We start from the raw sequence: 57445 nt of genomic DNA, 5'->3' as shown, positions 1-57445 counted from the left end.
ATTACTAATAGGTCCGATATAGAGGACCTCGATATTGATGATGTTTTAGGCATTCTTCTTGGCCATGAGAGTTGGTTAGAACAGAATGCTACTACAATTCATATCACACCTCCTATAGCGAATATTGCTAATTTTAAAAACAAGAGTCAAAATAACAATCAATATACTGCTTCCAGGAACACCCATGAGAGAGGCAGGGGCGTGGTTCTTCAGACAATTGCACAAATAATGGAGGTAGAGGACATGGCAATCAAATTGTGTGTCAACTATGCAACAAACCAGGACATGGAGTTGTAAAATGTCATCGGTGTTATGATCTGAATTACAAAAATGAGGAACCAGATGATGGGATGGGAGATCCATCATATGGATAATTGAACCCTACAGGAAGGTTGGGCGAAATTTCAAAAATTTCTTTACTCCCATCCGGGAATCCTATTCCCAATTTAGAAAACTGCACTTTCAAGGTTTGTTCTTGTAACCAAACCGGACCAAATCTGAAACCAAAATAAGGGAGGGATATACCTAATACAAAATCCACGCAAGAATGTTCCTCCCAATGTAGGTGTTCACGCCCAAAGAGTGTACCAAATCCTCCATCCATTGAAGATGACACAGCTTAAGATGAGGCTGGATCAACAGGTAGTTCTTCACCAAGAACTGGTGATTCTTTAGCAAGAATCGAATGGGATAGTGAGCACAACTTCTAAATTATTTCTTCTGGCAAGAAACAACATCAAGATCAAATCTTGATCCAATCCAAGAACTGGAGATCGAATAGGGTAGGGTGGCAAAAGCAGGGAGAAAAAGAGCAGAAGGCAAGACCAGTCTAACTGAGTTGTCTTCTCTCTGTATTGAGTGAGTGTGTATTCAAGGTTCACCCAACTCTCTTGTTTATAGCCTTAAAGAGACAATTTCCTAATTTCATTAGGAGTTATCCTGATCCAAATCTTTTATTTGGATCTAGACTCTTTAAGTGATAAGATAATTCCTTATCTTATCTACAGATAAAGATCAACCTTTCTAATCAAATTACGACTTCCTTTAATCCAAATCTTTATTTGGATCTAGACTTTTTAAGTGGATAAGGATAATCCCTTATCTTATCTATTGATCCAAATCTCAGATCCACCCCTATTTAATTAATCTAATTAACCCAGTTAGAAATGGGATTTTAGGCCCATTAAACTTTTAGGCTCATTTACACTTTAATGTTGGTTAGCTTGGCTCTCTTTGTATGGCGTGGGACTCTATCATTGATCTACACATTAGCCACATGGGTTCAGCCTAGCCTCTGTTATAAGGCCTGGCCGAATTCACTATTGAATACAATGAACCCCTAAGTCCATCACTATGGGCTCATAATGGGCCCAACATTTACACTAAATGGTCCTTGGGTCCAGCCATCTTATGAAGGCCCATGAACTATGGGTAGATGCAAGATTAGCCCAGCAGGTATAACCCTCAATGGTCTTACACTTAACCTCTCAGCCCAAATGATCAAACATTGCCTGACAAGAGAGGGTCTCTCCCTCAATTGCAAGGTGCAATGTTGCACTCTCTACTCACATGGATCCCGGGAATTAAAACCTCTTGCAAACATTTTGAAACCATATATATATATATATATATATATATATATATATATACATATATGTGTATGTATATCTCCATATAAATAAATATATTGTGTAAAACAAATTTCAATGGTTGAAATCAATTGTCGGTAGTTTAGGTTTCCTTCAAAGAGAGTGCATCCCCGATCATTCACTTTGTCCGACAAAGGGGATGATCCTATCACTATGATCACCCACTCAGATGAATTCTTGGAGCGTCCCAACATACCCAAGTTTTGACCCCCTCTAAGGATCTCACTGATTGGCATATTAAAGATAGCCCAATCCGAGACCTAGTGCACTATCATAAATGAGTCTAGGGGTCAGGTGTAACATTCCAGTTTTGCCCATTGATGAACCTACAATTTATCTATATTTTATGAGGTTTTTGCATGGAATTTTATGCTGGTTTAATTAGATTTTGCCCTATTTTAGCTTGATTGCAAGAAAGATTTCAGGGGGAGCCAAATCAACAAAAAGAAGGCAAAAGCAAGAAAAGAAAGCCCAAAATTTATCAAGTTCAGCTCGGCCCAGCCATGAGAGCAAGGGAGTTTTCATTCGGCCCAAGAAGTGCAAGCTAACTCTTTGGAAAACCCAAGGGAAGAAGCCTAGCAAGAAGGAAATTTCGGCCCAGCCCATTTTTAGCCCAAATAACAGCCTAGAGTGTAACCCACATGAGCTCAAAAGCAAGCTAAGTTGTAGCCCAAATAGCAGCCCAAAGGGAGCTAGGGGCGGCAACTCCTAGAAGTTTCTTGAAGAGAAGGAGGGAGCACTCTAGAAGGTTCATAAGGGGTGTAATACACCCAATTCTAGAGACTCCAAGAAGGGGCAAGAGCCCCCTTGAAAAACTATATAAGGAGGCCTCTAGGAGGGGTGAGAGGGTTCAATTGCTTGAGAGGAAGGCTCTCCCACTCTTAGAGGTTCGGCCACCTTGAGAGAAGAGAAGAGAAGAAGGCTAGGCGCAAGGAAGAAGAAGAAGAAGGGCTGAAGGAAGTTCAAGACAAGCAAGATAGAAGAGAAGGTGAGTTCGAATTGAGGGTTTGTGATTCAAAGATCTTTTGTAATAAATCAATTGTAGTTTCATTCTCTTTTGATTCGAATTCAGTTTCTTTGTTATATTTTCTTTCTTCTTTCTCTTTTTTTTCCATTCTTCCTTGATGTATTTCAGCTTGTAAAATTTCAGTTCAGCAATCTAATTCTTTTTGATTCATTCAAATGGTCATGAATTGTACTTGAAGTTTCTTGAATAAGGGTGTTATTGCAGATCAATTCGGCCAACTAACCTTCAAAACTCAGATCTGAATTCTCAGATCTGAGATTGCAAGATCTGAATTGCTTGAAAGAGAATTCAGATATGCAATTTTCAGATTGGCCGAATGGATCTAAAGTTTGGAATTCCTAGAGTGCTTGAGAGAGACTCTAGGAATTTAGATCTACTATTCAAGAACTGAATTGAGTGCAAGGTTAGAGATAACTTGCACAATTCAGTTGGTGATCAATTCAGATTTGAATTGATGCCTTAGAAGTGTTTGAAGAAATGCATGCATGGGGATTAGATTCTTGCTAGAGATAGAAGAACCGTCACTCATGCATAGGATGAACATGCGCTTGAGAAAGGCTGTTCACGACCTTGGGGTTTCACCAAACCAAGGCTCAATCATGATTTATTCGAATGATCTAAATTGATAGATTGCTGAATTCTGAGATTGACATTTACTGCTTACTCTTCTAACCTGATTTGAAGGCAATTGGGCCAATGATTTAGATAGATTTTAATTTAGGATTTTTTCAGCTTTCATTAAAGTTTTGATTAATTGTTGATCAGATAAGAAGTGCTCAATTTAGTATTGGTAATTGTTTCCTAAATCCTCGTGGGAACGATACTTCTATCTCCAAGGTCCAGGGCAATACTGGAATTTTGGTTTGGTTCAGGGTTTCAAGAAAACCCACAATGCATGTACCTGAGGTCTCACCCTGACAACTGAGACAAACCACCCCAACCAACTTGGTGGTACATCAATGTCAGCCTTGGTAGGACAAATCTCCCTAAATCTATACAACGGCTGTGAATATTCTAAACTAACACGAGTCTCATATGTGTCTAGTTTAAGGGTATTGCACAGAAACACGTCATAATAACATGAATCAAATGTGTACTTTATTCATTTACAATAAATGTCATAATGTATATCATGCTGATTGGAGCTAAGGGCATACATTATCTAACACCAGAACCAACCGCATATAACAGCAACACTGCTCTCACTCAGTCTATGTTTGATCCAACTTGGTATCACATGACACCTGATATCGACAATCTGCAAGTTCGATCTGAATAAGGATGACCAAATCAAGTTAAAGTTGGGAACGATGCAAATTTGGAAATTAGAAATATTGGTTCTTCAATTCTTCATATTGCTACTCATGAGTTTGCTTTAAATAATATTTTCCATGTGTCGGAACTATCCACAAATTTGTTATCTGTTCACAAATTTGTTCGTGACAACAAATTATTTTTTGAATTTCATGTTGATTATTTTCTTGTGAAGGATTATACGGGGAACATCCTACTGCGAGGAATCAGTAGAGACGGTTTATATCAATTTTTGAGAGAGGTGGCTAACACAAATCAGCCTTCTATGTTAGTTGGAGAGCATGTTTCCGTTAATGATTGGCACATGCGACTTGAGCATCTAGCCATGTGAATTGTGAGGCAAGTCGCCACCTAGTTCGGATTACCATATGAAGGTTAATTGAGTTTCAGTCCTAATTTAATTTGTGAGTCGTGTCAAGTAAGAGTCATAGGTTATCTCTTCCCTTGTCTTCCTCAGTTGTTTCTAGTCCATTAGATTTGGTGCTTTTAGATGTATGGGGACCAGCCCCATTTTTATCTAATGCAGGTTTTCGTTATTATGTAATTTTCATTGATGCATATAGTAAATTTTCTTCATTGTTTCCGTTACAATGGAAGTTGGATGTCTTTGATGTATTTTTGTATTTTAAGCGTCATGTTGAAAATTTATTTAATACCAAAATCAAGGCCCTGCAATTTGATTGGGGTGGAGAATACCGGAAGGTTTCTTCTTACTTGGACTTCATTGGCATTAGTCAATAGCTTGCTTGTCCTCACAACACACATGAACAAAATGGTTGTGCTGAACAAAAACATCACCACGTCATCGAAGCAACCTTGTCTACTGGCTTCCTCGTCACTCCCCTTTTCCTTCTGGGCAGATGCTACCCTTACAACTGTCTATTTAATCAATCAGCTTCTAGCTAGCACTCTCCGGCACAAATCTCCATATGAAGTTTTGTTCATCTCACCTCTAGATTATTGGTTTCTCAAAATTTTTGGGTATGCTTGCTACCCTCTGCTTAGACCTTATAATCGGCACAAGTTTGACTATCGATCTCAGCAATGCATCTTCCTTAGCTACATCGACAAACAAAAAGGGTATCGTTGTCTGCATTTCGGGGTACTCTACAATTGCTCCTTCAGATTCTATACAACCAACTGGTGCTTATTTGCAGCCGCCCACTATGTCTTCAACTTCCATTTCTGTTTTACCAGTTCCCACCTCTCTGTTGTAAAGTGACTCTACTACTGGTTCAACACCCTCTAACAGCTCTCACCATTCGTCAGCTTCCTCAACAAGCATACCTTCCCCTGAAGTTGGACCTTGTGGAACTCGTCTTCCTTCCCCTCAACAAGCATACCCTCTAACAGCTCTCCCCAACATTCTCGCTAACATACTATGGTTACTCGCTATATGGACGGATCCCTTCCTCCCCATTCTAATCTCACGACCAGGTATCCATTACCATAATCATTATTAGCTCAGTCCCAAGATGATACTACGAAACCCTCCAATTATTCCCAAGCGGTAAAATCTATCCATTGGCATGCTATCTGTGACTAAGGAGTTAAATGCTCTTGTTACTAATGGTACTTAGAGCCTTGTTCCCTATTCCTCTTACATGAATATGGTAGGAAGCAAATGGGTCTATAAGGTAAAATGAATGGCAGGCGTCACTATTAACAGGTACAAGGCACGACTGGTGGCACAATGTTTTACTCAAATACCTAGGGTTAACTTCATTACTACTTTTAGCCTGGTTGTGAAACCAGTAACCATCCATACTATTCTCTTCTTGCAGTCTTAAATTAGTGGTGTATTCATCAGATTGATTTTGATAATGCCTTTCTGAATGGGGAACTTTGCGAAGATATATATGTCAAACAACCTATGGGTTTTGAAGATCCCACTAAGCCGACCCATGTTTGCAAGTTGAATAAAGCTTTATATGGGCTTCGTCAAGCACCACGGGCATGGTATGCTCGTCTCACTTACCAATTAACCCAGATGGGTTTTAAAGCTTCTACAGTTGATACCTCCTTATTTGTGTACTACTGCAATACCGTTATAGAATGCTATCCATAGCTTCATTCATGACCTTTCTTGCCATTTCTCTCTCAAAGATCTAGGTCCTGCTGCATTCTTTCTCGGTATTCAGCTCATTCGACATCCTCATGGGGTCCTCAGTCAGCGATAGTACATCACAAATTTACTACAATGAGCTCACATGGAGGCTGCTAAAGCCCATTTCCTCTCCCATGGTAGTTCATCCCAAGCTCTCTCAATATGGTGGTCATCCTCTCGATGATCCTACAAAATACAAAAGCATTGTTGGCGCTCTTCAGTATGTGGCGATCACTTGTCCAGACATCTCATTTGCAGTAAGCAAAGCCTCTTAGTTTCTCCAGTCTCCAACTGATGAACACCGAGAAGTCGTGAAACGTATCTTGCGTTACCTTAAACATACTATTATGCATGGCCTGAACCTCTCATGGGCATCATTTTCTTCTCTTTCCCTTCATGCTTATTCAGATGTTGACTGGGCAGGTTGTCTAGATGATTGCCGATCTATAGGGGGCTTTGCTACCATTCTAGGTCACAATTTAGTTGCTTAGAGCTCCTACAAACAAGCTACAGTTGCATGTTCTAACAATGAAGTCCTTTGGATTACTTCTCTTCTTCAAGATCTTGGAGTTACACTCTCCAAGGCAACCTACTATTTGGTTTGACAACCTTGGTGCCACATATCTTTCCACCAACCGTGCTTTTCGTGCACGGACCTGGCAGGTTGAGGTTGAATTTCATTTTCTTTAGGACCTTGTTCTTGCACAATGACTGAATGTTCATTTTACCTCTTCCAAAGATTAGGTTGCTGACATTCTCACCAAACCTCTAGCAAGCAATCGATTTTGCTTCTTGAGAGACAAACTCCATGTTCTTGATGAACATGGAGCTTGAGGGGGTGTATTAGAGTATATCTCCACATGTATATCTGTTAGGATAGAATTCCATCCTTAGGATAACAATTATCCTTAGAGCTTTAGGATAATTGTTATCCTAATGATGGGTTCTCTTAGGATAATCATTATCCTAAGAGATGAACACTTTTGTTTGTTATCTCTGTAGGAGTACTCTACCTAAGATAGAGTTCCATCTATGTAAACCTCTTCTTATTATAAATATAGTTCAAGGCCAATGGCCTCTTCACTAAGCCCATTTATTATTGGAAATCTTTAGTTTCTAACCATCTCGAACACCGAACCAATAGCTTAAGCAATTGGATAAGGAAAACTCTCAAGGTAGAAGTTAATAGGAACAACGGAAGTCTCCCACCCTGGTTCAAATTCTGGTACCCATTTGAATAGTCTAAAGAGAAAACTTTTAATCTTAAAGGCATCACATAACCAGACTATAAGAAAATCTTCCTCTTCCAAAAAAAACCTAATCAAAATATGTTTAGAGTCAAGGAAAGAAACCCATACTCCTGTGAAAGTTTAAATGAACGAGAGATAAAATCTTAGGGACTTCTAAACATGAATTTGGTGATCAAGGTCCATTTGTGGACTTCATACGATTGATGGATTAGATCCTCAGGAAAAAATACTACCGATTCTCCCTGCTTAAGGCTAGTTAAATATTGGAACATCCAAAGAAGGACTCAAGTAGGAGAGAATTCCAATACCACTACTATGAATTTTTGGATCACCCTTCAAGGTTCCCATGAATGCCAAGTAGAATAACGTGCCTAGGGTTTCCATACTCTTTTCCTCATTCTCTACCTTTATATGTGGAAATTAAGATAGAAAATGAGAAGAAAAAAATGAGAGAACTACCTTTATTACTCCTTGAATATGTTAAAAGGAAGAGAGAAAAGACAAGTTACTATAGAAACTGTTCAAATCATGCATTCAACCCTCCTGAATTAATACTCTATAGCACCATTATAGAAACTAGATGAATCATACTTCATTCATTATATAGCAAAGAAAAGTCATTGACGTGATCTACAATAATGAAGTTAAAATAGAATGAATCATACTTTATTCATTATATGGAATTGTCCAAGTAATAACGTAGATGTCCATGGGCCCATCAAGGAAACCTAACCATTTGGGTTCTTGTAGGTAACTAGGACAATCCTAATCCTATCTCAAGATATCAAACTAGGATAATCCTAGTCTTATCTCCAGATAATAGTTATCCAAGATAAACTTAACCTAACCCAGATAAGCTTTATCTCTTATCCTTGTATAGTCCCACTATAACTCAACCTCTGTAACTATAAATTGGGTTGATTCGACCCTAGTAAATACAACTTAACCAACTTATTTCTCTATATCTCTATTATTTTATTTTTGTTTTTCTATTTTAACTTGGTATTAGAGCCATGTTGATAGAGACAGACACACATGGTAGCAGTAGCGTTCAACAATGGCTCAACATTAAGAAGTGCACTCCTTTCAATCCAAAACGTCACTCATTATCTTCCTATCAAACTAGGAAGCGACAATTACCTACTGTGGCATGCTCAGTTTCTTCCCATCCTTTGACACCGCCATTTATTGGAACTTGTAGAAGGGAAGAAGAAGCCATTGCCTAAAGTTATACCCAATCCAGATGGTACAGGGATGATTGTGAACCCTGAATTCGAAAAATGGACAGACATTGATCAGCTTGTGTTGAGTTGGTTGATTTCCTCTCTTACTAAAGGAGTTATGGCGCAAGTGGTAGGTCTGTCAACATCATCTAAGGTATGGACTTCCCTTGCTCATAGTTCTTCTACACACTCCCGATCTAGGGTATTGTAGTTGTGAAGATAACTACAAAATCTTAAAAAGGGGTATCTTTCTATTTCTGCCTATATATAACGAGCAAAATCCATTGTTGATAGTTTTTCTGTAGTATCTGAACTAGTGCTCAAGTCAGAAGTGGTACTTTACATTTTAGCTGGCTTAGGGAGTGAATATGAGTTGGTGGTTATGGCACTTACCAATCGGCCAGATGCAGTAGATCTTAGTATTGTTGATATTATGGGTGCACTTCTTAACCATGAGAGCTGGCTTGAAGACCTAGCTCTTGCATCAGACACTCGAAGTGCAAATCTGGTTGGCGTCCCTCCTAAGAAAAATAATTTTCAGAAGCCCCCACAACAGTTCTCTCCAAACTTCAACAACAACAGAGGTAAGGGGAATGGACATGGTGCTCCACAATATAATCACCAATCCTTTCAAAATCAGTCACAACAATTTTATGGAGGATGTGGAGGTAAAAATAATGTTACTTTCCAGATTTGTAATAAATTTGGGCACAGTGCCCTACAGTGTAGAAAAGCAAAATATGCCTTTGGTTTTTCTGATAATTCATGTAATGATCCTTCTGCATTTCATGGAGGGGTAAATACACCCCAAAATCAGTATGAAAATAATTTTGATCCCAATTGTTTTCCGGACTCTAGGGCTACTCATCACATGACCCCAGATCTAGATAATTTGCAGAATCGTACTGAGTATACTCGACCAGATCAAGTGAAGGTCGGCAACGGTCAAGTTTTGAATATTCAACATATAGGATCTTCTTCTATGATTTTTAATCAGCATGCTTTCTCTTTGAAAGATATCTGTCATGTTCCTTCTATTTGCAAGAATTTACTTCCTGTTCGTCGATTTACAAAGGATAATGATTTGTTTTTTGAGTTTCACCATGACTGTTGCTATGTGAAGGATTATATGGGGAGAATCCTCATTCGAGGGGCCAGTAGAGATGGATTATACATTTTTCCTGCGCCAACCACAATCACTCCCGAAGCTCTTCTTGGAGAATGTACTTTACTTTGTGGTTGGCATCATCACCTTGGCCATGCAGTTATGTGAAATGTATGGCAAGTGGTTTCCAAGTTTGGTCTTCCGTTTATTAGATCTAGTGTTAATGAGTCTGTTTGTGAGTTCTGTTAAATGGGCAAGAGTCATAGAATGCCCTTGAAGTCATCCAGTTCTCAGTCCAAGTGTCTATTAGACCTAGTTTTTTCAGATGTATGGGGACCTGCTCCCGTTAAGTCAAATAATGGATTTTCTTATTATGTTATTTTTATGGATGATTTTTCCAAATTTTGTTGGGTGTATCCTATGGCTCAAAAATCAAACATTTGTGATTTATTTATTAAATTTAAGAGACATGTAGAGGTTTTGTTCAATGCCAAAATAAAAGCTTTTCAGTCCGATTGGGGAGGAGAGTATCGCTCTCTTTCCCGGTATTTAGATTTGCAAGGCATCACACATCAATTGGCATGCCCTCGTACATGAATAAAATGGATCAGTTGAACGGAAGCACAAACATGTGGTTGAATCTGTTTTATCTCTACTGGCCTCCTCCAAGCTCCCCTTCTCCTTCTGGGCTGATGCGATAGAAACTACAATTTTTTTGATAAATCGACTGCCAACAGAGGTATTGCATGCTACGTCCCCTCATGAGAAACTTTTTCAGACAACTCCTGATTACTCTTTGTTGCGTTGTTTTGTGCATGCTATCCCTTTCTACAATGCTACAACAAGAATAAGTTTCAATTTCAGTCACTTTAGTGCATTTTTATTGGCTACAGTACCTCTCACAAAGGGTACCGGTGTCTCCATCTTCCTTCAGGTCGTATTTTTATAGCTTGCCATGTGGTATTTGATGAAACTTTATTTCCAAGAATTTCTGAAGCACCACCAAGCACATCTCCTGCTTCCACAGGAACTATCATTTCAGCACCTACTGAACTCTACAGCATCAGCATCCAATTCAAGTTCAGCGAGCATCTCTCCAGACTCAGGACCCTTGGAGCAATCTTCTTCTGATCGGCCACAAAGGTATCGAGTATGCAAGACTTACTGAACTCTACAGCACCAGTTTCTCAGCCGGTACACACTCATTCTATGCATACATGGTCCATGGATAGGACCCTTTCTTAGCTCCAACTTGCGGCAAGGTATCCAATCCCGTTTGTTCTTCTCACTCTCATACAGGACCAAGAACCAAAAAATTTTAACCAAGCCGCCAAATCACCAAACTGGCAACTGGCTATGCAAAAAGAATATCAGGCTCTCATTAAAAATGACACTTGTTACTTGGTTCCATATGATCCCTCCATGAACATAGTCGGAACTAAGTGGATATAAAAAATAAAGAAGAAGGCGGATGGAACCATTGATCGCTATAAAGCCCGTCTGGTGGCTCAGGGCTTTAACCTGGTCCTTGGTCTGGATTACTTTGATACTTTTAATCTAGTTGTCAAACCGATAACTGTACAGACAATACTCTCCATTGCTCTTGTGCAGAATTGGCCAGTTCATCAACTGGATATTGACAATGCCTTCCTTCATGCCATCCTTGATGAAAATATTTATGTGAATCAGCCGAAAGGGTTCATTGGTCCCAGATACCCAAGTCATGTCTTCAAATTGAAGAAGGCTCTCTATGGCCTAAAACAAGCACCACGAGCTTGGTATTTGCGATTGATCTCTATTCTCAAACAGATGGGATTTTGCAACTCCTCTACTGATCCATCTCTCTTTATTTTCTCCTCCCAACAGTCGACCCTACTTTTGTTGGTATATGTTGATGACATTATTTTGACTGGAAACTCTACCGCTGCTATTTGTGAGTTTCTCAAGTCATTCTCCTCAGTTTTTCCATTAAAGGACTTAGGGCCACTCCACTCTTTTTTAGGAATCGAGGTGAGTCACAAATCTAGCAGTTTGTTCCTCTCCCAGCAGCGCTACATCTTGGATCTATTGCATCGAACAAACCTTGAAGGGGCCAAACCTGCAAGCTCGCCCATGTTTACCTTTGGACGTCTCTCAAATGATTCCAGCAAGCCCTTATCTAACCCCATGGAGTATAGGAGCATTGTTGGGGCTCTACAGTATGTCACCATCACTCATCTAGAGATCTCCTTCACAGTCAACAAAGTCTACTAGTTTCATCACTCTCCCACTGATGAACATTTGACAACAATAAAGCGAATACTTTGCTATTTCTAGGGCACTCTCACTCATAGTCTTCATTTTCGGGGATCCTCATCCCGGTAATTGACTACTTACAAAGATGCTGATTGGGCCAGCTGTCCTGATGATCGACAATCTATAGGGGGTTATGTAGTTTATCTTGGCTCCAACCTGATTTCTTGGAGTTCTAAAAAGCAACATACCGTTGCTCGCTCCAGCACCAAATCCAAGTTCAGATCTCTCGCCAACACAATCATAGAGTTGTTATGGGATTCAGTCTCTGCTATGAGACATTGGCTTTCTAGCTCCTCCCCCTATTTTCTGGTGTTATAATATGGGTTCTACCCACCTGGCCGCCAACCCCATTTTTCATGCTCGTACGAAACATGTGGAGGTAGACTACCATTTCCTACATGACCTTGTCACCCAAAAGCAGCTTCAAATTCGCTATGTTCCAACAGCAAATTAGATAGCAGGTATCTTCACCAAACCTCTCTCCAAAGCTCGGTTCACTAGTCTTCGGGACAAGCTTCTCGTCTCCCTGTTCAGCTTGCGGGGGGATAATAACATAGATATCCATGGGCCCATGCATGACCCATGCACGCCTACGTCAATTTCCAAGCCCATCAAGGAAACCTAACCATCTGGGTTCTTGTAGGTAACTAGGATAATCCTAATCCTATCTAAAGATAACAAAATAGGATAATCCTAATCCTATCTCCAGATAATAGTTATCCTAGATAAACCTAACCTAACCCAGATAAGTTTTATCTCTTATCCTTGTATAGTCTCACTGTAACTCAACCTTTGTAACTATAAATAGGGCTGATTCGACCCTAGTAAATACAACTTAACCAACTTATTTCTCAATATCTCTATTATTTTATTTCTATTTTGCTGTTTTAACTCCAAGAACTCAATTCAGGTCAAGTATAAATTGGTCCATCCAAAAGAAATGTATAGTTTCGAGTTGTTATTATCATAGATAGTTACCCAATTATTGTGAACCAGACCTGACCCATTGGCAACCATGGACAAGGCATTGTATAATTTCACAAACTGATGCATAAAGTTCTTTTTCTTCGTTGTAAAGAACAGTAATAATGAATCAGTTTTGCGTATAGCTTTGTTGTTGATCTTTTTTTTGGTAAAACTTTATTGTTGATCTTTGATATAGATAAAAGAATAATGAATTAGTATAATTATAACCAACATCAAAGAAGATTGCTGATCCATTTATAGAAATATCACTAGGATATAAAAGAAAAGGGAGACATTTAAATCTAAGATAGAAACAGTAGTTGGGTTCTTGAGGTCTTAGTTGGGATTCTAATGTCTACATTCTACAAATTTAAGTATAACAGACTTCAGCATGGTAACCCCCAACCCAATAGCATCCCAAAATCCTTTCGTACAGCCTCTTATTGCTCTGTTGGGCATTGAATCATCATCATTATTATTATTATTATTATTATTATTATTTTGAAGAGTAATAGCACTAGCAAAACATCCTATCAAAACCATAACCTGTCCATAGCAATGAGTTAAAGAATTAGATATTTTTAAGGAGAAGAAAATGATGGATAGAGGAAAATTTTACACAAGTAAATTACCCTAGTTTAGTATGGGGCTGATGTGGACTGCATGATTGAATATTTGGCTTGTCCAGTGGGTTCCTTTCTGATGGATGGTCTGGATCATCCAAAGGATCCCTTGGCATGACAAAAGTTGGTTTCATCTTGTAGAAAAGCTCCATAGTTGACCCAATTTGACACATATTTATATCCTTGGATTAGTGGCAAGAAATTTATCCCCCATATTGTCACACCATATTCAGGGAGTAGAGGAGAGACAAATGCACAATTCTTGTATTAGCATACCAAGCCATAATTCCTTGGAAGAAGTAGAATCCAAGCTATGATATTCTAACTTGGTGCTTGAGCATGCCAGTCTGTTGCTTTTAAGAGCTCTAAGCAATAAGGTTGGATTCCAAAAACACAATATCCACTTTGGGACCAATGATCTGTGGGGCAGCTACCCCAATCAGCATTCGAATAGACAATCTGTGAGAGATCTCAAGAGGAGCAAAGTAAAAGGCCATGATCAATGGTACTTTTATGTTAAGATACCACAAAATCCACTTAACAGTTGCCCAGTGAGTTGTAATGGAAGCTTTCATAAAGTGCACTAACTATACTACAATAAAATGTAGGATCAACAAGAAGTTCACCTTCAGAGGCAACCAATCAAGCAGTGGCAGGCATGGGAGTGGCAATCAGTTTTGCATTATGTACCTAGACCCGATGGAGAAGATCATCAATATATTTATGTTGATATAGGTGGAAGCCATCAGGAGAACAACAAAGCTCAATACCAAGAAACTAGTGTGTTGGACCCAAGTCTTTGAGAGTGAACTGAAAGGCAAGACACAAGATGAGAGAAGTGATAGCAATGATAGAATAGCTAGTGACAATGAAATTGCCATGTAAAAAGGCATTACTGGCATCCAACTAACGAACCTCCCAATTAGAAGACACAACAAGAGACAAAATAGTGCAAATAGTAGTTGGTTTGACAATTGGGCTGAAAGTCTCATCATAGTTGATATCGGCTTCTTGATAGTAGCCTTTGGAAACAAGTCAATATTTGAATCTTTCAATGGATCCATCAAGTCTCCTTTTCATTTTAAAAACCCATCGATTACTAATAATATTTTTATCAATGGGAGGCAACACAATAGACCAAGTGTGATTATGACGTAGAGCACAACACTCATCAATCATGGCAATGGCCAATTTGGATCCATCTGAACTTGAGAATAGGATGTTGGTTCAATCTCTTGAAGAGGACTAGCAAGGAGAGCATACCTCCGTTTTAGTTTAAAAATACCATGCTAGGCCCATGTTGTCTTTTGATGTATAGGGACAGATGGAGGAGATAAAGAAGTAGTGGTTGAATCTATACTAGAAGCAAATGATGCATCAAGTGCTGAAAATGTTAAATCCGGAGGAGATGAGATAGTTGGCATAGAAGGACCCAATGATGGAGAGGAATCAATAATATCCATCCCATTTTGTGATGCAAGCAAACATAGCCTTTATAAGATTTTGAGTAGCCTAGAAAGACACATGAGAGAGAGCACAAGTGCAATTTTTGTGTGTGTGAGGAATATGTAGAATATCATGCATAACTAACGGTCAAGAACATGAAATAAATATAGTAGAAGATCTAGAATGGGAGATTGGAAAACCTGAATCATTTCCAATAGATATGTGGTCAGAACCATCATAATTAGTGTGAATCTAAAACTTATTGAGATCAAAAGTTAGATGATGTGTTACTCCTAAGTCAGGAAACTAGATGTATGGATTTTGCTTGTCTTGACCAGAAGCAGAAGTAAATGCCATAAGCTGCCATTTGGGATTCTTCAGCTTCTCAATATGTGCAATGAGCTTGTAACAATATTTGGGAAAGTCATTTCATCCTCCACAAATTTCACAAGGGTTCTTGTTGTACTTAGAGGGCTTAGAAGAACAATTACCAGAAGAAGATAGCTCAATCTAATTATATTTTGAGTGTGACTTCAAATATTTGGTTCTTGATGCAAGATTTACTAAAAGAGAATTGTTCTGTGTAGATGAAGTAACTAATTGAAGCAAACAATTCTCATTGGTCAGAAGCATACCTTGTAAACTAGCAAACAAAATTTTATCCATACGAGTGATAGTTTCCGTAACAAATGCATCATAGTCTGATCTATGTCCATTGAGTGTATGATGAATGAGTTGTGAATTTGTTAATGGTTCTCCAAACATAGGAAGTTTGTCAATATAAACTTTGAGCTTTTAAATATAAGTAGTCATGGAGAGGTCCTTTTTGCATAGGGCTCCCAGTTCATTCTTGAGACCAACAACATTAACTGTGCCTTAAGGAGAATAAAGATTCCCAAGAGTCACCTAAATGTTTATGCTTGTCTTACTTCCAATGACTTGAGTGAGTGTTGCTTCTTTTAACAATGTAAGTAGCCAAATGAAGATGTAATGATCCTAGTTAACCCACTTTGTATAGAGTTTAGATATAGAGGTCAAAGATCTCAAGGAAGTAGTTGTCAAAGACCAAGGTGGACAAGGATTTGTCCCATCAACGTACTTGAGGATATCATGGCTCAAAAGGGAATTTTCAACTTGGAGTCACCACATGATGTAGTTTTATCATTTGAGGAACACGATTTCCTGATGTGTTGAAGATTAATGGATTCACAGTGTTGATCGAAGTTATTGAAGACATGATGAAGGCTGAAAGTATCATAACAAAGTAAAAAGACAAATTGAATAATGGCCAAAGGGTCACTTCAAAATAGGAGTTATCATTTAAATAGAGTTGTACACCTTGTAAACCTTATCATAAATATAGAGATAAAGTCCTAGCAAAACTAGGATAAAAATTAAGATTACAACAACCGTTTATCGAGATAAGGAGTCCACGTCCGATGTGGTCGGTGCATGGTTCATGCACAATACTGGATAGGCCTTATCATTTACACCCACATCCTTACCAATAGGATATTACAACTGTGCATTAGGAATGTCTCCCTTTTCATTTAGTGGGAGATGCTCTCAATTCACAACTATGATGTTTTGTGGTTAGAGATGTGGGAACATTTTATGGGTAGTAAGTCCGGAATAACATGTAAATATGCATATCCATCTAAAGACTGTGTTCTTGACTATAATCTTCTAATCACATCTCACAAAATTATGCCTAATATTAAAGTGGTGCTTGGGTGCAAAGGAGCTTTTTCTTGGTAAGTGAATCCACATCATGAACTATTTCCTTAAGATATAATGACAAATTTAACTCACATCACAATTCCATTAGACATTTAGGCAAGAGAGGTTTTAATCCTTTTTCAAAAGAGAGGGGAGAATTTAGTATTTATCAGATCCATCAAGGGAGTTTTAGTTTTTTTTCTTTGAAGTAGTGTAGATAAAGAGGCAAATTAACATTTAAAATCAAGTAAATAAATAATAAAACCAATTCAATATATGTGAGGCACCTAACTCAGCATGGAAATAGATAAGTTTTAGGGTAAATTACAAATAGCCATTTTGTGCTTTGGGACAATTCCCTTAACTTTGTTTTGTAACAAAGACCCAATTTCTGGATTCTACTAAATACTTTGGAGGTAGTCACACTTCACCCCCTGTAGTATTTTGCCCCCACTGTTAGCATTCTGTTAGTTAACTTCATAAAATATTTCTTTAAATAATTTTAAAACCCAAAATTAGGCATCCAAAGTTCTTTTATCTAAGGTTTATTTTTTCATTTTTTTAATCCTAACTTTCAAATGTTTCTCTAAGTTTTTCAACAAAATTCACCTTGTAAATGATTAATTCATCAATGCCTTAAGAACAACTTATGCTTTAGAATGGTCACTTTCATCAGTTTTATATTTATCATCTCAACACATAAAATCTTTTTTTGATCAATAACTCAACCTTTTATTAATTAATATAATGGAAGGTATAATACATTAGATATAGTCATACTGTGATAGATAAAACTTCTTACTCTCCCCTACAATCAGACCCCTTATAGTTGTGCCTAAAAAAGTGAATCTTTCTCCACCCCTTGTTTAGCTAAGGCATCTGCTATAGAATTGACAGATTGTTTAACCCACCCAACCACTATATCCATATCTTTGGTTTGCCACCTAATCTTCTTCCTTTCATTGTTGAAAAGCCACAATTCTGATCCCCCATTTTGTAACTAGCTAATCAACAGTTTGGAGTCTCCTTCCACAAATAGCTTTTGGATGTTCATTTGTTTTGCCTTTTTAATGCCTTCCACTATTGCTAACACTTCTACTCTTAGGGAGTCTCCTTCTCCAACTGGCCCCAAGAATGTAGCAATGAAATTGACTTCCTCATCTCTAAAAATACCTCTAATACTTAAAGGTCCAGGATTTCCCAAGCTGATACCATCAAAGCTAAGCTTGATAAAACCTTTATTTGGAGGTGACTAAGTTTGGTTTATAATTGTCTTATGGACTGTAGAATCTACTATTTCTAACTTTTCATTAGATCATTTGTTGCCACATGAGAGAAGGCTGTCAATGATTTCAACCAACGCACCACTTTAACCTTGATTGTTTCCAAGATATCATTTTTATTTTTTTGTTTATCTGTAAATTTTCTTGCATTTCTTTCTTCCCAAATAGTCCAAAGAATAGTAGCTCTAATGCAGTTCCACATTAACCTCCCTCTCTTTGTTGGTCATCCAAAGGTAGTTGTGTCAAATAGGCTTTGAACATCCGCCCGAGGATTCCACTTGCACCCAAAAAGAGAAAAGCACCAATACCAAATAAAGGTAATGAAGGAACAAGAGATAAAAAGTTGGGGGCAACTCTCACCATCAGACTTACACAATATACACCAATGTGGGGATAAACACAAATTTGGCCATTTTCTTTGGTGGCCACTTATCAAGAGTATTAATCTTTCCATGAGCCACTTATCAACAAAAGGTAATAACCCTAGGTGGAACAACTTTGCACCACACCTCTTTCATTGTAAAAGGAGGTAATCCACTATAGGATGGTTGTAGAAAAGTTTTAAAGGAGGCACATGAGAAGGAACCCGCTGGGGTACAAGTCCAAACTTGGTTATTAGGTTTTAAAGATTCAATGAAAACTCCTTCCAATAACTATAAGAGGATAAGAAGACATTGAAGTTCTGAGTCTCGGATACCCCTCTACAAACCCAAGTCCCAATTAACCCCATTGAGTGAAGGTGGATATTGGACAAGAAACTTAGGAATTGGATCATTTTCAAAGCTTAAGAGGGCAAAGAGAGAAGGAAATTAGTCATTTAAAGGAGAGTCTTCCAACCAGATATGTTCCCAAATTTAATATTATTACCATTACAAAGGTTGTATCTGATGGAAGCAAGGAAAAGATGTAGCATTGCACTAATGGATTTCCAAGGTGAGGATTGATTTGGCTTTGGCAGCACACCAGCATCCCATCCATTATCTAAGATCCAATGAATAGTTACTATCACCTTTGTCCACAATTTGTCCCTATCTTGAGATAGTTTCCATAGCCGCTTTCCTAACAATGCCATGTTCCTATTTTGTACATTTCCTAATCCCAATTCCCCTACATTCTTATCACTACACACTATTTCCCGGCTTATTTTATGATCTCTCTTTTACTCCCATGGTTCCCACAAGAAATCCCTCATTGTCACTTCCAATTTCTTGCTCAGACTCACTAGGATTTTGAATACTGATAAATAGTAGATAGGTAAGTTATTTAGTGTGGATTTAATCAACATTATTCTACCACCAAGAGACAAATTTCTGTTCTTCCAACTAGCCAACTTCCTAGAGAATTTTTCTATCACTAGATTCCAAAAATCCACTTCTTTTGGATTTTCTCCAAGAGGTAACCCCAAATAGGTCAGGGGCCAGGACACAATACTATAGCCTAGAATGCTTGCACACTATACGATCACCCCATCCTACATGTTTATTCCAGTTAGGCAATTTTTTGTTAAAATTTATCCTTAAGTTTGACAATCTTTCAAACAACCACACTAACAATTTCAAATTCCTTATGCAATACAAGTTCTCTCATTTGCAAAAAAGAATAGTATCATCTATGAATTGTAGATGGGTAATTAGTACATTTTCTCTTCCCACTCTCCAGCCTCTCACTAGCCTTCTTAAGTTTTCCCACAACAAGATTCTACTCAAAACATACACTATAAGTGTGAAGAGAAAAGGTGAGAGAGGATCTCCCTGTCTTAGTCTGTGTTTAGCTAGAAAAAAAACCTATAACTGTGCCATTTACTAATATTGAATATTGGCAAGTTCTCAAACACCCAAAATCTAATTGCACCATCTCTCTCTAAACCCATAATGTCCCATGATCCCAATCATGAAAGACTAATCAACTAAATCATATGCTTTCTCTAAGTCCAGCTTGCAAAGTATGCCTTTCTTCAAGGGTCCCCTCATAGCCTCAACACACTCATTAGTGATTAAAATTTCATCCATGATTTGCTTCATCTAAACAATGGCCCCTTGGGTGGAAATCACAAACGAGGGGAAAACTTCTTGAATCCTTAAAGATAAGACTTTTGTTACGATTTTATACAAACTATTCACTAGGCTGATGGGTTTAAAATCTTTGGGATGGTTAGCTCGCACTTTTTTAGGGATCTAGGCAATGAAAGTTGAATTTAACATTGGATTTATTATTTCCTTTTCAAAGAACTCCCTAAAACCATCAAGTAAATATTATTTTAGTACATCTCAACAATCCTAATAGAATGCCATAGTAAAGTCCATGAAAAACACTACTCTCCTTATCTCCTCCTCCTCCTCAAAAGGTCTTTCCAACCACACTTTCTCCTCAATTGATACGATTGACCAATCCAAACCCTCAATCCACAAAGTTGCATTTAAATACCTCCTAAAATGATCCATAAAAGCCTATTCTATCAAACATTGACCATTGTATGAAAGAACTTTGTATTTTTGCCACCCTTAATAAGCTATTTTACCCTTTCTTTTTTCCTCCAGTTAATCTCCTCTTTTACTAAAATGTCTTCCAGTTGCCTCTTCAAGCCCCTATTTGGTTCACGGGAATAGGGGTCTGGAATCGGAATTGGAATGGGCCATTCAGGTTCCAATTGTATGGTTGGGCGGAATCGAAATCCCACTCCCATTCTTACTAGAATGGCATTCCCCCATTTGAGGGAATGGACATTCCTTGCCCCTCCCTTGGGAATGAAATCCCATTCTTGTTGATTTTAATTCCCATACCCATTCCTGTTTGAAGCAAACAAACTATGGGAATGGACCATTCCGATTCCAATTCCGGAAGATTTTGATTCTGATTCCGACTACGAACCAAATGGACCCTTTGTTCTCTATCCCTTTCCTCTAGTGTTCTTTGAGATTCTTTGGAACCCACCCCTTTAATTTGATCCACTACTTCATTCTTTCATGCTTTAAGTCTTCCAAACTGCTCTATGTTCCAAGTCTTTATCTTAAACTTTAGGGCCTTAAACTTCCTATGGAAAAGCATTCCTTTCCAATTCCCACCCTTATCCTTTCTCCTTGCCACCATTCCTTCACCTTTTAGTGGAAACATGGGTGGATTAGCCACATGTTTTCAAATTTCAACCAGGCAAGATCTAAACCTCTTAACTCCACTTGAAATAGGGAAATTGGTCCATGATCCAAGGTTACCCTAGGTAAGGTTTTAGAGGATAGAACAATCCAATGTTCCATCACCTTCCCACCATTCCTTTTCCTCATGCATGTCATGATTCTTTGCATAAGATTATTTGTCTCCTTAGTGAATCAAATTTCATTGAAGTCCCACTAATACACCATGATCCCCTCCATAATCCTTTAATGTCATAGAGTTTTTTGCACAAATCATTTCTTTCTCTATATCCATTAGGTCAATAAATATTAGTTAATACCCATTCATACCCATCCTCTACCTATGGGAATTTCATAGAAACAATGTATTTACCAAGTAGCTCTTCCACTCGTTCCATAACTTCTAATTTCGAGAGGGTGGCTATTCCTCGTAAAGTTCCCCACGAATGAATCCAAGCCCAACCTATCCCTCTCGCCTTCCACAAACTTTTGGCCCATTTATTGTCAAATTCAGTCAACTTTGATTCTTGCAATAGAACTATGTTAGGATTTTCTTTCTTAATCAGCTCTTTTATCACTACTCTCTTTTTTGCACTCCCCAAACCTCTCACATTCTACCTTAATATTTTCATTAACAATCAAGAACTTACCTCTTTTCTTTCCCCTTTTAATGCCATCTTCTTCTTCTCTCCCCTCTTTCACTAAATTCCTTGTCACCTATAATGTCTAGCCTCAATCTCTCTACCTAAATTATTTTTTCTTCTTAGTTTTCCTTCCATCTTCATGCCTTCTTAAAGACACCTTCAACTCATTCAGATCCTCAAATTTACAACCTAGCTTCCCTAGAAAGGCTGCCATTGAGTCTTCCTCTTCCTCTCCTAGAACTCCATCCCTCATCCCTCTCCCCCTCCCTCACCCCTCAAACTCCATTCCCAAATTCTCTACCCTTATTCTATCTCCCCTCTCTCATTTCTCTTTCCTATCATATCTGATGTCCACCCCACCTCACCAACTCCTTCTACTTCTGGCTCTTAGGCTCTTTGCTTAACAAATAAGGATGCTAGAAGACCTTTAATTACCTCTTGCCCTTGTTGTGAGCATGGAACTTGGCTTCTTCTCCCTTGACTATTAGTTTCACCCTTCATCAGTGTTCTCGGCTTCATGGTTTCACCATTACTTGTGTTAGCATGTTTGGGGTTGTTAGCATTGAATTCTCCAAAGCTTTAGATTGACCTAAGAGTAACTTAGTGTCTAAGTCTTCCAGGCCCTCCCCTTCTTTCCATATCTCTCCCTCAACGCTTCTAAGAACAGAATCTTCCTTTGACCAAGAGTTTTCACTATCTGAATCAGATAGATCCAAATGATGGTCTATCACACTATCAACTCCTTTAGAAGTCACATGCTCACTTAACAACTCATGTGACTTCTCAAAGAACCTTTCAACCTAAAAGCTTAAGTTGTTAAGTGAGGTCCTTGAATAGGTTGATATTCTCTAACACGTTCCCTTACACGAAAGCCCATTGGGCTTGAAACAAGAACAAGCACAAGTACACTCATACCTTGTGTTGAAACTTATTTAATTATAATGGGGGTAACAAGAATCGAACACTAGACCACTTGGTCAAAATGGCTCTGATACCATCTCAAAGAACCATTCAACCTAAAAGCTTAAGTTGTTAGGTGAGGTCCTTGAATAGGTTGATATTCTCTAACATGACTTTATTTCTTTGTTTCTTCCCGGTCTAGCCATTGTTGATTTGGTTTGGTGGAGTAGCGCAACACTATTTCGGTTTAAGCCTACCCTTTCTTCTCTGCATGATTTGTCAACAGGATTGTCTACTTCCAAAATTTTGTTGTCCCTCTTGTGCTTTAAATGTTGACCACACAAGCAACCACCTGTGCATAGCTTTTAAGTTACACCACTCAATGAACATCCTGTGGGCATAAACCTTCTATAGATTTAGCCATTTGAGCCCCTTTTTTCTTCATTTCAGACTTCTAAATTTCCTATTTTGTGTAACGTAGGTTACCCATTTGTTCATCCTCTCTCATGCCACGTGCACTTACATCTTCTTGCACAGAGTCAGCTTCCCCGCCAGAAACTCCTTCCTTCCACCACCGGGCTTCAAGGGAGGAGGCAATCCCATCAGAGAAGACTTTTATCATTTTTGGTATTAGTTCTGGCTTTTCCCCCACCAGTTATAGTCTAACTGCTCTAAGGTCATTAGCATCGAATGAAGCCATTTCTCCCCCACAAAGTTTCAATGTCTTCTTGAAGACATTCTTTGACCAGAGATGGAATGGAAGTCCCAAAATTCTCAGGTTAATATCCTTCTTACACTCTACTAGTTTTTCATTACTGGTAAAGCCCATTGATGTATTGTTATCAAGCGTAGCTCTGTCCCCACCGTGGTTATCACAAATTTTTCTGGGTAACGTGAGAACAATGCCTCGTTGTCCTTAAAGGGAGCAATCTACTATTTTCCAGAGGTTTTTAATGCCCCTCTAACATCTTCGACCAACCCGTTCTAGTCATTAGTTTTCCTTTTAGCAGATAATATCAATCTACCTCACCATATATCTTCTGGACCATGAATCCAGGCTTTCAGCTTTATTAATCTAAGGGGGGCATTCATTTTTTGCATTTTGAGAGGTGGGGAAAGTTGGTCAATGGGATTTTGGTTCTCATTGACCAAGAATCTTATATTTCTTTTACAAATTTATGTGGGACCAGGGAAAATTTATTTACCTGTGTATCCCATCTCATAGGTGGGTAAATAACTTTCCCACCTTGGGGGAAGTTGCTAACAATTGGATGGGACAAAAATGTCCCTTGTAATAATGGATTTTTTTGACTAAAATGGTCTTCGCTTTATTTACATGAGAAATAAAAGAACATAAGTAAACAAAAGAACATGGCTAAATGCACTTACTTGAATAAGTCTTTTCAAGAAAACACTTACATTGATAAGTGCATTTACCCAAATAAGTAACTTACCAAAAAGCTAACGGGGCCTAAGAGTATATTGTACTTCTCCACTAGCCACTTCTATCTTTGAATTTTCAATAATTTCCTTAAAATCAACTTCTTCAACTATTTTCTTCATAGGTTTCTCGGGTTCTTTAAACGACATTAACTTGCATTGAGTGTATTCCCATAATGCTCCTGCTAGTTGCAACCACCCGGAGGCTTTCCTTCCTTCCAGAAAGCAGGTCAACTGTCGTAGTCCTCCATAATACTTGTAAACCCTAATGTACGGACCATTCCTATTTCCTCGCCTCTCTGCTACATATTTACCCGTGAGTATCGGAGAAGCTTTCCTCAGCTCCACTATCTTCAATGCCGCCATTCTTCTTGTCTAGACCTCCTCCAGTACGAAAGTTTTGGCTTCAATCTTCAGGATCTTCCTCCAACTCATCGCCGGTGTAAAAGCCGTCTCAAATCAGCAATTTAATAATTTTAGTTTCATTGTCACCCCATTAGCGGATCAGGGGGCAAAGTGCTGGAATCTAAAATTTTGGGGCAGGGATATTAATCACAATACAGAATTCATGGGAATAATTGTAACAATACCTTTAGTACAGAGTGGCTATCTCTAATTTACCCTAGATTTTATTAGCTGCTAAAACAATTCAATACTTGCTTGTGGTATATATTATTAGCGAGATTAGTTACGTGGGAGAGAATTGAATCCGGATGATTTGCACTTGATAACGAGTCCGGATCTCCTGTTCACAACTCTGCCTACACCTACCCACAATACACTATCCTCTCATGTGTTAGGAACATCTTCCCCTGCTTAATACTATGCAGGGGATGAGATATTCTCCATATGTGACTGCAATAAATGTGAGCAGAGTTCTCATGGGCCGGAGATCAAGACTCCTTGATAACATTGTTATTTAACCAATAATAATGCCTCATGTCCGTAAGTGAGGTCATCAAGTGTATATCGCCCCGCAAATAGGGGCACAATTTGGGTGGGTTGGGATGGATTGAGGGTAAATCCAAGTGTAACCCCAAGATAAAAATATCAGAGTTGGGTCTAGCCCAACTGAGGTCAAGTCTGGATTTACCAACCCAGGCCCATTTAGTTTAAACCAAGAGAAGTCAGTCTGGGCTCGTTGAGTTAGATTGGGCTTTGATGGAGCTGGGCAGGCTGATCATATTCTTTCTGGATGGACTTGGTTGGATTGAGTTGGACTAGGCTCGGGCTACCTGAACCTCAACCTAAGCCAAATCCAAGCTCGGGTCAGGCCTGAATTTTCTGGTCCAGGCCCATAAAGAAGCCCAAAGGCTGAGGCCCAATTTTTTTCCGATACCTAAAAAAATCGTTGCGGGACTAATCTGACCCAACCCAGTCCAATTATAAAATCCGGGTTGCTTGGGTTGAATCAGCGTTACATATTCTAGGGTCGAGTTGGGCTCAGGTGATTATACTCGTTATTAGGTTGAGGTTTGGGTAAAGGTTGAAGTACTTTTTTACTCAGGGTTGTTTTTTGGATTGACCTCAACATGACCTGATCCAACTCCGCCCGAGTTGCACCCGTAATCACACGCCAGCTACAAGATTACTTCATTGGAGGAACAAAGAAAACACGTAAAACAGAATAGCAGTGACAAAGTCATAAACATTGCCAAGTAAAAATAGTTCGATAGTAACATGCATTTCAACCAAATTGAAATCACGCAACGGACGAAATGAAACGATACAAAGTCATGACAATTTCATCAAGATATAGACTTGGATGGAAGCAGAATTTGAAAGGGTCGTAGATGATCGATCATCGACCTGCATGTAATTATGCGTGGATAAACACCCAGATTGAGATACTCAACCAGAGTAGTTACAGGTCAAGGACCATGGACAAAGAAAGAGAGCATAGCAAACAAGGAGGATGCAAAGGTGAAAAGAAGAGCTGAAGTTGCACCAATGAGTGCAACAACCGTCAACGGATTTTTTAAATGTTCGCGCTTGAAAATTGCGCTCCAAACCACCCAACGATTTTCAAAATGGTTATTAAGATCCGTGCAGACGTCTTCATAATAGAAGTGATGGAGGAAAATTCCTTTTCTAAGATTGTCGAACAGAACTGATACTTCTTCATGGCTGCCCAAGCCATGCGTGATTATTCCTTTCTTGTAGAGGTACTGGACATCTTCTCGACTGTTGATGAGGCTATCCATAAGAAAGGCATAAGATGTGATCCGACCAGTACATTTAGGGAAATACTGCTCAAATGCAATCAAATTTCGAAATAAGCATTCGGTGTAGCTATGAACATGTAAATTGGGGATTTCTAATACACCATTTGTGAAGCTTATGTCTAAGAAGCTATCAGCATTCTCTTTCTTCCTGAACTTGACTCCAGCTTCTATGAGTTGTGTCACAGAGTAATTACTTAATTTGGCCTCTCGACTACTCTTCCCTGTGATTTCCAATTTCGATGAATCACACATAAACTTGCGCAGTAAATGGAGTATATGCTTGGTCGTTTTGGGTTGAAACACTCTCACGTTTTGGATTGGAGCTATGTCTTGAAAGAAATCGTAGACGAGTCCATCGAGGGATATTGATGAAATGTCGGCAATGGTGTTTCTAAATAATAAGTCAAGGATAGGAAACGGGAGTTGGTTTTCAAGTAATAACAAGTCGTGTCGTATCCTTGGGAGCATCTTCTTGGATATTGGGCCCTCCGAATCATCATTATCGTCATCGATTTGGTTGCCGATCACAGGTTGTTCCGGATGATTTTTCCGATATCTTCTACAAAGCAATTCGAGAAGGAAACAACCATCCACTAACATCATTGTCACAAAATCAGCCCTATCCTTGAATTCTATCTCTTCAGAATACCGTCTTCGAGCGTTTTCTTCATTTTCCTTCAAGACTTTCACGCAGTTATCCAAGGTTTTTTCCCAGCTGCAGTTGGGATTACGGGGCAAAAACCATTTGAGATATTTGTTTTTCTGTTTTCTGGTACCTTGTAGGCGTCTACTTTTATAATAAAAGGGGCCAATTGAAACTATCTGAGGCACATAATTGATGTCGCCAAGCTGCTCCTGTATTCTGTATATACTACTAAGAGATTTTGGAGGTTTAGTATTGTCTCTAAGACCACACGTCAGTATTACAAAATCTAACAGCTCCCGATGACGCTCATCCTTTACTTGTTCATATACTGGAGCTTTTCCTCTGGCATCATCGTTTCTTTCCCTGAGCAAAGAAGACTACGATTGGAGATAACCTTAGGGTGGTTTCAAACCACCTTCACTGAGATTATATTTATACTACAATGGGCTGTCATTTCATAGATTATTGAATTAAAATGAATTTAAATTCAACCCAACAGGTACATTTAACTAACTAATAAATTTAAAATTGATGGGGTTTCTAAACTATTAATTAATTTATTAGATGATGTGCTCTATGTGTTGGGTTTCCCTCTTATGTGGAGGATGGCCCAAGAAGCTCTCATGTGGTATTTTTTAGCCCATGTATGAGAGTATTCTTGTTCAAATGAAAATAGGAAAATAGTGGTGTTGGTTGCCAAAAAGATTGGGAGAAGAAGAGAAGAAAAAGGAAGAGAATCCCGTGCAAAAACGAAGAGAGAAAAGGAGCAAATTCCTTAAATTTCAGTTTGCGCAGTTTTCATCTTGTGCTCCGATCGAAGGTCGTTTGTAGTCCGATTGAGCTGAAATTTTGTAGGCATGTTCGCGGCTTAAGGTTATTCAATTTAAACGGTGAAGATCTGGTTTGACGCACTGGTTTGTGAGATCTGAATCCGCGAACAGTACCTCCGTTTTGGGTGAGATTTCTCCATTATCTTGAGATATTTCTTAGTTTCCAAGAAACATATTTTCTTGATGATTTTCTTGATAATTTGCTGATTGTATGTCTCTAGTTTGATCTAGAGAGAACCCTTGTACAATCACTTTCTTGATAGTGAAAGTTTTTGGGTTATCGTGGTTTTTTTTTTTCCCACACCGAGAAGGTTTTTCCACATAAATTTGGTTGTGTTCTTGTGTACTTGTTCTTTGGTTTAAGCTCTACTAAATTGTTTCCTAATAGATTCACACAAAGAGGGAGAAAAATATTATTTTCGCTGTTTTTGAAAGTTGATTATAATTTGTTTGATTTCGTGATTCTTCCAACAAGTGGTATCAGAGTTGTGGTTATTGTTACTGAATATCTTGTGTTGAATATGGAAACTAATTTGAGTAGAATGATTACTTTAAATGGTGCAAATTACCATACTTGGAAAGGAAAAATGGAAGATCTCCTTTATATTAAACAATTTCAACTACCGGTGTTTGCCACTGAGAAGCCAGAAAATATGTCTGAGGAACAATGAACCTTGTTACATCAATAGGTTTGTGGGTATATAAGGCAGTAGGTAGATGATAATGTTTTGAATCATATTAATGGAGAAACACATGCACGGACACTCTGGAATAAACTTGAAGAGTTGTATGTTCAGAGAATGGGAAATAATAAAATGATTCTCATCAAACAGTTGATGGCTTTAAGGTATCGAGATGGAACTTCGTTGACAGATCACTTGAACACGTTCCAAGGTATAATTAATCAACTAGCTGGAATGGGTATCAATTTTAATGATGAGATTTAGGGGTTCTGTCTACTAGGTACATTGCTAGAATCTTGGGAGACATTCAGAATGTCATTGAGTAACTCAGCTCCGAATGGTATAATCAATATGAATCTGGCTAAGAGCAGTATTTTAAATGAAGAAACGAGAAGAAAGTCGCATGGGTTTTCTCAGCAGTTTGAGATTTTGGTTACAGAAAGAAGAGAGCGGAGTAAGAGCAAAGATTCCAAGAACAAAGATAAAGGAAGAAGTAAGTCCAACATGTTTGCTAATGTTGAGTGTCATCACTGCGGCATGAAAGGACACATCAAGAAATATTGTAGACAGTTGAAACGGGAGAACAAGAAGAAAGGCAAAGAACAAGAGGGTGGTGATAACAAGGAAAATGATAGAGTTGCTACCACTTCTACTGAAGACTTTCTTACTGTTTATGATAGTGATATTGTCAACATTGCATGTCATTAGACCAATTGAGCTATTGATAGTGGAGCCTTCATTCATTTTACATCTCGAAAGGACTTCTTTACATCTTACACGGCAGGTGACTTTGGTACAGTAAAGATGAGCAATGATGGCTTAGCCAAAGTCATTGGTATTGAAGATGTGTGCTTGGAGATGAACAATGACACGAAGCTACTTTTTAGAGGGGTAAAGCATATTCCTGATATTCGCTTGAATTTGATCTCTACAGGTAAACTTGATGATGAAGGATATTGCAACACCTTCAGTAATGGTCAGTGGAAGCTTATTAAAGGTGCTATGATTGTTGCTCGTGGAAACAAGCATTCTAGCTTGTATATACTGCAAGTAGGACTCTCATAAGACGCTATCAATGCTATGAAAGATAATCTTACATCAGAGTTGTGGCATAAGAAACTTGCTCATATAAGCGAGAAAGGCTTGACAGTATTGGTTAAGAAGAATCTTTTACCTGGCATGAATGATCCACATTTGGAAAAATGTACTCATTGCTTGGTAGGGAAGCAGAATAGAGTTTTTTTCAGCAGTTCCCCTTCTTCAAGAAAACGCGGTATACTTGATCTAGTACATTCGGATGTGTGTGGTCCTATGGAGACAAGAACTCTGGGTGGTGCCTGTTATTTTGTGACCTTCATAGATGATTGTTCAAGAAAGTTATGGGTGTACACTTTGAAGAACAAAGACCAAGTGTTAGACGTGTTCAAGCAGTTTCAGGCTTTAGTTGAGCGACAGACTGGGAAGAAATTGCGATGCATCAAAACAGATAATGGGGGAGAGTATTTAGGTCCTTTTGGAGTACTGCAGGCATCAAGGCATTCGACATCAAAAGACACCTCCCAAGACTCCTCAGTTGAATGGTTTGGCTGAGAGAATGAATAGGACTAAGTTGTCTTCTTTCGCAAACTCAGTTGCCAAGATCTTTCTGGGGTGAGGCTTTGAATACAGTTGTACATGTTCTTAATCTCACACCATGTGTTCCTCTTCAGCTTGATGTTCCAAACAGAGTTTGGACTGGCAAAGATGTTTCTTATGATCATCTACGTGTTTTTTGTTGCAAGGCATTTGTGCACATCCCAAAAGACAAGAGGTTTAAGCTTGATGTGAATACACGGCAATGCATCTTTGTTGGTTATGGACTAGATGAATTTGGGTACAGATTATATGATCCTGTTGAGAAGACAGAAAAAGCAGTCCATCAATACAGTGATGATTTGATTGATTTGGATCCGATTCCTTTATCAACATAGGCGAAAAATACACAGGATGATCAACAGGGTACTGATGATGTAGATGCTTCTATGCATGTCGAGATAGATCATCAGACTATTGATCAGTTGCCAGAACCAGAAATTCTACTCAGAAGATCTACCAGAGATCGACGTCCTTTCACACGGTATAATGCAAATGAATATATATTATTGACAGATGAGGGAGAGCCTCAATGTTATGCAGAAGCCATGGAAGATGAAAACAGGGCACATTGGGTTGGTGCTATGGAAGATGAAATGCAATCTTTGTAGGACAATCACACGTTTGAGTTGGTAAAGTTACCTAAGGGTAAGAGAGCTTTGAAGAACAAGTGGGTTTACAGGGTGAAGCAAGAAGAACATACTTCACAACCACGATACAAAGCCATATTGGTTATCATGGGATTCAGTCAGAGAAAACTGAGCAGATGTATGTAAAAACTGTCTTTCTTCATGGTGAATTAGAGGAAGAGATCTATATGGAGCAACCAGAGGGTTTCGAGGTAAAAGGAAAAGAGGGTTATGTTTGCCGATTAAAGAAAAGACTTTACGGTTTGAAACAAGCAACCAGACAATGGTATAAGAAATTTGAGTTAGTTATGGGGGAGCATGGTTATAAGAAGACTACTTCTGATCACTGTGTTTTTGTGCAAAAATTCTCTGATGACGATTTTATTATCTTATTACTTTACTTTGATGACCTATTAATTGTTGGCAGAAATTCTTCAAGGATTGAGAATTTGAAGAAGCAGTTAAGTAAGTCCTTTGCCATAAAGGACTTGGGACCAGCAAAACAAATTCTTGGCATTCGAATTTGTCGAGACAGGAAAAAGAAAAAGTTGTACATGTCACAGGAACGGTACATTAACAATGTACTTGAAAAGTTCCATATAGATAAAGTTAAAGTGGTCTCTTCTCCTTTATCTAACCACTTTAAGTTAAGATCAGATCAAGGCCCTTCAACAAATAAAGAGAAGGAAGATATGGAAAATGTTCCATATGCATCAGCAGTAGAAAGTTTGATGTATGCAATGGTGTGTACAAGGCCAGACATAGCTCATGCAGTTGGAGTTGTTAGTCGTTTCCTTTCGAACCCAGGAAGAAACCATTGGAATGCAGTAAAGTGGATAATGAAATATCTTCGAGGTACTTCCAATTTAACACTTAGTTTCGGCAGTGGTAAACTAGTGTTAATTGGATACAATGATTCAGATATGGCAAGAGATGAGGATTCTCGTAATTCTAGTTCAGGTTATCTGATTACTTTCTCTGGTGGAGCTGTTTCATGGCAGTCAAGGTTGCAGAAGTGTATTGCTCTTTCTACAGCAGAGGCAGAGTTTATTGCAGCAACAGAAGCTTGTAAAGAATTGTTATGGATGAAGCAATTCGTGAGAGACTTTGGTTTCAAGCAACAGAAGTATGTTTTGTTCTGTGATAATCAAATTACTATTCACTTCGCTATGAACTCATAATTTCATGCAAGGTCAAAGCATATCAGTGTGATGTATCATTGGATAAGAGATACTCTAAACAACAAATTGCTTGAACTTGAAAAAATTCACACAGATGATAATGACTTTGATATATTAACAAAATCATTATCAAGAGAAAAACTTGAGGTTTGTTGCTTAGTCGCCGGGTTGGCAAATCCCTCCACCTAGTTAAGAAAGGGGGAGATTTGTTGGATTTCCCTCTTATGTGGAGGATGGCCCAAGAAGCCCATGTGGTATTTTTTAGCCCATGGATGAGGGTATTATTGTTCAAATGAAAATAGGAAAAGGAAACAACTTTTTAGTGGTGTTGGTTGTCAAAAAGATTGGGAGAAGAAGAGAAGAAAAAGGAAGAGAATCCCGTGCAAAAACGGAGAGAGAAAAGGAGCGGATTCTTTAAATTCCAGTATGCGCAGTTTTCATCTTATGCTCCGATCGAATGTTGTTTCTGGTCCGATTGAGCTTAAATTTTGCAGGAATGTTCACGGCTTAGGGTTCTTCAATCTGAACGGTGGAGATCTGGTCTAGATCACTGGTTTGTGAGATCTGAATCCGCGAACAGTACCTCCGTTTTGGGTGAGATTTCTTCATTATCTTGAGATATTTATTAGTTTCCAAGAAACGTATTTTCTTGATGATTTGCTGATTGTATGCCTCTAGTTTTATCTAGAGAGAACCCTTGTACAATCACTTTCTTGATAGTGAAAGTTTTTTGGTGACCGTGGTTTTTTTCTTTCGCACACCGAGAAGGTTTCCATGTAAATTTGGTTGTGTTCTTGTGTGCTTGTTCTTTGGTTTAAGCTCTACTAAATTGTTTTCTAATAGATTCACACAAAGAGGGAGAAAAATATTATTTCCGCTATTTTTTAAAGTTGATTATAATTTGCTTGATTTCGTGATTCTCCCAACACTATGAGAGTAGTTTTGGAGATTCATTGGTGTGGCTTTGGAAGTTGGATAGACAATAGGGTGATCGTCATATATATCTTGTTGAGAGGGGTGATGTTACTTTGGTATGCTCGCAATGCTCTAATCTTTCAACATAAATCTTTTTAAACTTTGGAGGTGATTTAGAAGGCATAGGCTTATATGGTAAGTTAGTGCTCTCTAATGTTGTTTCATCACCCTGAATAAGAGCTTAAGAAAGATTGTTTAATTCTGCAACACAGTGGCTCCCACCTAAACCCAGAGTTGTAAAGATCAACATTGATGCCGCAGTTGCATGGTTGAAGACCAGGACTCGGGTGCTAGAATTATTCTTCTTGACTCTTCAGAAGTTTCTTGTTTTCCTAGGGAACTTGTTTTGCTCTACCTCCACCCTTGGTGATGAAGACATTGGCTTTTATCTAGGGATCATCTTTGGCTAAGGAGCCACCTTGAAGGTAGATATGTAAATCGGACCTTCTGCTCGTGATCCAACACAATTTTGAACCTGCCTGGCACGATGACACGTAGGCTATGCCAGACAGGGCATGATCATGTAGGTTGTTCTAGGCCAGGGGTTTCAAGTCTGTGGGTCAACACGACACAGCCCAACATGTGGCATGGCACAACCTATGGGTTCGTAGCGGGCTGATTGCAGCCCATTCGAGAAAACTAGTTGTTGGGGCCCTTGGGGGACTCTCCCCCAAATGGCTAGTTTCAACTTTTTAGGGTTTTTTTCTTTTTTACAAAAATACTCTTTCAATCAACAATTATAAGCTTATAAATTGCTATATAGAGGAGTATTTATGCATTTTGGCTTTGGGGAAGGAGGAAAAAAGACAATAATGCCCCCTCCAACAACTATATCCTATAATATAACAGTTAATTTGGGACTTTGGGGGCATTTGGGTAAAGTGATAAATGACTTTACTATGACCAAAATATCCCTCCCAACTAAAAACAATTAGTTTTTAGGGTATTTTAGGAAATTGAATTATTTTCAATTCCTATAAATAGCCCTATCGTCCACTATTCTCATCACACCAATTCAGCAATTCTCTTTTCAATTCTAATACTCTCTAGTCTCTCATCTCATACTATTATACACTTGGCAATTTACGAGGCTTTGGCCTTTGAATTAAAAAATGCTTGGCTCCTCTTCCCAAAACCAATTAGCCAACAGTAAGTTTACTAGCCCGGTTTGGAGAGTATTTAAAATATAGGAGGTTGAGGGGAAGGGAAAAGAGTCGTGTTGGCCAAAAAATGTTGGATTGATTTTCACTTCAATTGTAAGGGTGGTATGAGCCACAACTTGGGCAGGCATTTGCCATTCCATGAGAAATAAAAAAAAGTACATCTACTTTAAAGATTTCTTGGACATTGAGGATAAATTACAAGATAAAGGAGGACATTACACAACCACACCTAATGAAGCTGATGGTTAAAATCAAGGAGATGGAGTAATTTTTTCAATTTTATTTAAATTATTTGTTATTTTCTCAACAATATATTTTTTTTATTTTCATTTTGTAATTTTTATATTTTAAATGAAATAAAATTCCTATTTTTTTTAACTTGTTGTCCATTTTGTATTTTGGAAAGTATTTTTTTCATTTCTTTGTTAGATTTTCACTTTGTTTCCAATGAAAAGTTAACCTAGCATGGGCCTAGGCCATGGGCCATGCCAAGCCGACCTCCAAAATTATCACAAGGGAGGGTAGCACGGGCAACATGTGGGTCGTGTCGTGTTGACCCAGCATCGCCTGATCTACACCTCTACTTGAAGGTGATGCCCTTACCATTGTTAAGATTTTATTGGTGGACAACTCCATTCCTCCTTCATGCATTAGTATTATTTTTGCAGACTACAAAAGAATAATTTATTGCTAAGGCTCATTTTGAAAGGGCACAAGTACAAATATGTATAGTGCAAATACATACAAAATGACACAAAATACAAGGTTTTGTGCTCTACATATTTGTATTTGTACTCCTTCCAAACTAAACCTTAGAATCGTTTTTTGTCACACATGTTAGACCATAGATGACATGAGAAAGTAGTGCATAGAATGGCCAAAGCTGCTTTGTCTCAATTTCCAACATTTGCCTAGTTATGTCATGATTTTCTTGAACATTTTATAAGCTCTAACATTGATGAAAGTTGATTGAATTAAAAATTTGGTTTTCAACAAAAAACCCATGCTACTATATTAATTATTATATATTAATATCTTTTAAATTCTATATCACTGAGTTAATTGAGGCAAAAGGAATATTACAGCATTTCCATGTACACAAAACTGGGTGTGAGTTTTGGGAAGCTTATGGCTGGATCAAGGAGTTGACATCTATTTTTTAGCAAAAATGGTCCCTTGTTTCAGCTTCGAAAGTTTGATTTTATTTTCAAAATAGTGACTGCATTTCTCTATCGGAAAGACACCCAACCAAGAGATCTTAGATACAAATGAACTGGGAGAGGGAAGGTGTTAGGTGCCCCTTCTCTTTAAGCTATTATGACAGCACAGTATAAGATTTGTTTAGGCTTAAACTTCAGGGAACAAAGAGTAAAACAAAAACTTAGAAAAAGATTCTCAACTTCTTTTCTTTATGGGAAAGACACCCAACCAAGAGATCTTAGATACAAATGAACTGGGAGAGGGAAGGTGTTAGGTGCCCCTTCTCTTTAAGCTATTATGACAGCACAGTATAAGATTTGTTTAGGCTTAAACTTCAAGGAACAAAGAGTAAAACAAAAAACTTAGAAAAAGATTCTCAACTTCTTTTAGACTTGGTTTAAGGAGATGTTATTGGGAGTTGATTATTAGTTTTCCCAAATCCATCGCATCTCTACCTTGTTCTTCAAACCTAACTAAAATCTATAATGATCTAAAACAAACTAAAGATACAAGTTGAGAAACTTACCTTTTAGATATAGCCTTGATTGTTAATATCCAATAACCAGAACAAGACTCAATTGAAGTTGGAAAAAGTTTATTAGATAAGAGAAAGCCTTTTGGGCAGATTGGAAGTTCAAGGGCTCAAGACTTTGAAGTTTCTTGTGAAGAAAAGAAAATGAGGATGTTGTAGAAGTCGGAAATGCTTATAGATCATCTCCTCTTCTAATAGGCTTGATTTGGGTTTTTATTTATAAAGAAAGGAAGGGAAATTATATCTAAAACTTACCCAATCACAAGACTTAGGTTTCAAGAGAGTGTTTTGATGAAAAATGTAAGATTTTCAAATGAGAAAGGTTTATTGACAACCTTTCCTTCTTAGTGTAACATTATTACGAGTTTTGTGTGTCCAATGAGAGTTTGGGGCATTCCTAACATATCGTGCTTATATTCGGGGCTTACAATGGCATAAAATATAAATTTGAGTTAAGTATAAATGTTATTTAATCTTGTTTAGGCTTTAAGTGTGAGTATCTTTGGCTTTTTATGTTTTTTAAGTCTACTAGGCTCAATTTTATTAGTTTATGTGTTTTAACGGGTCAAGTGCTGGGCTGATATCAACCCCCACCCTCTTGAGTTCTTAGGTTGGATCTGATGAAAGGTGACATAATCTAATTCATCTATTTTAACACTCAAACAAGTGAATTAGGTCATGGAATTTAGCATACTAAGGTCTTTTGGGTCTTGATCATGGTGGTGAGGTTTCATTAGTTAAATAAGGCTTGAATGATAGAGATCTATGACTAATAAGCTCTAATCAATGAGATTTGCTGAAAGATTTAAGGATGAATGAAAAGGCTTCTATCTTATTAATCAATGATTGAAAGATTTAAATCAGATTAAGGTTTTAGTTTATAGTATATCCATCAATGAAAAGGCTTAAAGAGGAATCTTGATTGCTTTAGAAGAGAATGAAGGAATTCAGTGCTAAGATGGGTGAGTTATTTAGAGGATTTTAGACTTAATGAGAGGGGTTTGGTTTCCTAGATTATAATTTATTGTGTAATTTAATTATAAGCATCAAATTGGAATCTTTATTAATTAAACAATTAAACAAAGGAGAGTTAAGTTGAAATTTAGCATATAGGCATGGATTAAGATGAGTCAAGTGGAAGGTTTTACATATGAGAAAGAATTTATTGATTTTGGTTGTCTAGTCTTTTATTCATCCAAGGTTGTCAAAATGGAATCTTCGGATTTTTATGGTTGACCATTATAGATTTGAGACAGGATTTGGGAGGTTGATCATATCTTAATATCCTTTAGGTTAAGACCATTAAAAAGAAAGTTAGTCACGAAATTTAACATATAACTAAGTCTTAGTTTCCAAATCTAGGGATTGTATTCGACTTGGGTACTAAACCCTATGTAGTATCAAATATTAATTTCAATGTTCTCCTTAATTAAAGTTGAAGTTTACTACTATATTTTATTCAACTGTTTGTTGTAGGGATTGTGCTGTAAAGAGGAAATTTTGAGTTTTGACAAGTCCTAGATTAATTTAATTATGTTTTCAAGTTTTGGGGTCTTAGAAGAGGGTATAAGGAGGTAGGATGAAGGATTCAACAAAAAATGGGTGCTCACACTAGATATAGTTTCATGTTATTATCATACAACTTTTTATTTTTTTACATGGAACTTAAATGGATTTTAATCTTTACTAATATATTTATTTTTATTATTAATTGTTAAATAAATTTTATGTTATTTTAATTAAGTTTTATTAGTTTTCTTTATATTTAAATTATATAAAAGTATACTATTTATCAATTTTTATTAATACTTTGTGTTAATATTATTAAGTTTATTAACTTAATAATACTTATTAAGTTTAACTAATTATATTTAATTAAGTTATTATGTTAAATAAAAACTCCTTTTTCATTTTTGTTCAAGCTCAAACTACTGGTGAATATTTAACTAATGGGTATTGTATGTCAATTAATGCATATTTCTCTATCCAACCTCTAACCCTAAACTCTGCTTAGAGTTTAAAGAATCAACATTTGAATACTTTTCCTGATAAGTTGAGGCTTATACCTTTCTGGAGTTTGTGGTCCACTACCACCCATTGGTGCCCAACCGCATTCCATCCTACATAAACAAAAGCATGGATAAATAATAGTTCCCAAATTGTCACCCGTCCAAACTAAACTTATCTCCTTAATTTTTTTTCTTTGTTTCTCATTGCAAAGGCAAGAGATCATAAATAATGTTGCATCTAATTTAGCAACAAAATTAGCACCGATTAACTTGTTTATTTAAGTTTTTGTAGAATACTTTCATCAGAAATTTAGTGTTGTTCAATTATTAGTATATTAGTATCCAAAATGTATATCCCACCCCTGAAATATTTTGAAACTCCTAGATCAGGTGTATTGTTGCACCAAAGGCACGTCTACGAAGTTTGTGCATATTTTGAGAGAAGACAACATAGTGGATGATGGTTTAGTAAACATTGTTTGTAATGTTTTGTATATCCCAAAATTAAGAGTTGGGTAGTGTAATGTTTTGTTCAATTATGGTTTGTAATGTTTGTAATGTTAGAGTGTGTTTTTGTATATTAACATAATATTTCTATTTAGTTGCAATAAAATTTTAAAGTGGTTGCATCTCCACCTAGAGTAAACGTTGGGGTTAAAAAATTTATTAGTATATTAATTCTATGTAACAATATTAATTATTATATATTAAAAATGCTGTATTACCTACAAATTAAAGTAAAATTGAGCCATATACCTTAAAGGTGGGTTCACTTCCAACTATTATTAGAAGTTGTCTAATTGAAAACTCCTTTTTATATCACAAAATTAAGAATAAAATAGTATCATGTTTGGGCTAAGAGTTTTAGAGTGTGCTTTTGTATTGAGTTTGTGGAAAGGCAAGCTATGCCCTCCCTTCTACTCCTTTTTACCTAGAGTAAATTTTGGAGTTTTAAAAGATCAAATTATTAGTAAATTCTTACAAATTCTATATTTGTATTAATCATTATAATAGTATTTTAATTATATATAATTAAATTAATTATTTTATATTAATCTTCTAAATTCCATATTACTTAGTGAATTGAAGTAAAAGAAGCCTTATGACCGGGAGTTTTAGAGTATGCTCTTGTATTGCGTTAATTAGGGAAAGGTGGGCTATGCCCTTCCTCATACTTCTTATAATATTTCTATTTAATTGTAATAAAATTTTAAGGTGGTCGCCCCTCCATTTGGACTAAATTATTAGTATATTAGTACAAGTTCTATAGTTTTATTAACCATTAAGCTAGTATAATAATTGTGTATGATATATTAATTATTATATAATAATCTTCTAGATGTTATATTAGTAAGTGAAATTAAAGCAAAATGATCCTTTTAGCATTCCAAAGTAGGCTAAAGTTGATAGAATCAAAACCAAGCAATATTTTTGGGTTATGTAATGTTAAATAAATTTTTTTATCAGTGCTATTAATTTAAATTATTTTACATGGAGCTTAAATTGATTTTCATTTCTATTAGTAATTGAAAAATCAGTTTGTTTTACTTATATAAATTTTATTATTTTTCATTAGGTTTTATCAGTTTACATTGTTTTCAAATTAATAACAAATTTCTAATTATTTCTTAATTTTTATTAATACTATGTGTTAATTTTTATTCATTTAATTAAATTAAGTTTAAATAATTATAATTAATTAAGTTATTAATTTAGATAAGAAATTATTTGTGGAATTTCATTGAAGTTTATATTAGTTGTGAAATTTTAATTAATGGTATGGTAATGCAAATTTTTCGGTTCAACCCTACCTTCACTTCAAAATTAAACAAAGCAATATTAAAATTCTTTTCCTAACAAGTTGAGGCTCATACCTTTCTAAAGATGGTGACCCACCACTACCAGTTGGTGCCCAACTATATCCCATCCTGCATAAACAAAAGCATTGTACAAATTAGATGAATATTATAAATTGAATTGTTGTCCACCTAGTCCAAATTTATCTCCATTTTTTTTTTCTTTTTCTTTTTGGTTTTCTTTGGAAAGGCAAGGGATCATGAATAACATTGCTCCTAATTTAGTTACAAAGCTATGACCAATTAGCTTCTTTATTTAAGCTTCTTTTGTGCTCTCTTATCAAGAATCAAGTGTGAGTGAAATTATTTGTATCTTAGTATATTAATATCCCTAATCGTATATCCCACCCCTAGGTATAGATGCATTGAGGATATGTTTATTAAGTTTTTACATATTTTGAGAGAAGGCAACATAGTGGTTGATAGTTTAGCAAACTTTTCTTGTGATGTCTTGTGTTGTAATATATTTGTTAGGGGCCAATTCACTTTTGCCTTCTTTTAGAAATTGTTTATTTGACGACTATTTCTATAACTCAAAATTAAGAATTGCATAGTGTCATGGTTAGACTGAGAGTTCTAGAGTGTGCTCTTTCTTTGGGTTTAGGACAAGGCAAAATTTTCCCTCCTTTGTACTACATATAATATTTCTATTTAATTGCAATAAAATGTTAAGGTAGCCACTCTACATAGAGTAAATTTTGGAGTTTAAAAAAGTTATTACTATATTAGTATAAGTTCTATATTTGCATAAATCATTATACTAGTATATTAAAGCTATATACTATATTAATTATATATTAATCTTCTAAAGCTATAGCTATTTCACTAAGTGAAATTGGGGAAAAAAGGGCAATATGGTTAAGAGTTTTAGACCGTTTTTGTATTGAGTTTTGTTCAAGGCGGGCTATGCCCTCCCCCGTACTCATTATACTTCTCTTTAATTTCAATAAAATTTTAAGTTGGTTTTTCCTCTACTTGGATTAAATTTTGGGGCTGTTTTGTTTTTATACTAATCATTATACTAGTATATTAACTTTGTATAACTATATTAACTATTATACATTAATCTTCTAAATGCTATACTACTAAGCAAAATTTAGGCGAAAGGAGCCTTATGGCATTCTCAAATAGGCCAAGTTAGATAGAGTTAAACCAAGTAATATTTTTTGGTTATAATGTTAAATAAAACCATATTAATTGTTGTTAGCTTTTATTATTTTTATATGGAATTTAAATGTATTTTAATTTATATTAATAAATTCACTTTTATTATTAACTTCAAAATAATTTGTTTTATTAATATAAATTTCATTATCTTTTCATTAGATTTTTGTTAATTTACACTAATTTTAGATTAAAGACAACTTACTAATTATTTATTAATACATGGTGTAGTTTTTATTCATCTAATTAATTTATTAATCTTAAATAATTATATTTAATTAGGTTGTTATTTTAAATAAAAAAATTGTTTCTTATTTCTGTTCAAGGTTAGTCTAGTGTGGATATTTACTTAATGAATATTTTATGGAAATGTATAGTTCAAGGTCCAACCTACCATCATGATAGAATTTAATAAAACAACATTACAATTCTTTTTTGTAATCAGTCTAGTACCATACCTTTCTAAATATGGTGGTATACTGCCATCCATTGGTGCCCAACTACATTCCATCCTACATAAATAAAAATGTTGCTCAAATTAGATGAATATACTTTACCAAATTATTATCCTCCTACTCTAAACTTATCTACTTATTTTTATTTTTCTTTGCAAAGGCATGGGGTCATAAATAATGTTGCATCTCATTTAGCAGAAAAACAAAAATTGACTAACTTTTTTATTTAAGTTTCTATTGTGTTTTTCTTTACAAATCAAGCGCAAGTTAAACTATTAGTATATTTGTAATCTTAATGTATTAGTATATTAAAATCCTTCATGGTATACCATGCCACTTGAATATTTTGTATCTCCTAGTTTAGGTGATTAGCTACATTTAAGATATGTCTATTGAGTTTGTGCATATATTCTGAGAGAAAGGAACATATTGGTTGATCGTTTGGCAAACTTTTATTGTGATGATTTGTGCTACAACATATTTGACAGGATGGCTTTGCTTCTACCTTCTATTAGAAGTTATCTATTTGATGACTCTTTCTATATCCCAAAAATAAGAATTTGATGGTGTCATGGATAGGTAGGTTATGCCCTCCTTGTACTTCTTATAAGAATTCTATTCAATTGCAATAAAATTTTAAGGTGGTAGCCCCTTTACCTAGAATAAATTTTAGGGTTTCAAAAACTATTAGTGTATTATTATGAATTCTATACTTGTGGTAATCATTATATTATTATATTAATTTTATATTAGCATATTAATTATTATATATTAATCTTTTAAAAGAAATATTACTAAGTGAAAGTGAGGCAAAAAGAACCTCATGGTTGAGAGTAGGGTTGCAAATGGATCACATTGGATTCGAATCAAGGTATACCTAAATCTGATCTGAAAAACTATGGGTCCATTCTGAAGATTTTATTGGATCTTATAAACTAGATTTGGATTCAATTATGATAATGATGTCGGATATCCAAATCTGATCTGATCTGATATATGTTTTTAAAAAATTAAATAAAGAAAATATAACACACACACACACACACACATATATAAATAATCTGAAGTGAGGATATCTAAATCCAACAAAATAGGATTAGCCCAGAACATGATCCAGTCAATTTGCAACCCTAGTTGAGAGTTTTAAAGTGTTCTCTTGTATTAGGTTTGGTTAAGGTAGCTTATGTCCTTTCTTGTACTCCTTATAATATTCATATTTAATTGCAATAAAATTTTAAGGTGACTGCCCCTCCAGTTGGAGAAATTTTGGAGCTTAAAAAATTATTAGTATATTAATATTAGTTCTATATTTGTATTAATCATTATACTAGTATAATAATTCTATATAACTAAACTAATTAATATGTACTAATCTTTTAAATGCTATATTACTAAGTGAAATTGTGGCATAAAGGAGTCTTATGGCATTCCCAAATAGCCCATTTTGTATAGAATCAAACCCAAGAAATATTTTTGGGTTATCTAATGTTAAATACATTTGTGTAAATTGTTTTTGAACTTTTATTATTTATACAAGGAGCAAAAAAAGATTTTAGTTTTTACTTATAAATTCTTTTATTAATAATTGCTAAATAAGTTGGTTTTATTTGTACTAATTTTAATTTTCGTCAATAGGCTTTATTAATTTCAATTATTTTTTAAATTAATAATAGTTTACTAATTATCCATTAAGTTTTATTAATACTTTACACTAATTGTATTTAATTAAGTTATTAAGTTAAATAAAAAACCCTCTTTCTTTACTTTTGTTCCAAGCTGGATTAGTTGTTGATATTTAATTACTAGATATTTTATGACAATGGACATTTCTCAATCCAACCCTACCATCCCTTTAGAATTTATTGTAGACAACATTAAAATTCATTTCCTATAACCTGAGGATTATACTTTTCTAGAAATGGTGGTTTGCTTCCACCCATTGGTGCCAAATTGCATTCCATCTTCCATAAAGAAAAACATTATACAATTTGGATAAATAACATTTACCAAATTGTCACATATTGAGTCCAAATTTATCTCCTTACTTTTGGTTGTGTTCTTTTATGAGAAACTGAGTGCGAGTTAAATTATTAATATTAGTAAATTAATAGTAATATTTTAATATCCTTACTGGTATATCCCTCCCATGGAATATTTTGTATCTCCTAGACCAAGTGTATGGTTGCATTTAAAAAATGTCTATTGAGTTTGTTCATATTATAAGAGAAAGCATTGGTGGATAATAGTTTGCCAAACTTTGCTTGTCATGTTTTGTAATGCTACATATTTAATAGGGTAGATTCACTTCCACCTTCTATTAGAATTTGTCTATTTGATGATTGTTTATAAATTCCAAAATTAAGATTTGAAAAGTGTCATTGTTAAGGTGAGTCTTACATGGAGAGCCCTCTCCCTCCCTGTCCACATGAAATGGCTAGCCTAAGCTGCATGCAAATGTGGGGCCACCTAGCACCGATAGAAGCCCACTCCCTCTGCTTCACGAGGAAGTGGATAAAGTCACCCTACATTCATAAATGTGTTGTATGCAAGGATTAAAGTATCAGTATCAGGTATCATATCGGACAACTTGGATACGGATACGGATATGGATATGCTTGAGAAACGTATGGATACTAATGACAAATATAAAAATTCTTGAATATGCTAAGGAAATGCATATAAATTCAATAATTATATTAATAATTTCAAGTTTGATGTCAAAATAACTATAGATAACATATAAATACATAGGAATTGTATATTTTAATGGTATATCAAAAGAAATATATTATTATTGATATAGTGGGATGTACAGATATTATACAATTTTATTGATAATGCATCAATTTTTATTTTTATTAAAATCCAAGGCACAAAAAATATTCCACCATTATATTTGAATTATTATATCAATTATTTTTATTTTAATATTTCAATTTTTAACATCAACTAAAAATTAATTTGAAAATGTTAAATAATACTCACTTTTGTAAACAATAAATATGTTTGTATAAAATGTAAATGAAATTTCGAAGATGCATATCATATGAAAATTCATAAATTTTAATTACTAAAATAATTATTTATTATTAATATTTTTTATTTTTATGAATTTTTTAAAATAAAAATTAATTTTTATTTAAATGTAGATTAGTGGATTTGATATATTCAATTTATATTATATTCTCAAATATCTTGTAAACAATATTTTGTCTTTGTAATAATAAATACATTGTTATTTAATGCAAATTGAAATATTAATTAATAATTTATAAAATAGTTATGATAATTTATCAAGGCTACATAAATAATTCTAAGTATTAAAATAATTATTCTATTAATATTATTTTTATGTGTATAAATATATTGAAATTAAAAATCATTTATATATTTTTGGATTTGATAAATTATTTATTTTATAGGTTTATAAAATAATAATTTTAAATATTATTCTTCTTAATTTGTAATTGGAGTTATTGAATATACTCTGTGTAGATTAAATGTGATAATTGTTTCAATAAAAGAAAATGTATTTCATTTATTATCACGAAATGGAAGGTGACTTAATGGTTAAGATCCTTGCACTCTTGGATCTAGCCCGACTCGGTTTTCAGGGATCTAATCGCGCTTGAATCGTTTTTTCTAGTGAACGCAATATCGCTCTTTTCTGTGCGATACACTAGTTCGATATGCCTTTGTATCGGTGCTTATTAGTCGATACATTGCGATATGCACCGATACAGTGATGTAACATAATACAGTTTCAGTCGTGGCATATCCCATATCTTCCCCTACCGATACCGATACGATATGCGCGATACGGGATGTATCAACTGTTGATATTTTAATCCTTGGCTATATGGGCTAAACAGCTGATGTGCCACCATCAACTGTCGAACATACTGGCCAGTGGCCACCTAGCTTGCCCCTCTTGCCATGTTTCAATCGAGTCTTGAGGTCTATATATGTGTAAGTCGCCACCCTCCAAATGTATGTATTCTGACTTTGACTCTGTGATTCTTGCTATTGCACCCTATCACCTCAGAGACCTCAACATTTATTGACATAAGCATCGGAGTTTCACTTGGGCCCTTTAACACTGTTTTTTGCAGATTCGTCTACTATAAATCCCTATTGAGCTCTAGAGCATCATTGCTAGCAAGGATCAAGCACTTCTGATATTCACCAATTTTTAAATTAACAACAATTTACTAATCTTTAGAATTTAATGCAATAATATAAAATTCTTTCCATTATAAATTTATACTCATACCTCTCTGGAGGTGATGGTCCAATTCCAATGATTGATGCCCAAGCCCATTCCATCCTACAATAAATAAAAGCATTGCACAAATTGATCTCATAGCCACCTAGTCCATGAATGAATAAATACTCTTTAACAAACTGCCCATTCCATCCTACAATAAATAAAAGCATTGCACAAATTGCCCAAATCCATGAATGAATACTTTTAATTAACAAACTATTAGCCACCTAGTCCAAATTTATCTCATAGTTTTTGTTTTTTCTTTGCAAATGAAAATGATCATAAAATATGTTGTTACTAATTTGGCAACAAAATTAAAATCTTTTAATTTCTTTGTTAAGTTTCTATTATGTGTTCTTATATTGGGAATTGGGTATGTGTTAAATTACTAATAGATTAGTATAAATTCTATATTTGTGTTAATCATTATAATAGTATATAAAATCTAGATTACAATATTAATTATTACACACTAATTTTCTAAATGATATATTAGTAAGTAAAATTGATATGAAAGGAGCTTTATGGCATTACCAAGTAGGTCAAGTTGGATAGAGTCCAACCAAAACATTATTTATGGGTTATATGTTCTTAAATAAATCCACATTGATTGCTATTATATTTTAAATACTTTATAATGAACTTAAAATAGATTTTAATTTTTATTAATTATTTTTAAATAATTCTTTTTTAATTATATAATTTTTTATTATTTTTAATTAATATTTTTATATTTCAATTATTTTTAAATTCATAAAAGTTTACTAATCATTATTAATTTATATTAATACTTTGTTTCAGTTTTTGTTAAGTTAATGAATTTATTAAGTTTAATTAATTATATGTAATTAATCTATTGAGTTAAATAAAAATTCCTTTTTATTTTCACCCAAGGCTAGATTGGTGGAAGATATTTAATTAATGGATACTTTGTAGTGGCGTGTATTCATTTCTTGGTATAACCCAACCATCTCTTTAAAATTCAATGCAATAACATTGGAATTCTTTCCTTCATAAGTTGATATCCATACATCTCTGGAGGTGGTGGTTCATAGTCACTTATTGGTGCACAAGTCCACTCCGTCCTGCATAAACAAAAACATTGTACAAATTGAATGAAGTAATATTTATCAAGCTGTCACCCACCCGATCTAGCTTTATCTTCCTGTTTTTGTTTTTCCTTTCAAAAGGAAGGGATCATAAATAATGTCACACCTGACTTTTCTACAAAATTAGTATCAATTAACTTATTTATTAAGATTTTATAGTATTCTTCTACTAGGTGTTTATTAATTATTAGTGTATTAGTATAAACATTATGTTTGTATTAGTCATTAAACTAGTATATGAATTATATATTACTATATTATTTATTATACATTAGTTCTTTAAATACTATATTATTCAGTGAAATTAATCAAAAGAAAAGGAAAGTTATGGCATTCTTAAGGAGGCCAAGATTGGATAGAGTCCAACCTAAGCATTAATTTTTTATTATGTATTGTTAAATAAGTTTGTATTAATTGTTATTAATTTTTTTACAATTTCGAAATATAAATGGATCTTAATTATTATTACTAACAAATTTATTTTTATTTGTAATTTTTCAATAAATTAGTTTTATTTATAATAATTTATTAAATTTTTATTAGATTTTATTATTTTCCGATGGTGCGCGATCCGGTCACTCCTATTTGGTAGGGCTATGCTCCCAGTTGGCGACGGACTAAGTACCTGTGAAGGAGAAGGTGAAGGGTTCCCGGGGAGCTCGCCTGGTGGGAATACTCCGATGCTTAAGTTAGAATTGAGAGAGTTGCACAGAAAATAAAGGCTAAGATTGAGGATGCACAATTACCCTTTTTCCTTGGGTTCGAGACCCTTATATACCAATTCCCTGTTAAATCAGGCGTAACCGCCTTTGATTCCCTGTTGTAGCCGTTATTTGCCAAGGCTGAGTTGATTGGTGTAGGTAGTCGTCACAGAGTACGGTCCTGTCAAATAAGAGATGTTTTTCAGGGTTGGCAGACACGATGCCGCCTGGTGAGAGACATGGGCACAGTCCTCTGGACTGGCAGGTGCTACGCCGCCAATCAAGGGACGTGGGAGTAGTCTGGCGGGTACAGTCTTGTTAGACAAGAAACTTCCTAAAGACTCTGATTCGCTCAATAGCAAGCTACTTTGTAGTGAGCTACCCCATAGCGAGCTACTAGTGGCGTGCCAAGGTGATTCCACCTGAGATGTCTCTTGGAGCGAGCTGATTGCTCCAGTTCACGAACAAGGATAGACTTGACTTGGAGTGTCCCTACCTCTGGATGTTGGCGTACTCGAGCTCGCTTTGTGGCGAGCTGACGCTTGCCGAGCTGTCGTCTGTGCTGAATCACATCCACGTGTCATCTGTGTCAAGTCACATCCACATGTCATCTAGTTAGGAGGTTGAGTCAAATCACCCTCCATCAATTACCCCCCACTCCTTGGGCTAAGGGTCTTGCCCTGGTGCGGGGAGTTCATGAGGTGATGGGTGGATATGACCCCTAATTCAAACCGTCTTGCCTGATCGCGTGAGGTACATGTGCGGATGTCGTACAATTTATAGATTCCTTGGGCACCAAAAAAATGTGCCAATTTGCCTTTAGTCTCAAAGGACGTGCAGTCAGTTTTATTGTGAGCTATCAGATTCGCCTTAATCGAGACCATTGGTTTTCGGGCACAGTGGCTATAAATAGGGGGCCCCAGGCCTCATTTTTTTTTACACCAACTTGCCTTGCTTTCGATTCTAAGGTCGTGCCTTCGCCTTGTTTGCTCGAGCTCTCCCATTCGCATTGCCTTTTTCAATTTACTCTTTTCCGGTGAGTCCTCTGTCTTGTCAAACAATGTCTGGGTACCGGTGCAATGGTGTCTTTTCTCGGGAGGGTAACCAGGATTGAGGTCCCCTTAAACTCAGTGGGAGCTTGGGGGTTCCCCGAGGGGCAGCCTCTGGAGGCTTGGGAGGCCTTCGGTAACTTGGCTTCTACTTCTCGAAGTCAGGAACCGGATAGCTTCGGCCCTTCCTCAATGTCAATGGAGAGACTCTGGGCCCTGGTTTTCTAGTACGATCTCCCCAGGGTGCTTACTTATAGCCTCCCAACCGATGACTATCCCTAGGAGCACGATCAAGACGAGATCATGATTTTTGAGGAGCAACTCGTGGCTGGTCTTCGGCTCCCTCTGCACCCTTTAATAGTGGAGGTCCTCACCCACTTCAACGTCACCATAGACCAATTGCACCCAAACTCTATTCAAAACTTGGTGGGAACTATTTTTTGTTCTTTGAGTACTGTCTTCCTCTATCTCTCAACACTTTTGCTTACATTTGTCCATTAAGAATGCCTCCCCCGGAGGCCCTCCAGATAGGCACTCTTATTATTTTTCCCCCGTCCTGGCTTTAAGCTTCTCCACGAGATGCCCAACAGGATCCCACCCTGGAAGCGGGGTTATTTTGTAGTTCGCAACCCCGAGGGGTGGCCCTTTCCGACCCACTAGAGGGGTGCCATTCAGGATCCGGGTATTAGCTTGGACCTAAAGGTTCAGGAAATGCTGTAGTCCTGGGCAGCGGTTTGCTTCCTCTGTTCGGGTTACTTGGCTGAGGACAAGCTTGTGCAGGCCAGCCTGAGCCCCGGTAGGTCACCCTTAGGTCTTTCTTCCTTCCCTTTTTTTTTTTTTTTGCGAGCTGGGCTAACACCTTTTGATTCTCCAACCTTAGTCTTCACGGCATCACAATGAAGGGTCTGGCCTCGGAGACTACAAACGCCATGGAGGAGGAGGAGCCTGACTCCTTGGACGAGACTAACGAGGGCATGGAGGTGGTGGATCCATAATATTGGGTTTTTCTTCTTTTTCTTCTGGATCTTGGAGTGGATGTCCCTAGGTGGCTGTGCCCGGTTTTCTCTTCTTTTCTTTCTTTCTTGATGTGTCTTCCCGGGCCGTTAGGCCTGTTTTTTTTTTTTTTTTTGGTAAGAACCTTTTGTTTTTAATGAAGTATTTGTTTTCACTTAAAATGGTTCTTTCTTTATTCAAGTCATGTAGGTAGGTTACCCGAGTTATCGAGCTGTCGAGCTGGCAACAAGCAAGGGTAACCTAAAGTAAGAATCGCTTCGAATTACGCGAGCTACCCTGAACCATCAGGCTACCAAGCTTAGTCTGCCAACACTGTAGAGGCGACTGGGACTTAGAGTGTCGAGGTCTTTCGCTAGCTCGGCATTCTAGCCCTTAGGCTGGGGGAGTGACTTATAGTCCACTCTCCTAGAGTTTGCCCATGCTGAAGAGGCGACTGGGTCTTAGAGTGCTGAGGTCTTTCGTTAGCTCGGCATTTTAGCCCTTAGGTTGGGGGAGCGACTTATAATCGACTCTCCTAGAGTTCGCCCATGCCAAAGAGGCGATTGGGTCTTAGAGTGTCGAGGTCTTTCGTTAGCTCGGCATTTTAGCCCTTAGGCTGGAAGAGTGACTTATAGTCTGCTCTCCTAGGTAATTACAAGTAATATTGTCTTAAGTTGACAATATTCCATGCTCGAGGTACCTGCTTTCCTTCTAGGGTTTCAAGCTTGGACGTTCCTTCCCCGAGCACCCACTTTACTCGGTGGGGTCCTTCCTAATATGGCCCGAGCTTACCGACACCAGGCTCAGGTATCATAACTTTACGGAGAACCAGGTCTCCAACACAAAGGTTCCGCTTCTTAACCCTGGCGTTATAATACCGAGCTACTTGCTGCTGGTAAGTCGCGGTCCTAAAGTATGCAAGATCACGTACCTCGTCATGTAGGTCGAGGTTGGTATGCAGCTCGTCTTCGTTTACTTCATCATTGAACACTTCTAGACATAACATGGGAACCTCAATATCGGCCGGGACCACTGCCTTGGTGCCATAAGTGAGATTGAAGGGGGTCTCGCCTGTTGCAGTTTTCATCGTGGTTCGATAGGCCCATAGTACGCTGTGCAGCTCGTCTGCCCATAGTCCCTTAGCTCGGTCCAGGTGTGCATTCAGTACACGAAGAATGGCTCTATTTGTGACTTTCGCTTGGCCGTTCGCTTGAGGGTGCACCACCGAGGTGAAATTTTGTTGGATACCCATATCTTTACACCAGTTCTAGAATTTGATGTCCTCGAACTGCTTGTCGTTGTTAGAGATGAGTACTCGGGGAAACCCGAAATGGCACACTATGTTCTTCCAAAAGAAGTTCTGCACATTCCGCAATGTGATCGTTGCAAGAGGTTCAACCTCCACTCACTTAGTAAAATAATCAACTACCAATACTAACAACTTCCTTTGCCCTATCGTTGGTGGAAATAGTCCGAGTATATTGATCCCCCATTGTGCAAAGGGCCACAGGCTGGTGAGATACCTTAGGTCGGTGGCAGGCTGGTGGTGGATGTTGGTGTGCTTCTAACACTTATCACACCTTCTGATGAGTTCGATCGCATCTGCCTTCAATATTGGCCAATAATACCCCTTTCGTAGTGCTTTCTAGGAGAGAGCATTGCCCCCCAAGTGTCCACTGCATAGGCCCTCATGAGTGTCCCGGAGTATGAGCTCTGCCTCAAAAGGTCACAAGCATCGTAGATAAGGGAGTGTGTAAGATCTTCGGTACATCCATTTGTCTATTATGACGTATTTGGCTGCCTGATGCTCTACCCTTTTGGCAGCATTACAGTTCGCAGGGAGGGTCCCGTGTAGCAGGTAACTCGTAAGTGGATCAATCCAGCTCGGCTTTGCTTGTGCGACAGGAGCAACCTCCTCTGCCCCCCCCCCCCCCCGATAATGCTAGGCCGAGGCAAGTTCTTTGTGTACATGGTTCTCAGGGTATTATCACTTGTGCTAACAAATTGGGACAAGGCATTCGACCTCAGTGTTCTCAGATCTCAGGATTTGCTTGATGAAGTGGGATTGGAAGTTGAGCAGAGCCTCTCTGACTTTGGCTAAGTAGGCGACCATGATTGGTTCACGAGCTTCATATTCACCTGTGACTTGGTTGACCACGAGCTAGGAATCACTGCAGATGACGATGTGCTTGGCTTTTACTTTGTTCGCTAAGGCTAGCCCAGCTATAAATGCCTCGTACTCTACTTCATTGTTGGATGCAATGAACTCAAAACATAGCGCATACTCCAGTTTCACGCCGCTTGGCCCGTACAGAACGATTCCAGCCCCGCTGCCCTGCTGATTTGATGAGCCGTCTACATGGAGGATCCATGGCTCCTCATCCCAGGTCGAGTTTTGTCTAACCATGAGAGAGGTTGCGCTAGTTGGAATTTCCTCACTGTACTCGGGCTGGCTAATTCAGGGGCCTCGGTGCTGAAAGTACATTCTGCGACAAAGTCAACTAAGGCTTGGGCTTTGATAGCAGTTCACGGCTTATACTGCATGTTGTACTCGCTGAGCTCGATGGCCCACTTCGTCAACCTACCAAAGACCTCGGGCTTGAGCAAGACTTGCCTCAGAGGCTTATTAGTGAGGATGAAGATCGTATGAGCTTGGAAGTACAGTCGAAGCTTCCAAGCTGCGACGACTAGTGCGTACGCTAACTTCTCGATCTCTGGGTACCTGATCTCTGCCCCCTGCAACACTTTGCTAACATAGTAGATAGGTCGTTGCACCCGATCTACTTCTCTTATTAGTACCGAGCTGACCACCTCATCACTTGTGGATAGGTACAGGTCCAAAATATCACCCTCCTCAAGTTGGGTTAAGACGGGGATACTGGCGAGGTACCTTTTTAGCTCGTCGAAAGTGAGCTGGCACTCATTAGTCCATTCAAAGCCTTTGCTTTTTATAGCCCTAAAGAAGGGCAGACAACGATCTGCTGATCTGGACATGAAGCAGCTCAAAGCAGCTATAAGACCATTCAGCCTCTGAACATCCTTCAATTTCTGGGGTGGTCTCATATCTAAGATAGCCTTAATTTTATCCGGGTTGGCCTCAATGCCATGCCGGTTAACGATGTACCCTAGGAATTTACCCAAGGTGACACCGAAAACACACTTGTTTGTGTTTAATTTCATGTTAAATTTACGCAAGATTTCAAAGATAGAACATAAGTCCTTTATTAAATCATTTGAAAATTGAGTTTTGACAACCATGTCGTCTACATAGCATTCTACTTTCTTGCCGATCAACGCCTCAAATAATTTGTTCACAAGTCTTTGGAATGTAGCCCCAGCATTTTTCAGTCCAAAGGGCATGACCTTGTAACAGTACAAGCCTAGCTCGGTTATGAAGGTTGTTTTCTCTTCATCAGTAGGGTCCATTCTGATATGATTATAGCCCGAGTAAGCATCCAAGAAGCTCAACAACTCATGCTCTGAGGTCGCATCCACCAAATGGTCGATCTTGGGGAGTGGGAAGCAGTCCTTTGAGCAAGCTTGGTTCAAGTCGATATAATCGATGCACATGCGCCATTTACCATTAGCCTTTTTTACTAGAACGGGGTTGACCACCCAGTTCGGGTAATGGACTTCTCTGATAAAATCGGCTACGAGGAGCTTCCTGACCTCCTTGTCAACTGCTCTCCAATGCTCTGGGGCTAGGTTGCATTTCTTCTGTCTAACGGGCCTAAGTACTGGATCAGTGTTTAGTTTGTGAGTGATGATGCTAGAGTTTATGCCGGGCATCTCTGCCGCAGACCATGCAAAAACATCTAAATTTTTAAGTAAGAAACTTACCAGTTGAGATTGCAGAGACTCCTCGACTGAAGCACCGATCTAGAGTGTCCAAGTTGGGTCCTCTGTTGATGTTGGCACAGGAACAGTCTCTTCCATAGGCATAGCACGTTCTCCGCAATGCTCCGCAGGTCGCTCCAGCTCAAGGTCGTCTTCTATCTTGGCTTTCCCTTTGAGAGCAGCGACGTAGCATTTGCGAGACTCGAGTTAATCGCCTCACGCTACCCCAACTCCGAAGTCCGTGGGGAACTTCATCACCAAATAATAGGTGCAGACCACCACACGTAGTGCATGGGTGATGGGCCGACCTATTATGGCATTGTACGGGGAGGTAGTTGCGACCACCAAAAAGTCGTGGTTGAGCCTCACTATGCTAGGAAAAGTGCCGACATCCACGGGTATAGTGATTCTCCCTAAGGGCCTGACTTCCTCTCCGCTAAAGCCCACCAAGGGAGTACTCGCAGGCTTGAGGTCGCTCTCTTGGAGCTGAAGCTTGCTGAACGCGGCTTTGAAGAGAATGTCTGTCGAGCTACCGGAGTCGACGAGGACGTGCTTTACCTCGAAATCATTGATCCTTATCTTCATGATGAGCACATCGTCGTGGGGGTAGTGGACCTCATGCATGTCATCTTCAGTGAAGAAGATCGGTTCCTTTGTCCTTGGCTGCTTCGGGGGGTTCTGCTCTTCCCTTCTGATCTCATGAGCCGAGGTCAGAGCTGCGGCCGAGGTACAGCCCACGACAATCAATCCTCTAGTGATCATGTGTATGGTCCCCCGAACTGGCCTCTCTTCGGGGGGCTGCCTCTATAGTTGCTCGCCTTGTCTGTTCCTGGACTCGGGAGCATCTCTGCCTTGCTCCCGTTGCTGTCCTTCTTTATTATCATTTCGTACAAAATTTCTTAAATATCCATGATGGATGAGCTCCTCTATCTCATCGCAGAGGTTCTTTCAACTTTTGGTACTATGATTGTGATCTTTATGAAAATTACAACTTTCGGTACTATGGCGGATGAGCCCCTCTCAGTCGAGGCAGCCACTTCACATACGAGGCATCCTTAATCGCCATGAGGATCTCGGCCTGCTTTGTGTTTAGAGGTTTGTAGTCTATCCTTTCTTCTGGAAGGGCCCGAAAAGGCTGACATGGTCTTCCTCCCCGAGTTGGGTCTTTCTTCTTCTTGTTGTCCCCATGGGCCGAGGACTCAGCTTCTCTTTTCCTCTTCTTAGGAAAGTTTTTGTTCTTCTGGTTAATCTCCTCCTCCATCCCTATGAATTGGTCTGCGAGCTTGAGGAAATCGGTCACAACCTTAGGCCGGTTGACAACTACATGCCACTTGAACTCCTTGTGTGTTATGCCTCTCTTGGCTGCTGTGATCCTCACTGCGGGGTCCAAGTCAGGTATCTGTAGACAAGCATCATTAAACTGCTTGATGTAGTTGCAGATAGACTCCCCTTCCCTTTGGACTATGCCGAGGAGACTTTCTTGGGTTCTCAAGCATCTTTTATTGGTGACAAAGTGGGAGGTGAAGACCTACATGAACTGCGCCCAACATTTTATTGTCCCGGGTGTGAGGTTCCTATACCACGTGTGGGCCACTCCTTTGAAGGTGGTAGAGAAGGCTACGCACATGTAGGACTCACTCGCTCTTGGCAATTGCATCTACGAATGAAAGGCATCTACATGATCATTCAGGTCGAACGATCCATCATATTTGTCCAAGGGAGGTAGTTTGAAGTCATTGGGCATTGGGACAACCAAGAGTTTAGGAGACAGAGGGGATGGTACAGAGAGGAGCGGAGCGGCTTTCACTGCTCCTGAGCTTGCTTCTTTTAGCTCAGGCAAATCCTGGGCTGTGGCTCAGTGAGCTCGGTGGCGTCTCCGTTGTTTCTTCATCGGCTCCACGTTGGTGTTGTTGGCCTCAGTGTTGTCAGGCATAGTTTTCGTGGGGAGTGGTTCAAATTGCTGATGATGACTATGGATAGAGGGGCATTGCCTGGAGTCTGCAGCCAAGACCTCGAATTGGTTCTCCACAAGTAGGAGCTCGAACTCCGAAAACCAAGGCAATGCGGGTCTGGTAGGCTGGGGCCCTCCCGACCTGACTGTGTGCGGCGAGGCAGGGGTGGCTGGTCTCTCTATCCTATCACAGGACGAGACTTGGCTCTTGAGAGGATTCTGGGTCTGGAAGGTCTCTCCACGGTGAGAAGGACATTCGTTCTGATGGCAAGTTCTGGCTTGCTGTGCAACTGGATGTGGAGGAGGAAGCTACTGCTAGTTCTGAGACGGCGGTGGAAACTACTACTGGTAATGATGCTCATCAACTTGGTGGAGCATTTGTTGCTGATATAGTTGGAACTGTCGAACCTGTTGCATATGAGCTTGCATAGCTCACATGCACTGCACCAGGTCTTCAAGCTGGTTTTGGCCGGCCACTGGGGGATAATGAAGGGCTCCGCGAAGGTCATTCCAACTATGGAGGGGAGTGGAGCGTTCACGGGTGCCATTGTCCAAGGCATGTTCAGAATGGGAACTCCATCCGTAGAGGGGGGGATGGGGAACTGTCCAATGCACACTGTTGGGACATGAAGTTGTTCCCCGGCGGTGTTCATTTCTACACTGCGTCTGGCGTTGCTGGAGAAAGACATGGAAACTCAAGTCTGTAAAATTTGGTGGAAGGCTTTTTCAAGTGATTCCCACAGATGGCACCAATTGATGGTGCGCAATTTGGTCACTCCTAGCTAGTAGGGCTATGCTCCCAACTGGCGATAGACTAAGTACCTGCAAAGGAGAAGGTGAAGGGTTCTTGGGGAGCTTGCCCGATGGGAACACTCCAATGCTTAAGTTAGAATTGAGAGAGTTGCACAGAAAATAAAGGCTGAGAGTGAAGATACGCATTTACCTTTTTTCCTTGGGGTCGGGACCCTTATATACAAATTCCCTGTTAAATCGGGAGTAATTGCTTTTGATTCTCTACTGTAGCCGTTATTTGCCAGGGGTGAGTTGATTGGCGCAGGTAGCCATCATAGAGTACGGTCCTGTCAGATAAGAGACTTTTTCGGTGTTGGCAGACACTACACCACCTATCGAGAGACGTGGGCATAGTCCTCTGGACTAGCAAGTACTGCACCACCAATCAAGGGACGTGGAAGCAGTCTAGCGGGTACAGTCTTGTCAGACAAGAAACTTCTTGAAAACTCTGATTCGCTCAATAGTGAGCTGATTCCACCTGAGATGTCTCTTGTAGTGAGCTGATTGCTCCAGTTCGCGAACAAGGATAGACTTGACTCGGAGTGTCCCTACCTCTGGATGTTGACGTACTTGAGCTCGCTTTGTGGCGAGTTGACGCTTGCCGAGCTGTCATTTGTGCCGAATCACGTTCATTTATCGTCTGTGTCAAGTCACGTCCACGTGTCATCTAGTTAGGAGGTTGAGTCAAATCACCCTCCATCATTTTCCATTATTTTCAATCTAATAAAATCTTACTATTTATTTATTAAATTTTTAATCTAACAGTTATATTTAATTATGTTATTAAGTTAATTAGAAAAGCTCATTTTTTTCATCTATTAGTAGGAGATATTAAATTAATGTATAGTTTATAGCGATGTGCATGCATTTCTAGTTCAACCCTACTATCCCTTTAGAATTCAATGCAACAATATTAGAATTCCATCTCTAAAACATTGATGCCCATACATTTCTGCTGAAGGTTGTTCTCCACCACCACTTATTGGTGCCCAAGTCCATTCCATCCTGCATAAACAATAACATTGTATAAATTGGATGAATGATCTTTACGAAACTGCCACCCCAACCTATCTAGCTTATCTTGTTCATTTTATTTTTCCTTTTAAGTGAAAGGGATCATAATGCCACACCTAATTTAGATAAGTTCATAATAATTGTTATTAATTCGTTATTACTTTTACAAAGAACTAAAATGGATTTTAATTTTTATTATAAACTTATTTTTATTGGTAATTGCTAAATACATTTTTTATTTATTTAAATGCTATTAATTTTAATTAGTTTTTATTAATTTCCAATATTTAAATTTATAAAAATTTACGAATTATTTATTAAGTTAATTGACTTATTAAGTTTGATTCATCAACTATCTCCATGTGGCACTTTCCAATGCAAGGGCCTTGCATGTTACAATTTCACATACTATCATCTACGATAATTAAAATTT

The 57445-nt window shown here is 37.7% G+C and overlaps 1 protein-coding gene across 1 annotated transcript; it reads right to left on the bottom strand.

The window, feature by feature from the left end:
• Nucleotides 1-25990: 25990 nt before the first annotated feature.
• LOC148844130 (UPF0481 protein At3g47200-like) lies at nucleotides 25991-57002 on the bottom strand. Its single transcript, XM_088956888.1, has 6 exons — nucleotides 56947-57002; nucleotides 46598-46651; nucleotides 45573-45626; nucleotides 39699-39752; nucleotides 37882-37935; nucleotides 25991-27353 (listed from the first exon to the last, which is right to left on the bottom strand). Exons 1-6 carry the CDS (start codon nucleotides 57000-57002, stop codon nucleotides 25991-25993), a joined length of 1635 nt encoding a protein of 544 aa, XP_088813014.1.
• Nucleotides 57003-57445: the final 443 nt, after the last annotated feature.

Source organism: Nelumbo lutea, chromosome 8 (genome assembly GCF_056320005.1).
Source record: "Nelumbo lutea isolate HS-2025 chromosome 8, American lotus-T2T, whole genome shotgun sequence".
NCBI classification, from domain to species: Eukaryota; Viridiplantae; Streptophyta; class Magnoliopsida; order Proteales; family Nelumbonaceae; genus Nelumbo; species Nelumbo lutea.
This window is presented reverse-complemented; position numbering and strand designations above follow the sequence as displayed.

Excerpts from the sequence above, each read along its gene's own strand:
- LOC148844130 (XM_088956888.1), bottom strand. The coding sequence starts at position 57,002 with ATGGAATGGACTTGGGCACCAATAAGTGGTGGTGGAGAACAACCTTCA. Across the intron at positions 46,652-56,946 it reads GAACAACCTTCAGCAGAAAT|GACGGAGTGGACTTGTGCAC; the intron begins GTATGGGCATCA and ends TTGTTTATGCAG. Across the intron at positions 39,753-45,572 it reads GGACCATCACCTCCAGAGAG|GATGGGATATAGTTGGGCAC; the intron begins GTATGAGTATAA and ends TTGTTTATGCAG.